Genomic DNA, 55,951 nt, shown 5'->3' with positions numbered 1-55,951 from the left:
GATGGGAGAATATGGAGAAATAACCAGAAAATGCAGTCATTTTCCAGTCTGGACTACCATGGGGAGTATTAAGAGACTTCTGCCAAAATTATTGTATTGCCTATACCCCACCATAACACCTCCAAAGTACAGTGGTGGTACAGGTGCCATCTAATGTCAGGAACAGGAGCAAATACATGCCCACAGGTTCTACCAAAGACTGTGTGTGACCTCAAACATGGTACAACCTTATCTTACCCCCAGCTCCCACATCTTAAAAGAGAGATTAAAAAGATCTCTCTCATGGTTTTGAAAATTAATCCATTACAATTCCCATAGGGCTTGTGGATGACTGATCACACATTTTGGAAAACCTCCAGGGATTAAACTGATGACCTGTGGAGCAGACTGCAATTTTTCCAGCTGAATTCAGGAATAGTTTCTATTACTAGAATCTTTAATAGGTTCTGTCCAAGATTGGAAGCACCAAGATGTTTCCTATCACCATCGGAGTAGGAGCTGCCTCGGGGCAGGTTTCCTTATCTCCTGTTAATGGCCCACCAATGTCTGCCACGTGGCTCAGAGATACTCTCCAGAGCTATTTCTGTTTAACAGGGGATCAAAAACCCACCCATGGCTCAGAGATAACACTCAGAGATACTCCCCAGGAGCCAGTTCTGTTTAACAGGGGATTTGTGACTCAGAATAACATCGGCCCATGGTGAGATGCCCCGCCCAGGGGGAGGAGCCAGGCATTCCCACCTGGATAAATCCAGGGATTTCTAGACAGAGAGGCAGCCTTCCCACAGGTTTCTGAGAGGACACAGCAACCACATCTGCCATCTCAAGAGGACTGCAGCCACTCCAATTTGGACTGTATGCTGGCCAGAGGGGTGTCAGGTTGTATTCGGACTTTGTCAGTGGTCTTCCTTTTGTATCATTGCATGGATTTTTGTCTTTTTATCCCTTCTCCCAGTAAATTGTATTTCTGACTTGGAGTCTCTCTCTGGTTTTGCTTTCAAACCAGAACAATTTATAATCCATGGACAAACTCCATATATCAGTGCAAGCTGCAGTTCCTGTGCTCTGTTCTGGCTAGTAACTGCAGAGAAACATAAATAAGGCAAGGATAGAAAAACTGATAGTGATTGTGCACTGCTTGATTTTTTTTTTTTTTTTTTTAATTATTTGTTATGGGATGATGACAATCTACCTGTGGAATGAATTCTGTCTTCTGCTGTCTTTACCATCTCCCAAGTAGTGTGACCTTCCAGTTACCACTGATACTGGCTTCTTCAAAGTGTTCTTTTTATGTGTAGAAATACTTGTTCCACTCTATCTGAAAAATCTCAATTCTCCAAAGAATCACTGTTGTCAGCCCTTGTCAATCTGACTCAGTCCATTCAAACCTGACATGATCTGTCTGGATTTACAAGGAACTGCTTGCAAAGAAGTTATTTACTCTTGCTTCCCTCCACTGTTGAGGGAAATGGGGTTCTCATTCATAATTATTGATCTTTGAACTGCAGCTTTTCACAGCTCCCTGGACTCAGAAGATAAGCCAAATTCTTTTTCCTGCCCCGAAAGAACTCAAGTTTTGCAACTCAGTGAGATCCTAACTAAGACAAGCATCAACAACACAAATCTGTAAAGCATTACAAACCTCCAGGCAAACAGCATGTGTGACTTACAGGTGTGACACCTGGGAATTGCCTTGTTTTAGCCCAAGACTGTCCATGAACAACTCCCTGGAGTTCTCCAGCAGGGATCCAGAGGAGGTACCAGCACAGAAGCTCACTCAGCCAGCTCAGTGTGTTTGTTGGACTGTGCTCACTTTCCAGGATTGTCCCTCTAACACAGCAAGCCCAACAGGAATCCCAGCTCCAGAAAACCAAGGTGGAAAAGCAACTTTCCCCTCCCAACTTCTGTATAGTGCATAATTTGGCATTAGACAGCTCTTGCTTTGCTTAGGAAAGGTAATTGTAGGGATGAAGGGAGACAGAACAGAATCAAAAGATAGTGAAACTATAACTCTAAATTTATTATTTAGGCAAACCCACACTTGAAAATGGAATGCAACTTTTACTTGAATATTATCTCTTGTCTATTTCTAGTTAGAGAGGTTATAGCAGCCATCAAACTCCCTGACTGAAAGGGTCCAAGGACAAACCACTCTCAACTACAATGTATTATATAGACTATGCAAATGACTCTGGATACTATGAAGCTGCTGTATCTGACAAATCATGTATTTTTTCCAAAATCAAATGCCAGATCACATATGCAGACTTCTTAAAAGCAAACATTATTTATTATATTAGGAGTTTTATATTTGTAGTCAGACCTTTACCACGGTCCTTTGATTTAACTTTTCAAGTTAAGTAGAGTGAAGGTTCAAAAATGGAGCTCTTATACCCCAGAAATTTACTAGTCTTAAAATGCCAGCAGGATACATCAGCTGTGCCAGAGAGATTTACATATTTTGAGGAAACTGTTGAGTTGAAAAATTCGTGCACAGGTAGCCTTTACTTACTTTACTTAATCCCATGTAGAGAATACCCATGTAAATGAAGATTTTACAGTTACCTCCCTTAAAAATTTGATGGGTCAAGTTGATAACTTCAACTTGATTTGATAACTATCAACTTCATTTGATAACTTCAAATATGGAACATATTTGAAGGAACATAGAACAAAAACTAAATGTTGAAAACTCTTCAGGATAATCTGGTGCTCTAGGTACCAGCTGTCCTATTTTGATGAGGCATGGATAAAGCATCTCAAGACTCATCCAAGTGTCCAGAGTTAGATTTCTCAGCACACTGAAGTTTTTTTTTTACCTGCACATTTTACCATGGCCCTTTTGCTGCCAAGGAGTAACTATGCTTTTGATATAATCTAAAACACATGCTAGAAGGGTAGGAGGACAAATACTGTTTTACAGCAGTTGTGGTTTGTATCACACTCATCTAAAGGAAAACACATCTTAAAATTTGCTCTTCCTTTTTTGTACAAATGAAACCCACTGAAATACATGGAAATGCTCTGCTTTACACAAACAGCATGTTAATGAACTTTTTATTTTACTGCAGTTCACTGAAATGGCCTGCCAAGGGTCCTAGCAAGGTATTTTCTCTGAGAATTTATTGCATACAGGGAAATCTGACACACTGCAGCCAAGGCACATCTCTGGAATCTCAGATGTAAGAGAAGGGGAGCTGAATGCAGCTGACTGGTGTCTGCAGGATTATTCATCTGCACACAGGAGCTCAGGATGAACTTGGTCTTTGCTGGCTCCAGGTAGACTTGCTGACATTACCAGCTAGAGAGAAAAATCTTAAAAATTGTAGGATTTCATTACCTTGTCCCCCTAGGACTCATTTACTCTCTCTTGAGAAAGCCTCTTTCTTCAGACAACATATTTAAATGATGCCATGGACTGGAAGTGCTGTAGAACTCCATTTGTGATTTCAGAGTTCACAAGCAGTCATTTGAATATTCTAGAGCTGAGCAAATGGTAAGTGCAGGTTCTGGGCTTTCCATTGCAAGCAGCTCATAGAACTCTTCTATTTGAATTACAGAGCATCATTCTTCAAAGATGCTTTCTCTATTTACAGCTAAGCACTTGGAGTACAATCTCCAGCAGCACTTGTATCTGCTTTTTAAACACAAATACCAGTGACTGATTTTCTTTCTTTTTTTTCTTTTTTTTCATCTAAGTGAAGTTTCAGAAAGAAATTATTTGGGCATGATAAATGCTTGATGAACTCATCAGCGTTAACAGTTCTTTAAAAGCTATTACTTTTACAGAAAGAAACAATCTAATTTCTTTTCCCTTGGAGATGCACTGACGGCAGTACAGCTCTGTCACATGAAAGAATGAGCTTCCCAATTCCACCTCAGAAATAGCTTTCATGTTAATATGTACTATTTGGGTAATTTTACTAACAAGAAAAATCATAAAAAGTGGAACAATGCAAACCTAATTAACACAAATGCCTACTAAATGAAAAGCAAACCTCATTAAAAACCAATAGCAATTTGGTTTCGGCGAGAAAATATTCTTAGTTGCCTTGTGTTAGGGAAATTGTTGGCAACATGTCACATACTGATGCAGATGAGCTACTCATTGTCACCAAATTTTTAAGTACAAACAGGCTTTTGTGCCTGAGAAATGAGGTGACCATCAGAATCCGCTGTGTATTCTCATGAGTGTCACCAAAGGACCAGATTTCATTTGTCCACCTGGAAGCTCAGAAAAACAACCTGGAAACTGGTCCTGGGGACCCAACTTCGAATGATTAGTTAACCAGTAGAAGAGAAAACACAATTCAGAATTAATATTTTAAAATTAAGTATTTTACTAATAACTTCCTCTTCTTTCCATTGTAATAACCCATAACAAAATGCACTAATATAATGTTTATGTGGAAACTGGCTAAACAATTGCTGGAATGCTTTGATCTTAAGACTTCCACATGTTTGTTTGAAAGATTTATACACATAAACTTTTCCTGCCAAATACAGTCTCGTCCTCCGCAGTCTTCTTGAGTGAAAATCAGAAAGGAGAAACTGGTTGGTTACTATGAAGTTTCCTGTCATCAGACAGGATTTCCTTCAGAAGAAGTAATAGCCATTATTAACAAAGAATTGAAAGGTACCCCCCCAGAGTCTTAACTGTAGTGAGCTTGTTCTCACAATATAATATATGGCATACATTACATTTTCAATCTTTTTAATTGGCTTCTGTTCCATCCAAACAACAGGAGTGTGATAGGGAAGGTTTTAAAGTAAATTCCAACAATTTATTCTCTATGTGTCCAAGAGCTAATTCTCAAAACCAGAGTTCTTCAGCTTAGATTTATAGTACAGTGGTAAATCTAAGAATAAAATAAAAGCACACTCTCCCATTTTAGAGTCATTTGTCAAACAAAATGTGCTGATAGAGGACCTGCAAAAGGAATTGTCAAAACGCCCTGGCCTTCATCCATGTGCTCTGAATATCTCAAATTTCCAGACCTACAAATTGTTTTTAAAAAAGAGAAGAAAAAAGAAAATAAGAGAAAACAAAACCAGTACTTTTCTACCATGCAAAATTGTATCCTTAATTAGGTTCTAATTTGAAGAACAGAACTCACTTTTCTACTTAATAGAGTAAGGGATGGATGCATTAAAAAACCCCCAAAAACCCCATGAAGAATTAACAATATAATATAAGCTTTGGCCTGACCCAATTTTGCCAGCCTTGTCATAGCTGAACTGGAAAGTCCTCTTAGAAGCTCAGCTTGAGCAGAATTTAGGTTGATTTCACATGTGTTTTACTTGAGGAGGCTGCATATTCCTACTCTCCACAAAGTTGAAAATCCACTGCAATGACTTCCAGAGCAGTCATCAAGCTTGGAAGATTTCTCTGTAAGTGAAATTCAGACTTACATTAAAAAAAATTTCTGTGATAGTAGGACATTTAAAGTCCTAGTCATTTCTTGATGAGAGGCAATAGGTACTCAGAAATTTCAAAAACAGGCTTGTAATTTACCTTCTCAAGTGAAGGGTAAATTGCCCTGATTTCTTGGCTCCCATCTCCTGTCTGCTTTTTGGTTTGGATTTTTTTCTGAGTAAAGGACATAGAGACAAAACTGAGTCTAGTGTGAATTTTATTTCAGGCAAGGTTAATAAGGGAACAGGCAATGTTTCCTTGACTAAAAGATGTCACAGGCAAGAGCAGACAAACTTTAAGACATGCATGTCCCTCAGCAGGTGTGTTTGGAATATGTTTGAGAGAAGAGATAATAAGAAAGTGAAAAACATGTGAACAAAAATGAAAGGAAGAGAGGAGCAAGGCAAACATATTGTAGTCCTTCCAGGTGTAAAAAAAATCTATTAGTAGCTGATTTGCCCTGTTACTCATTAAGCTTGGTTCATTCAGGAGAATGGAAGAGAACTGAAAGAACAGAGAACTGAAGCTTGACATTCCAGCTGGTGAAGAGTGTTTTCCACATCAGAAATAAATCTGTGGGCTCTAGTGGAAGAGAGAAAAGGGACACAACAGAGAAGTCAGCTCTTTGCTGGAGCTGATTTCTGCAGCTGACAGGACCAACCCAGTTCTTGCCCTTTCCCAGAAAAAGAAACTCGTGTGTAATTTATGCCATATGCCCTACTTCTGACATTTCCCATCCTCTCTGAGGAAAAAAGTGTCAACAAATTTCCTCTGCCATTTAGCAGAGCTCTTCATCACGGGCTTGTCTTCCATATCACCCAGGAATTCTATCATCATCACTATTGTTTGCAGAATTCCCATATCTTTTATCTTCATCTAACGACACAATGCTCTCTCAATTTGCCTATGAATCAGATACTAAAATTTGCCTTTTAGCCTTTGGAAAAAATGGCTCACCTGTGAAGCTCTTTGAAGCCTCAGCATACAAAACTCCTGATTGTCACCCTGATGTTCTGTGCCCTTCATACAGAAGTGGGCCTTTCATCTATCAGCATCGTTTTCCACTTGCTTTTTAACATGTCCAAAACTCTGCAGCTGGACTAATGACAAATCAAACCAATGGAATAATCACAGGAGCATCTCACATCTGCCTTCTGCCTCTTTATATCACCTTCTTAGCTCCTCGGGCAGCATAAATCAGGCAGCAGTTGGCCACTATCATCTATGACTGGGCTCACTGTCTTGATTTGAAAAGATAGGTGTCTGCTAAGGAAGGCAGAAGCCTTCCTTGAAATGGAAAATGTAAACCCCCTCCCTCTGAATTTTTATAATTTTTGAAATTAAGACACTCTCAGGCAAAGAGATGAGGATAAGAACAACAGCTCACTAAGCGAGTCAGAACAGGACCTGACACCCTGTGGGTCAGGGTGGTGGCAGCAGTCCCATTAAATGGTGGCTGCAGTGCTGCTGCAGTGCCAGCTGTGCTTCTGCTGGAGCAGGGATCCTGGACAAGGTGGAGTTTTCTTCTGAAGGTCCAGTGGTGGTGTAGATGGGACTGGTCTTCCTCTGGGAATCCAGTGTAGAAAAAAGCTGCACCACTGGAAATCCAGTGGGGTGAACACTACTTCTGGTGTTCCAAATCTCAGATCCTATCCAGGTAGGAATGCTTGGCTCCTCCCCCTGGGCAGAGCATCTCCCAGTGGGATGATGGAATTTTCTCAGCCATGCAGGGACACTCAGTGGCCCATGAACAGAAGAGATCTCCTGAAGGGAGGATTGTTTGTGGATGAGATAAAGCAAACTGCCCTATTAACAGAACATAACTGCCCCACCTCTAAGAGATGGAAAATACAATACCCCCAAATCATATCTTACAACACAAGACACTCACTTATTTCAAATAACAGTGTAAAGAATTATTCTAATATGGTGTAAAGAATTATTCTGTGCAAATATGTAGTAAAATCAAGTTATCTTTTTTTTTTCTCTTTAGTTTCCAGATAAAGAATAGCAGGTATAGTGCAATAAACTAATGTGATGGGATTCATGAATAACAACACTATCTCATATAGGGCATGAATACCTTTTTATGCATTTTTTTCCCCTATGAATTCAGTACAAATATATCAAATAGGACAGCCTCAAATTTCATTTAGGTTTTGCTAGAGTAATCTTAAGGAACAGAGTTTTAGAGCAGAGTATAGGCACTGCTGCTCCATAAACAGAACAGAAGAATTCTCTTCATCTTTGAATTCTCTGGGTTTTATTTCAGGAAATCTCTCTCAAAAAAAAAAAAAATAGGCTATTTAGTGCTTATTCGCAGTCAAGTATGCACAGGTCTTACTTAAACTCCTGTGCACCTCACTAGAAGTCACACAATGTATTTAAGCCTTCATCCATGGGGGTCTAAGAATCACCAAGCCTTAAAACTTCAGTTAATAATCTTTTATACAGATAGAAATCAGAGCTCGGACTTCACTCACAGCTTAAGAAGAATCAAATGATTATTTAAATGACTGATTCCAGAACTTTTCCAGAAATAGTCATAATCCAGTGAATGTCAAAATTGTAGGGTTTTAATTGTGTGTATCTGTTCTCATGACAGATGATTACACACGTGTAATCATTGTATCACTTCTCTAGCTTCTAAATATTTAGACGAGATTTCCCCAAGTATTTGATATCTGTTATTTAATAATAAATTAAAAAACAACAGACAACAAAATGAATATTTGCTGTTTCAAAGCTGAGACTAAAATAAAATCCTTCTTGCCACAGGGAACTATGACACTTGAAACATCAAGGGACCTTACAGAATGGAAGGATCCCAGGGTTTCTGTTTGGCCTTCTCCATGCTTTAGCAGTAACTACTTGCATTCAAAGGTAGAGGGTAGTTTGGGAAAGGAATGGTGGATACATGGAAAGCTAGCAAAGCTGAAAGAACTCTTATGCAGAAAAATGTGAAGGAAAAAAAATCAGCCTTAACTTTCATGCTACTGTGTGAATATGTATGTGTGTATATATATACACACATATATGTTTTCAGTGTGTAATTCTAAAAGAACTGGGGGAGAGGAAGCACATGGAATGCATTTAACCCTAAATGTTTTCTTACATAAAGCAACAAGATGTCAATGGTTTATTTACTGAAGTTTCTTTCACTGGCATTCCTAATGTTTGTTTTTAAAATTTTAAAATTATATGCTTTGTTTCTATTCATTATTTAGCCTGACCTTCCTAAAATGACCAAGCTGATATTGTGATTAATGAGCCAATTATTTTCATCTGAGACATAGAACAAAACAAATAGCCTATTCCCCTCCAATTTACTTTTTTAATAAATTGTGCCCCCACCTCCTTTTTTTAACCACTGAAGGTTTATGATATATTTCCTATGCAACTCATTCCCTACAGGGCAGGCTAGAAATGTAGGGGTTTAATTACCACTGCTATTAAAGCAAGATGCAAATACAATTTTACTGATCTGAAGTGAGAAATGCTCAGAAGGGAGGCTGACAGCAGTGCAAAAAGGAAGAAAAGATGCACTTGAAAACAGTCATCCTCCCTAAAAGACTAAATGAAAGTACCAGCTTTATTCCCTTGTCTTCCTGAGGCATGTTTCATCCTTTATTCAAAAAAATGTCCCTGAAGTAAATAAGAAAAGTACAGTTGCAAAAAAAGAATATGAAAATCCTTTTTTATAAATAAATTCTAAACCATGTGAGTGGACTGTACACTTGTAAAAGGAAGGAAATAAAAGAAAGAAGAAAAAAAAAAAAAAACAAAACAAAACAAAAAACCAACAACCCTGTGAGAAATGACTTTTGCATCCAAGGTTAAACAAATAAATACACTGGAAAGGCATCAAGGGAAATTCATTCTATTATACTCAAGAGAGAATTTAATAGCAATAACGAAAACTGTTCAAGGGCTGTGACTTCTAAACAACAGGTCCTGAGAATCTCCTTGAACAGCTGCAGTACACCAGTTCCGAGTCCAGCTGTGGAGCTTTGGGCACTTTGGTGTCTCCCAGTGCCTGCTGCAAGAGAACCTCAGTGCTGATGGCTCCAGGCAGCCCTGAGCCCACCTGTGATAAAGCACAATTTGACATGCAGAGGAAACACTTTGCTTTCCTTGAGCGTTTCTCTTTCTTCACGCTAGGAGTTTCATTTTCTCTTTGACAGCTTATGAAAGACAGGAGAGAGAGGCCCTTTCAAGGAAGTGGAGATAACAGTAACAGTTTGCAACTCCCAGTGCAAAAAAAAAAAGGACTTATTTTACTCTATGTACTGCTCTGAGTACCAGACCCTCAGCAAAACACCCTCAAATAATGATGATTATAACTCTGTCCTGCAGCCTTTCATTTGAGGATATACTTCTGTGGTCCTGTGATGCCTTCCACTGGAAGATTTCCCTTTCCTCTATATGACCTAATAACCAATAGACTTGACAAGGATCAGCTCACAAATACCCAAAAAAACACAACTCCAAAAAAACAACCTACTCAAAAAAAAAAAAGAAAAAAAGAAAAAAAGGGAGGATTATGAAAATACCTTGCCCAAGGTGACTCATAAGTTTGTCAGAGACAATAACAGTCAGACTCAGCCTGAGCTTGGGTCAGACACAAAAGTTCCTTTCCTGAGAAGCCAGTACTGCTCTTTGTACCATGTCACAGAGGGGAGACCAACACACTGAGCAATCCCAGCTCCCTCAACACAGTGGATGCAAACCACACAGGGCACAAATTTTAGAGTTCAGATATTCAAAGGGGTCATTTTTCCCATCTATTTCAGAATGCAACAAATATTTTTTTTCCCTGTTCAGTGCTGCAGATTGCTTGGACAGCAAATTAAAACATCCAAAACCTTTCTGTGGGTCCCAAATTAATTCCATACCTGTCTAAGTGGGGATACAGATGCTTAGCCCAGCAGTCAATCTCTTCCTGGCCTGAATAATCATTGATTTTAGAAAGTACTCAGAGTTTTAGGAGTTTTGGTTGATAACTGCATTTGGATTTTGCATCAGCCTACAAAGGATGAAGAATGCAAGCTGCTGAAACATGTTTTAGAAAACCTGTATCTTACAGGAATATTTTTGCTACTGACACATACAATTCATTTTTATGATGGATTGCCAATCTAATTCATTCCCTGAATTTCTATGAATATTTTAAAATACAGAACTTAGGTTTGATGTGTCCTCTTTTATTCTTAGCACTTTATGAGAGTCCACTATCCTCAGACCCCGATCTCATACCAGTGGCTACTAATCCCTAAACAAAGCTTCAAAATGGTATTTAAGGAATTCTTGATTAATAGTCTTCCTTGTCAATTAATAATCAAGATCTCTATATGCTACAGGCCAGCCTATCTTATTAATGTTTACATTTGTCAGTGGATAAACAGTCATACTTCCTCCTAAAAGGTTAAGAAGCAGAAATATTTTATCCTGAAAACAATAAAGATTATAGAAAGCACACATAGATAAAAGCAGTACCACAGCACTCAAGAATCTTCAGTGCTGAATGCAGAAGAAAACTTGCTACAGAATATTAAAATATAAAGGAAAATCCTCATCATTGAAGCAGATTTTTTCTTTTTTTATCTTCAACTGAAAGCAATTAATCTGTTCTTTCTGATGAGCTGCAAAATCCTATAGCTGAAATCAGTCGTGCACAGTATTAAGGAAATGAGAAAAGAATAGTTTGAACTTTGGAATTCCATACAGAAATTAGAAGAAAAGTCATCTGAATGGAAAGTTACTTTTCAGGATGATTCTGTGCCCTAAATTAATGCTGATTTTTGAAGAATTCTGGAAAAACCTGTGCCATTTCAGCAGGCACTAATTGATATTTACAGAGTGCCTCTGAGTGGGGTTACCACCATTTCAAACAGCTCCAAAAGTCAGACAGATTAAGTACAAATTGAGGAAACCTTCTCTTCAGGACTTTTTTCTTGATGTAAATGAAGTTAAGGCTCTGAAATTGCTTCATTTTAAGAACTACAAAAATAAGAAAAATACTAGTAGCTGTCTACACCACCACCAATACTGAAAGCTATCCTGGATTTGAGAAAAACTCAAGGCACTCAGCACCAGGCTGTCACAGACCACCTTTTAAAGGTTCATTAATTCTCAAACTTCCCATAAACTAAAGCATTTATGACCTATCCCAAACATGGAAATCAAAGTGACCAAATTTTCAAAAGAAAATCTGAAGTAATTCGCAATTACTGAAAATTTTAACCACAGTTTTAAATTAATAAATGACCCCTTTAGGGCACTCAATTACAGTTTGCTAAAATGCTAGTAGAAAGAGCCCTTTTCTTCATCCTCTCTCTCACCTCCTGAACTCCTTGAAATGAACTAGATGAACAAGTATTATTTTAAATCTCTTATTTTCTCTGTTCAGTACTTCACATTTTAGCACTCTTCCAGTACTTAAAAAGAGCAAACATTTTGTTCTCAGGCACAAAATCTCTAATAACACTTGTGTTTTATTTGGAAGAACAAAAGACAAGTCAACAGTACCAAGAAAACAAAAACAGTCCAAACAAAAGCCCCAACAAAAGCCAGAAACAACCCAAATAAACCCCCCACCAGTTCTGAATTTCCATGCTCAATGACAAATGGAAAACATATGAACACAATCTGGTGGCAAGGATAGAATTTTAATACAGGATATGGCTTGAGAAAGAAGTAAGACAAAAGTGTTTGCTGATTGATTCTGAGTTGCATAGAAGGAAAAGAAAAATATTAGTAGCTGCCCAATAGGCTTAAGAGTTTGACATAACATCACTGCTCTTGTATTCACAAGAACAAAAAATATATAATAATTGCTGGGGCACATAATTTTCTTCAATATCTGCTTTTCTGTATTAGAAAGGAGAAAACACTCAGAACTCGAATGTATGGCAGAGGGTTGATAGGCAGAGACAAATGACAGCTCATGTATCTTTCAAAATTAAGTCCCAAAATAGAGAACTTAATTCTGCTGCCAGATAGTATAGAGTATTTAATTTGTTGTAGAACAGGGCCCTTGCCATGCCAGCTTATTATCTGAGATGTGCCAGTCATGGTAGCCCAATCTTCCCAGGGGCTTGAGCTACAAGGTCAGATCTTCAAAACCTCTTACATTCCTTATTTATGAACTGATACACTTTGATCAGCCAAGCCAGTTATGCTTTTCTCCTCTCTGTTTTCATCTTTCACCAAACTCTTGATACAATTTTGTTTCAGACAGGTTTATAGAGCGATGTAATATTTGGGGCAATTCACTAAAGATTATTTTCTATGTTAATTTCAGAAACAGATAAAAATCAAGTATACCCCATTATTGAATTTTCCTGACAGTCCCTCTCTTCTTGAAGAAAGGCACGACCACACTCTATAAAGATTAAACTAAATAACACATCCCCACATCCACTGGGAGAAAATATTCCTCATCTTTCAATTGACTAAGAGTATGTAGGAAATTGCATAAGCAAATTCAATGCACTGTAAGAAGATAAATTTAGCTGCATATTCAGGTACATTTCTTGAGAAGAGTAGTAAAAGGCTTCTGTAAGCAGCTGGCAGATTTTCTATTTAATTTAGTGTGTCACAGGTGATGGGGTTAACTAACAGCATGACTGAGGCTGTAATCAGGTGGCAATCAATACTGCAATCAAAACCAGAATATATAGAACATAGAAAGTGTATGAAGGGTATAAGTGCAGTCATTGAAAAACACTCTGCATCACACAAGGAGGAAACAGGGTGCTCTGTAAGGCTTCTGGGATTTTTAAATTATTTTATAATACTGCATGTTCCTTAGGGAAAATGAAAAACAGTGGAGTTAAGTATATTTCAGAGGCAAAGGGCTGAGAAGAATTTTCCTAAAACCTTCCCCACTTAGAGGCAGCAACTGTGGATACCCTTGTCTCAGAGACCAAAAATGGACAGAGTTTTTGTGGTTGCCCATTTCTGAATAACAGCAGCACAAGAAGTCCAGTTTTAACAAGAAACTGCTCAGTTATTCTACTCATATTCAGAGGTAAGGAAGAAAAGACACATGAACTATGGTTGCTTCTGTCTGTTGCTGCTGAGCTCTGTACAGCTCCTAGTGCCTGACAGAAATTATTAACAGAACAGCCTTTCAATTTTGAAAATAAATACTGTGGATCTCAGCTATGAATTTTAAGCTTCCAGCATCGTCAGTGTTTTTAAGAGGGAGAAGGACAGAAGGTGGAAGAAAATAAGTTTCAGTTTTGTCTCCTGAAATGGGAAGACCATTTCTTTCCCAGCTATATGTGTGAGGGTATAACTAGGTTAGAGATATTTTGTGCTCTTTAACTCAGCACTGCTTCTGGGAAAACTGGCACTGCCCCAAGAAAAATCAAGGTAAGTCAATTTCCACTTCTTACATACTGAACAACCTTCTTATTGTCCTCATTTCCCTTTTAAGTGTCATAACATTAAACCACAAAAATCCACAACTCCATAAGAAAACTGTATTTAAACTACTACAGCCACTGGTTTGACTACCAGAGTAAATATTAATACAAGATTGACAAGGCATGACCCTCTTCATTACTTAAGATGGCAGTCTTATTGTAGTGTCAGAATTTAAAATGTGTTTTCATGGATGAACTCCAGCTGGAAACCAAGCCCCACATAGCTGCTCACTGCCTCCACCACACTGGGATAGGAGAGAGAATCAAAAGTGAGTAAACTCATGGGTTGAAGTAAAGATGGTTTAATAAGCAAAGAAAAAGCAGCACACTTGAGCAAAGCAAAACACGGAATTCATTCCTGGCTTCCCATGAGCGGCCATCTCCAGGAAAGCAGGGCTCCATCACGTAACAGTGGCTTGGTAAATCCAACACCAGCACTCTGAATGTGCCCTGCCCACCTTCCTCCTTATTTCCCCAGCTCTGTACACTGAGCATGACCCACCTGGTGTGGGAAATGCCTTGGGCCAGCAGGCTCAGCTGTTCCTGCCCTGCCTCCTCCCCACCTCCTGTGTGCCCCGCTCCCCTCACTGGTGGGGTGAGAGGCTCAAAAACCTTGGTACTGCTCAGCAGCAACCAAAATACCCCTGTGCTACCAGCTCTGTTTTCACTGAAAATCTAAATCACAGCCCAGTGCCTGCTAGCTCCTGTGAAGAGAAGTAATTCTATCCCAGCCAAAACCAACAAGTGTCCATTTTCCTCCTACAGATGGCCTGTCAAAATCTTCAATCAACACTCAGTTGTTACAGCCCTATAAGCCTTTGTTGCTAGAGTTGTTCCAGCTCTAAAAATTGAAATTCATTGTTGATGTGCTACAGCAGAGCGAGTTGATGCACCACTTGAGCATTCATTTCCTCATTAGAGATGCTCCACAGAAAGTGAGCTTCCCTTCTGTCACACCCAAAGAAACACACACTGCATTGGGCTGGAAGGACACACATTGCACAGGAATGTGGCCCTTAGGCTGAACAGATGTACTGATGGATGTGGGAATCCAGAGCTTCCCTCTGGCTGCCCTGGCAGGGGGTCAGGAACCCCCCTGGACAGAGCCCCCAGAGACACTGGCTGTGATCTCTGTCCATGGAAAAGAGTTTTCAATCTTACAGCATGAATTACAAGCTCTGAGTGTTTGATATCAGTAATAATTAAGTGTGGCACGGGTGCAAAAGTAAAATTTTAGGATTCTAGATTAGGGGTCCAAAGGGAACAAGATGGAGGAAATTGGGTGTGTCTTGTCCCTTTTCTCCTTCTTCATGCCCTCCATGTTTCACTGTGGTGTTGGCATTTTTCTGTTGGTTCAGGCTGGGGACACACTGTCCAACGTAGGTGACAGATATTGGCACATTATTGTAAATCCAGCCCAGGGAGTTTCTGGTATTTAATGTTTGTAACATCCCACTGAGGGCAGAGCCCCACACGCTGCCCTGCAGGACAGAGCTGGGCAGGGCAGCAGAACATGTGAGAGATAAACAGAATAAACAACCTGGAAACCAGCACAGACCAATTGTGGCTTCTGCTTTGGCAGCGGGGCTGAGAGACAGAGACTTTCTACAATCTCAGAATCATCAGTACCTCAGACTCCAACAAATGGAGACCCAGTAGATAGATTAAGACAGGAATTTTGGCTTATAGAGTGTGGTATTACAAGAAAAATTAAGAACATCAGCAATGCTAAAGTTTCTATACTATTTGAAGTCAGACTGAAGAATCCACAGACCAATCTGAATAAACCTGTGCCAAGTTTGCACCCAGCTCAAGTTTTCTGTTGATTAACTCAATTTTTAATCTTGCTGGATATGAAATCCGTTACTCCATTAAATGAATACCAAACTGTTCACTTGATTACAAATCTCAGTACTCAAACTTTAAGGTTTCTTAGAAAAATCAATGCTTGAAATCCAACCTTTTCCAAGATGCTTAAGTAGTCACCATCAGCATGGATATGTAGAGGAATGCCTGGTTCAAAACAACCCAACATATATGGTTCATGTCTTATAGAACCAATTTCTCACATTCTATTAAATTATGAAGAAAAATTATGAAGAAAATCACTTTTGCCATGTCAAGGTGTAAACCCTGTTTTAGTGTTTTTGTTGAAATTGGTCCTGTGTCTTAGGAAAAACCAGCCCTTTGCCATGTATTTCTCCCATAATAGTTTCCACCATAGCTTTCACTGTCTTCATTTCTGACGTTTCTAGACAATGCCACAGTTCTGTGATATTATCACAGGATATTTAAACTGCTCTGTTGTATTAAAACTAGAGGTTACATTAATAGAAGGAATAAAAAGCATATCCAGAATACTTTCTTATGTCACACCATAACTTTTGTTGCTATTACTTTTTAATAAAATTACAAACCAAAACAAAAAACTGCCACACAAACCAAGAGAGAGTTTCAAAGCTGTAAAAATAGAACAGGAACCAAGCTGTTTTTTTTTTCCCCCAGGCTGGAATTGAAAGCCAGCTCAGCTGGAGCTGTGTTCTACTGGAACATGACAACTCACACTACTTGTTTAATCTTTGCCATCACCTGTACAACTCTGCATCACACAGCTGGGGACTCGAGGAGGGACCTCAAGTGCTGCTCCTGCCACTGAATGTCTCCTACACCATCAACATCCCAGAAGGAAACCTGCCATTTCTTTCTGAAGTAGCTTGGAATACTGGCATTTCCAAATAAACTTGTGTTGTTTTGGCTGGGGAGGGGGTGGATTGGGGGATTTTTAATGTTTCAGGAATTGTTACTCACAGCTTACTGCAACAGTCAAATAAAACCCGGATGCCAACTAACAAATTAGGTTAATAAATCAAACTGCTGCAATACTGTATAACAGCATAAACATGACAAGATCAAACACTATCACTGGACAAACAAGAATATGAGTATAAAATTAAGGCAGTAAGTCTTGTCTGTATAAGGCTTTGTGTAGTATCTGCACACTAACTTAAACATTTCAAGCTACATTCTGAACAGTTGCCTTTGCAAATATTCTTTCAGAAATCATCTGAGATGCTGCTCTGCAGGATGAAGAGTCTGGCTCACTGAATTGAGAGATACCATTGAGTCATGGTAGCAGAGTAAGAGATACCATTGAGTTATGGTAGTTATGTTTATATCTAAAATAATTTTTTAATCACTTGAAGATACACAAAATAGTAAGGATTTCAAAGGAAAAGGGAAAACATTAATTCAGAAATGCAGGTCTTCCTTTTACACAGGTCCCCTTGCAATAAAAAGCTCAAGGACATACATAAGGGAAAAAAAAGTTACATAGATGTCAAATTTTGTGAGTAGGAAATGTATAGAAATAGAGTGCTTCCTAGATATTTCTACTAGACAACTGAAGTTTTGAGCATAGATCAACCACTGTTTTGCTACTTTTCACTAAATTTCATTTATTTGGCAGCCTGTATAGAGCTATGATTCTTTTCATTACTACTGTAACAGTGTCATTGCTGATACTCAACTGAATTTTTAAGGGACATGTATGCCACTTTGTGGATATAATTGATTGAGTCAATACTATTTCAAAATACGGGAAAAGGTGAAGAGAGCAACCAGCCTGTTCTTCCTGACTCCAGCTTTGTAAGCCTTGCATCAGCCTTCATTGCCCATTAACAGCCACTCTTATTCTTAGACATTTTACACACTTTTAATAGAGAATTACTTTAATAACCTGCTACAGCTCTGAACAGAATGAGAGAAAAGCAAATGGTCATCCATTGATTTTAGCACTGAAAATATTCCACCTAAGCTTATAAAAACCTCTTCAAACACTAAACCAAATCAATGCTAGACAGAGATGAACAACAAAATGCATAGAAATCTGATTCATTTCTTTCATCATCCCTTTTTATAAAGAGGCCCATTCCTCTGATAAACTGAAGTAGAAATGTTATAATTTTTAACAGTTTCTAGAGCATTTATATTCCATATGGTAATCCAGCAAAATTCTTTTTTCTTATACTTCTACTCCTCACTTTTTTTTCCATTCCCCAAAGGATCAAAGCTTGTCCTTTACCCCAGCAACAACAACAAACCCCAAACAAACACAGAAATCCACAATCAGACAAAGTAAAAAGGCTGGGCTTATTCCGAATCACTGCTAAATGGATTAGACCAGAGTATTTTTCCACCATCTTTTTTACCTTCACTTTTCCCCCCAACTATATAAAAATAAAACACATAAAACAAACAAACAAACAAAACTAAAACAAATAAACCCCAATGCAACAAACACATACACCCCTCCATCAATCACTTCTGTGCTCAAATCTCAACTGAAGATATTTATCCATGAGTTGTGCCAGTTTAATTTGAATTGTCAACTTTTAGAGACAAGGATAATATCTTATGTAGATCTTGTAAGCTCCATATTCTTATAATATTCATTCTTCTTACATTATTACTCATAAAAAAATTACAACTGTATGACTAAAGGGAGAGAAATACCTAATTTTTTCTGAAGTTCAAGACAATTTGACACTGGATGGCCATTTCTCCATTGAAACAAGTAAGCCATTCTCCAAATTTAGAGCCAGAACTTAATTCAACTAAGAGGTACGCTTTCTTCTTGGGTTATTCTTTCATTGCCACTTACTGATACTAAACAGGTACATTTTATCCAGCTATTTCACTACCTCAGACTTGCATATACAGTGAGATTTGCAGAGCTGTACAAGCATATGGGGGGGGGCTTAAATAAGTGACTCAGAGGGCTCACAGTTTGTGTTGGACTTACACTTCTTTTGAGAAGATTTTCCCCCAGGAGTCCCACACCAGGTGAAACACAGTACTTTTCCCATAGTCTCTCCATAGCTTTGAAGGGATCTATCTGTTTCTCCCTATTTCTCTAGGAGGACTAATCTTATTTCTTCACCCACATTAATTCCTATTACTTCCCCATTACTGTACTACTGCAAAAATATTTCCATCTGCAGTTACATACCATTGCTAATGACATTCTTTATGCTCTGCTATATAGAACTTCTGAAGAAATATCTGGAAGTTATTTTAAGTTGATATATCAATATTTCTTCTTTAGAGATTTTGTTTTCCCCTTTGAAAGATTTAAACCTCTTCACAGCAACACAAATTCAGACTTTGATGCCAAAAAGGTTTAAGTAGCTGTTCCACTAAGCAGGATGTAGAGTTTCTTCAAATGATTCTCGTATCCAATCCATAACTTTTAGGCAAACAAAAGCTTGTCTTCCAGAAAACTGCATTTTTGTAATCTTAAGAAAAAAACCACAATGCCAGTTTGCAGTGACTTACTGACTTGCATAAGCCATTTTCTGCCTTCCTAATTCACTTGAAAACCCAGCAAAAAGCCCCACATCTCTCAAGGGAAGCAGAGTTTACATCCGAATTATTTTCCCAGGCACTTAAAGAGATAAATCAAGAACTTAGAAGAAACTGAGTCAGTGAGCATTTCCCAGCAGCCTGCTTGAACTCTGCTCTGCAGGCTCATGCAGCTTCTTGCTTTCAGACACAAGATGATGAGGTATCCCCCAAAGGAAGTCCCTCATGAACCCAGAGAAAAATAGCATTATCCAGGGAAAGAGAACTGAAGTCACATGAGATATAATTATTGAAGTTTTTTCACAATTACATATATAACTGTAACTTATATTTAGTAAAGTGAGTTTTGCAAACTCTTCTAAGTAGCACATAAACAATAATATTTCCAACAGTGAGAGTCATCCCAAAAATAAAATGAATTCTTGGGTTTAGAAAATACACTCCAGGTTTAGTAGAAATGGTTTCAGTTCACAAGTAAAATTATTACATTTTCAGCCCAAAAATTAATCTAATTCTTTTAAACTTGAAGTGACATTCTGTATGGTGTCTGTCTCAGGCAGCTTTTGAAGGACTTCACTGAGATAACCATGAATTTTAAAAAGGCTATGAGTACCAACCTACACTGGAAAACAGGTTTTTTTTTAAAATTTAAACTAAAGGATTTGTGAATCTGTAAAAGTGCTCATGGGTTTTATGTTGATTTGTTTATTTGCTCAGAGTTTGTTTAAAGTTTTACCATTTAATTTCAATTAATATTTATATTTTTAAAAACCCAAACATATTCACTGTTAGAACAGAACACAATCTCTGATTAGGAAAAAAGGAAAAAACACATTAAGTGACTGAGTAGCTATCCAAACTGGAGAACATGAACCTTTTCTTGCTGCCCAGCTTTTAGAACGACATCAACTAGATTTAAATAATCTGAAACAAGATGCAATAGAAAAATTCTATCCACTTATTAATAATTTTGCCCTTGAAGTTTTACAAAATGTAAAAAGACAGTGTAAGTCTGCTGAGTTTGGAATTTTACATCTGTGTTTTGTATTCTATACCCTCATTTGGCAGAGGTTCTAGGCCATATCCTGCATTACTTGGTCAGGCCACACAGCTCCCCAGAGCAGATAAAGAACTGTGTCACAGCTGTTCAGCATTATAAGAAATGACCAAAAAATGGATTTATGCCTTAAATAACACAAGGACATCTCTTTATGTTCTAATCAGTGTGGAATACTGCTCTTGTCTCATGAGGAAGCTTAGATGTGTAGAGAAATGTTTTTACATTCTTTAACTCTGATACACAAAAAATTAAAGAGGCCCTGACTCAGCATTCACAGTGTTTTACTGTAACTTCATCTTCTAATAATTACAGCAAGTGACTTTTTAGGGTCATGTGGAAAAAGTACTCAAGAATGAAATTAAAATACTCATACACTTTAATATTATTCATTTCATTACAGACCTGCATCATTTGTATTGCCCAGAAAATACAGAAAAGCATAGATGGTCCATCACAGAAAAGACAAGGGGAAGCTTTTGAAAGGAAAGGAGAAGGAAGAGAAACCACCAACAGTGATTCACAGACCTCATAAAACCCCAACAGAGAGAGGCTGCTGAGTTCACAGCCTCTGTCTCCAGAAAGCAATGACTGCCTGATTAGATAAAAATTATATCTGAAAGCTGCACCTTCATCTGTGAGCAATGAAAAGCCAAGGAACAGCCCCACAAGCTGCGACAGCAGGAGACCAAAGCAAAAGGTGCTTGTCCAGATCACACCTGTTTTCACTGGTACCTCTGCATCAGACCCTTTTGACCACACTAGAACAACAAAGTCTCTATTATAGCAGGCTAATGGCAACTTCAGCTCCTCTCCTCTGCATTAAGGCATTATTCTACTAATTAAGGCATGTACATGTCCATTAAAAACCCCACAGGTTGAGACAGTCTCCACATCTTTTGGCACTGGAAAACCTGAAGCAGATACCCAGATAATAAATGGTTAATTTTACACACAGCAGCAGAAGTAAGTCACTATCTCCAAAAACATTTCCTATCTTATTTATATCACTAGAATAGTGGCTCTGATTTCACAATTTATTATATCATAAAAGCAGCAATACAGAAGCAGCAGTAGAGAATTCTGACATAGTTTTATACATGTATTAAAAGTTTACACAGCTTAGAACTCTATGTTGTACTGCAGCAGTATTTCATTACTTCCCAATTAATTGTCCAAGCAGGAGGTCATAGATCCTAAACTGAGCTTTCATGAGTAGCACAAAATAACAGTCTCAACCACTAAAAGCACACTAATGGCAAGCAGCTATGTATCTGCAAAGATTAAAAAATCTCAATCCTCCTTGAGCCTTTTTCCCTGGAAGCAGCCTTAATCACAAACTTTGAAGACAAATACAGTGACCCCAGAGAGCTAAAAGAGAAAAAAAAGCCTTTGTTGGGGGGAAGGAGGGGGGACACACACACGAAAAGATAAGGTTCTCTCTCTCACATTAGGATAGCAAATTGGATATACATATTTATCTTTAAGTACTTAAAGACTTAAATTCATCTTGTGCATCTATACTCATCAGAAACTTAGAAAAAATTCTAAGGTCTGTGGGCTAACATTTCCTATTTCTCTTTCTTAGGATGGGATAATTAGAAACACAAATAAGGGGGGCATCACCCTATTAAGATTAGCAGTACAGTCCTGTACAGCTGGAAGGAAGTAATTGAGTAAATTAGAGTTTCAGAAGTTTACCTGATGCAAAAAAAAAAAAAAAAATTAGAAATTTAAAAAAAAAAAAAGTGGAGACCTGTAGGCTGTTGTTTTGGGTTTGTTTCTTGTTTTTTTTTTTTTTTTTTTTTTTTGGTTGGTTGACTGGTTTTGGGGGTTTTTTTTGTTTGTTTGTTTGGTTGGTTTTTTGTGTGTGTGTGGGTTTCTTTTTTTGGTGCACATAATAGACAAGCTTTATAAAGATTTATATAGTACCTACTTTATCCAGTAGTTTTCAAAGGTTTCCAAGTTTCTAACTTTTTCTAAGTTATCACATTTTTAGATTATATCTGTTGTGACATTACTCAAGAAACAAACTCCAGTCATTGTGCACTCTGAAACTCCCAGGATTATAAAAGTAATACCTGAAGAACACAGTTAAACATGGACAGAAAAACAGATATTAGTTAAAGTCATTCATTTGATTATCTCTCTCCAGTTCCCTCACACTGCAAGACCTTCTCAGGCACACTGCAGCATCTCCTGGGAGGGCCAGCGGGAGGTGGGGTGGGTTGGTGGTGAGACAGAGGGAAGATTTAACAGGGTAGAAATCCATTTGGATTTAGGTGAAATGTGCTGCTCTGAGCTTGCTAAATATGCTGTTTATTCTGGTAACTGCAGCCCTAGCAAAACTACCCCAGCTAAGGAGAAAGAATGCAAATTTCCACACTAAAAGATAAGAAAGACTCCTCGGACCTTGAAACAGCACAGAGTGACCCAGGAGTTCTTTCTGTACTTTCTGACAAAAACTAAGTACAAGTGTAACCAGCTGTAAGTGCAATGTGAAATCAGCAGAATGAATATGCATTAATCTATTGTGAAATTCTATGTATATGGAAATTAGTAAGGGTAATAAAAAAGGATCGGGAATTCTCAGAGGTGCCCATGTCCATTGAAGGGCAATGAGTCCTCACATGTGAATAAACACAGCCATTCCCTACAAATCTTTATTGGAGTGGTGGGGTTTGATGGCAGAAATCGGTTTCAATGAACAGGCTGCAGGTGTGTGCCAGCTCATCTTCTGCCTTGCACCTGGGTGCTCCCAACCATCCAACCCCCTGCCCCATAATTTCCCTCTGGAGGTCTCAGCAGGTTGCAGTTTGTTTTGTTCATGTGAATTCTTTCACTACAACGGGAGTGGTGCACAGGGCAGTGTTCTGGGTTCCAGACACAGAAGTGTGAAGTATTCACAAAGCTTTGGAGAGACTAAGGACTGATTTTTTTTTTTTTTTTTTTTTTTTTTTTTTTTTTTATGTTTGCTCTAACAAAGAGCTGACTGTTTTTAAGAATCTCACAACTTCTGAATTTAAGTGGGTAGGTCAGTAGAAGAAATCCACTGGTGATTTATGTTCAGTTTTCCTAGACTCTACAGAGAAGAAAAACCGTAAGTATGAAGAACAGACTCATTAGAGTCTAAAGCTACAGGGAGATATAAAACAAGATGTAAAGACAGAGCTGTTTGGACTCTTAAAGTAAATAACTTGCTTTTCCTGAAATCTTTTAAAAAAACATGTGACACTGAAAAATCCAGGGATTTTTGAAAATAATTTAATTTAGATCTGCAGTCCAAAGTTAATGGCAAAATTGTCTATAAAACACAAATAAATAGAGCCTCTTTGATGATTTTCATGAAAAAAAAATTTCAAGGTTATTTAGTATTTTCTGATAGCTGCAGTTAAAAAAAGAACTGTGATGAACCAACTACAACACACATTCCCTATTCTTTGCCCTGTCGGGGGAGGGAGGGAGAGAAATAGGGGGGAACTGTGAATCCAGAAAAAGGAGGGTTGGAGGGAATGTTGAGTCCAGCTGAAGAGGGGAGTGAAGAGTGGCTGAGTTCTTCAAGCACCTGCACTGGTGACCCGTGTTCGTCACCTCAGGGCTGCCACGGGAATAAATTGATTGCAGTGTGGTTAAATGTGTGAAGTTTTTGGTTTTGTTTGTTTTTTTTTTTTTTTTAATGGAAACTGCTGCTCCGCTTTTGCCTCTGAATTGTTGCAAGATTCAGACCCAAAAAATGCAGCGGCACAGTACAGTTGTGTGGTTAACCCTAAGGCTGGCAAGGGAGGAAGAGACAAAGCCCTGCTCAGCTGACAAAATGACCGAGTGAAGATCTTTTGGTGTGAATGGTGTGTGCAGGTCCACAAAAATCAGTGAGATGTAAGATTATGGCAAGGTTAATGTGTAACAGTACTTAGACAGACATTTGCCCTCATCTGTTTTTTATCAGGAATTCATAGGGTGAATATTTTAATCGTAGTGGAAGAGAAACTTGAAAAGTAAATAAAAACAAGGGAATACAAAGATTAGCTCTTAAGTCTATTCATACAATAATTATGAGTAGGTACATTCAGCACTCATGACATACTTCCTGAGTGAATATATATTTTCTCATTGTTCATTTTGTTGACAGGACAATAAATTAATTTGAGGGGGCCAAAGCGCTCAGTTGTGTTGGGCCTAACTTTATGTGCATATACTTCTGAGCTCAAAGGGTACATGAAAAATAAGTCAAGGAGGAAATGTGTATTCTAGGGTGCATAAATAATCACCTGGAAAACCAATGTTAATAGAATACAAATGCCCACTGAGAGGGTAGAGAGTGGGTCAAACATCAGTATTAAACTGTAAGGTTCCCTGAGAAAGAGTGATGGATAGTGCTGAAGAGCAAAAAATAAAATCCAATTTATTGGGTTTTTTTACTGTTCCATCTTTGTGATCTTCCAGTCTGGTGGGAAAATGTTTCTGTTGTTTGTATAAACAGAAGTGCTCATTTCATGTGTGTGAAATACATTTTGCAGGAAGAATCCAGTATCAGTCCCCCTGCTAGATTGCTTCTAATTGACCTAACTTTTGTTTGTAAATGCAGGGGAAAAAATAAATCTAAACCAGCACATTCAGTACTTCTTTGTGACTAACCTTTTCAGAAAAAATTAAGAGCATGCTGAACATGTTGATATAGCAAAATTTATTCATTATAGAGGCTGAAAAGATTCACCATTCACTGTAAATTCTTTTGCTGAATATAAACTCCTGAATTAGTTTTTATGTGTGCAATGCAGCAGTAAGTTCTCCATTTGCAGTTAATCCGTGTATGTTACATACCAGGGGACCAAAATAAACCCAGTTATAAGCAAACAAAATTCTAGTGATGCTAGGGAAATATCCCAATTCTAGGCTTGTTACCTAATATTCTTTACCACACTGGTTAGCAGAAAAGGGTACTTGCTTTCTAAGAATGTTGACTGCATGTGATTTTTGTTTCTTTTTGCTTTGTCATGCTTTTAACATGTCTCAGAATGATCATGTGAGATGACTGACAACACAGACTCGTTAGACACTGCTGCTGGCTTACGGGAAGTTGTTTGATATTACATTTAGATCATTATATTCTCCCATTTATCTGGTAGTCAGATGTTTACAATAAACCATTTACCCCCTCAGGGCCACAGCCCTCTGAACACAAATAGCGACCCTTTTCCCTGGGAAACAAAATCTGCCAGCCCAGGTTCCTGGTGTCAATTTGCAAGGTGCACTTGGGACTGTCAGGGCAGCACAAGTTTGATATTTGGGCAATTTGGGTTTGGGACACATCTTTCGATGTTTGGATTTTTTGTAGGCGGCCGCCCCCTCATGGCCACAGGCCTTTGAACACAAACAATGCCGCTTTTCCCTGGGAAAGAAAATTCACCGGCCCAGGTTCCTGATGTCAGTTTGTAGGGCTCCCTTGGGTCTGTCAGGGCAGCACGAGCGGGAGGTGAGGGCGGCTCGGGTGTGGGACACATCCTTGGAGATGAGGGTCGTGGGAAGGGTGTAGGGGTGGGGAACGGGAGGAAGGGAGGGTAGATAGGAGAGGTATAAAGAAAAAGAAACACAGAAGAGAAGAAACGCAGAGAAAAAGAGATATAGAGCCCGACCGGCCGCAACCTCCCGCTCCGAGCGCCCAGCACCAAATGGCTCCGGCACGCTCGCCCCGCGGTTTAAATAGCCGCGGCCCCGCCCCGCGCAGGCGCGCTGGGGCCCCGCGCACCTGTGCGCGCACCTGTGCTGGCCCCGCCCCCGGGCCCGCCCCCCGCCCGTAAATGGCGGCGGCTCCGCGCCCGCCCCGTGTTCTGTGTGGATGCTCGGGCGGACTGCGGCGGGACCGGCGCTCGGAGCTCCGTGCGGGGATCGGATCGGGGCAGCTCCCGGCCTGCGCGGCGTCCGAGGCGCTCAGCTGAGATCGGGATCGGGATTTGGGTCCTGGGCCCGCCGGTGTCTGCTGGGGGAGCCGGGCAGAGCCGCTCCTTCCTCGGCGGGCAGGGAAGGGGTGCCGGGGCCGGCGGATCGAGGCGGGATCGGGGCTGGGATCCGGACCGGCAGCGCCGCGGCCGGGAGGAGCCGCTCCGGGACGGGCGCCGCCGCTCCAGCTGCGGCCGGCCCGGGGCTCGGGTCCCGCCGGGGCTCGGGTCCCGTTCTCGCTGTGGCCGCGGGGAGCCGGGGCTGCGTCGGGGCCGGGACCCCATCGGCACCGCCGCTCCCGCAGCGCCGCCTCCGGCCCCGCGGGCGGACACGGAGCCGCCCCGCAGCCCCCGCGGGATGCCGAGCCCCCCCGCCCCGGTAGCCCCGTGGCCACCGCGCTCCCCTGCGAGCAGCAGCGCCCGCCTCCCCCGACCCGTGTCCGCATCCCCGGGGGAGCCCCGCCGGACGAGCGGGGCTGCGGCGCCGCGGCCGGGAGCAGCCGCTCCTCTGCCCTCGTCCCACACAGCACAGGGGCACAAAAGGGGAAAGGCTCCAGAAAACACTTCTGCAATTCCTCAGCAATTTTTTAAATTCCCCAGGGAGAAGAACATGAACTCACAGCCATCGAGGCCTGACGGGTTCCTGCAGCGAGAGCTCGGCACGTGTCCGCAGAGGTGAGTGCGGCATCTGAAAGGAAAAAGCACAGGGGAAAAATGTGATTTATTTTGCTTCAAATTTATTTTAAGTTCTTAAAGCCCAACCAACTTTTGCTCTTGATTTTGGTCGGGTGAAACACGAGCATTGGGGCAGAGGCTTTGCCATTGATGCCTTCTGGGGCAGAAAAAGTAGATTAAGCTCCCCTTAAGTCAAGCAGTTATTAAAAAAGGTTTATAGCTCTTTAAACATAGCACCCTTTAATTACCATAGTGTTTCTTCCATGATTTTAACTAATTCTCAGTGTATTTTATAAAACTCAAAATAACCTCTTCTATCACCACCTCTATTTTATAAAGCTTAAAATAGCAGACTCATAAACCATTAGACAAAAAGTCCTAATGCCAGTCTCACGCTTCCACATCTAACAGGAGACCCTCCCCACAACCAAACAAAAAAATCAAAATTACATGCCGAAAGTAGTCCTTACTAACGTTGAAAATACAACTCAGCCGTATCCAAAAAACCCCCAACTTTATTTCCTCCAAACACCAACTAATCTTCAAATTCTAAATCAAAAACTCCTAAAGAAATAAGAAAAACGATCAAAACATACTTGAAATATAGGAAAGCCTAGACATATAAATAAATATTTGTCAAAGCCCACAAAAGATATAAAAAAATCTAATCAATATCCTACATTTAAAAAACACGCTATACAAATTAGTACCATTTGAAATGTAACATAAATAAAAATATTTGACTAAGAAACATATCTCCCAATAAATAAAAGATATAAGTAATAATCATAACTCAACAGTCTAACATTTCTGCAAAACCAAAATACTGTAAAAAGGCAGTATTTTTAAATAATAACCTGCAACAAGTATTAATAAAATCAAACAAATTTAAATTTCACTACATTTAAGTCTAAATATTCTTAAATTTCATTTTATCACTTTAATATCCTATTAAAATTTTAAAAAATCATTTTTCCTTGCTACCCTCGGGGGGGGGGGATCCCGTTCTTTCCTGCCCCTGCCCTGCCCGCGGCTGCGGCGGTGCTGCCGCCTCGTGGGCAGCGAGCGGCACTGCAGCCGCGGCTGTCGCGGACTCGCCCGAGCGGCAAAAAAGACGCGAAAATCTCGGCTAAAGTCATGGGGATTTAGGGTTAAAAGGAAAATTAAGCTTAGTAGGCCCTGAAAAGAAAAATAAATACCCTAGGTACATGAAGGCCCCGTACCTTGCTAGAACTGCGCCTGTGTAGCTAGTACATGATAAATGATATAATTGTTAGATGTGATGATTGTTTAGTAATTAAATATAATTAATATTTAATCGTAAGAATAATCATGAGAAACTGTGGTCAGGGGCCTAAGAAACATCACGAGAAACTCATGTCAATGTATACAACAGATGATTAATGTGTAAGTTATATAACGATAGAATATAAAATACGTTCAGCTCGAAAGCCACGTCGGAGTCAGATTTGGGTCTGGACCCCTGATTCCCAGAGCTCTTAATAAAAGTACCTGCATATAATCACATCCTGTGATTATGTGGGCTCCTGAATGCTAACAAAAGGACAAGTTGCATTTTCTGTTTCAGAGCCATGTTCTGGAGATATTACAAAGTGCTGCCCGTGCCACCAGAACTGCCTATGAGCTGAGAGAGGATCACAGCCTCTTCTTGTGGGTCCCGCCCAGCTTGGAGAAAAGGTAACCAGAGAAGTACAGGAGAAATGGGAACAATTTTCCTGTCCACAGCAGAAGAATTCTGTGGCTGTGGATGAAAGCAAGGGTGACAGACATGGAGACAGGGGCACCAAGGGCTGCCCTGGCAGAACTGGCTCAACTCTGAGGTGTCCCTTTTTGAAAACAGAATCAAGATGCTTTCAGGCTGTGGTAGGAGGGGTGATGGTGGAGGTGCTTTGTGATTTGGAAATCACTCCTTGAAAAAGTAAAATGACACCTTGTGCTGGTGTCTTTATTTTTTAAATGTCAATCCCCCTCAGTTCCCATCCTGTTGCAGGACCTCCTGCACAGGAGGTGGCACAGTGATGGATTTGAGCTGTCTAGAACATTATTTCTCCTCCCCTTGCCTCTCCCTCACAAAAAATCTCTTCTGCTAACATCAAGTGCCCTGACAAGTTCAGGCAAGGGCACCAAAAGTGCTCTAGAATATGGTCCCCTGTAGGAGATGGACCAGCTGCTGATGAGGCTCTGCCTTTCAAATGTGGTTTTCTTTTTCTCTTTTTTTTTTCCTCTTTTTTTAGGTTTGGTTTTTTTTTTTTTTTTTTTTTGGTCTGTGTTTGTTTGATTGGTTTGTTTTGTTTTGTTTTTCAGGTTTCTGGAGAACCAGGTGATAAAATTATTTCCTTACTTGATGCTCTATGGTTAATAAATTTAGGAGATGTGAAAAATGCCAATCATTTGGTTTTTAAAATTTGAAAAGTTTGATAACAATAAAATAGTTATAAAAATAGTAATACAATTAGAGTAATATAATTTAGAGTTAGGACAATTACAAGACAATAAAAAGCAAAGAATTACGGATGTCCGGATGCTCTTGGACACTAGGTCATGAAAAGCATCCCTTGTGAACAAAGAATAACCTTAAAAGCAACAGCCTGTTGCATATTCATATATCTCATATATGATGCATAAATTCCTTGCAAATTAAGAACTTTTCTGGGTTTTGTCAACTTCTTCTCCTTAATCTTGGTGGTTCCAAAAAGACAGAGAGAAGGTGGAAGAATGTTTGTCTTTCCTGATAAGGAGGCTGTAACTTTTTATGGGCCCCCTTTGCTGACATCTCTGTGTGAAGAGTTTCTTGATTATCTCATCTTCCTGCTTGAGCTTGTAACAAATCCTGTATCACAGAGTTTCTATTTTAATGTTATCTTGTAACCTAAAACTGTATTTAACACACTACTTAAAGAGAATTAATACAGCATAACTTTCTAACATTACACATATAATATTCATTGTAACATTTGGGAAAAGCCAATCATAAAATATGCACTTTTCATAGGAGACGAGAGAGAAAACAAGAATCAATCCCAGGAGAATAGGAAACTTCTTCCTATTGAAGTTCTGTTTTGGTCACGTTAATCAAACATATTCGGTAAGTCCTTTGTTTTGTTTTTTGTTTTAGTTGGTTTGCATTTCATGCTCTATCCAGTTTGCACTTTATTAAGGCCAGGAGGCTTTCTTTATCTCTGGTAGATGGATGGCTTTTTTCACCTTCAGTTTGTGTGTTGAGTAGTGAATTTGGATGGGATTTCTTTGATGGGAGGATTTAGGTGTTTGAATACATGGGCAATCAAGTAAAATGTGATGCCCAGTTGCTGTCAAGTCCTTGGTCCCTAATTCCTGGCCATTCTGACAGTAGGGATTAAGAGCTGTAGTGGTGGATTTGTACTCATAGCACTCATGTTTTCCTTTGCCAGGACTAATGTAGATCTGGCCAAGCTGAGTGAGTTGTTCAGCACCCTCAGCTCTGTGCTGCAATACCATGCTGTTGTTGTGGAGGCTTTTGGGGAGATGAGGCATTTCACAGTCGATGACAGCGTCCTCTCCAGCAGGGAGCTGCTGCTGCTGCAGAAGTGGAGCCTTGTCAGCAAAGAGCTGCAGCTGCAGGAGGACCTGCAGGCCCTGGCTCAGAAGGGCCAAAACAAAGAATTGCTCAGTAAGTGCTGAAATACTTCAAGCAAAGCGTATTTTGTTGTAGCTGTTGCAGGCCAGCAGTTCAAATGAGGCAAACTTCTCTGGAAGTAGTACTAACACCTTCTGCCTGACTGATGTACCTTGGGGGAGGAGGAAAGGAAATGGAAAGGCATTTTTCAGATCTTCCTTGTGGTGATTTTGAACCTTACCACACTATGTATTTGTATTTTGGGTATTCAATACTTGTATGGATAAAAAGACTCTGTAATCACCTGGAAGCTGCAGTGTGTATTTGGGAGTGATCCCGCACACAATAAACACACACTTTCTAACTTTAAACTCTTAGAGAGTTTTTGTCCATCACAGTTGGATATAGGTACTAGATCAATCTCCATATTTTTTTAATAAATCAGAAGCTACTGTGCTTCAGGAAAGTTACGGCCTTTTGCATTTCTGGAATTTGGTGGGATGAATCCCATGACTGGAGTGTCACTACTGAGAGCTACAGCCTGGTCAGAAGATACAGGGGAGGAAGGAGAGATGGAGGGATTGCCCTCTACATCAAGAAGTGGATTCCACGTGAGGAGCTGTGTTTGCAGAACAGCCACGAGCAAGTCAAAAGCCTGTAGGTAAGAATCGGTGACCAAGGCAGCCAAGGAGCCCTGTGGATAGTATCTACTACAGGCTGCCTGAAAAAGGGGATCCTGCTGACAAAGGCTTCTTTCTAAAGCTACAGGAAGCATTGTGCTCCTAGGCTTTTGTCCTGCTGGAGAGCTTCAACCACTGTGCAGTGCAGATCCTTTCTTGACAGGTGACCGAAACAGTTCCAGTGACCTTCTCAGTTAAGGTCTGTCACATGCAAAGAAATGTTGCTTCTGGCATCACAAGAAATTAATGCCAGCTGTAGATATGACAAGATCACAAGTCTCTTGCCCACTGAAAATTTTGAAAGAAAGCTGTCTTCAGCAACATTTAGGATCAAATGCAAAGAGCCGCATCTCTTACCTGATTAATTTTGTAGCCACTATTTCATGTCTTTTGACTCTTAACATGGATAGTCAAGCCGTACTTTGTCATCATTTGGCCAGCTCATGTTTTTTTTTTTCTTTTTAAAATTGTATTTTCTCAAGGCAGAGAAACTGCAACTATCTATCTTTGAGTAGAGGAGCACATACAAAATGTCAGGGTGAAAGATTACTCATATCAGCAAGGACAAGGCAGGTATTGAAGGAGACTGTTGAAGGAGAGGTAAAATCTTAAATGCTAAAACTGAAGACAGAGCATCACTAAGTCAAATAAAAGATTTGTCTATTTGCTTTTAAACTGATACAAAGCAAGATGAAGTACATTATTAAAACTACTTCAAATCTAGTAAAAAATCTGCTGAGGTGTGCATTAAGACAAAGGTGGAAGTTTACAAGTTACAAATGCTTAAGACACTTCTTGCTAGGGATAGATAGCATTGCATCAGGCAGTTTGCTATTCCAACCATTCTTGAAAGATTTGCATCTCAAAAAGATATGGCATATGAATTCTTAAATTAGACCAATAATGACACACACCCAAAAAAGAAAAACATTCTCTCTTCTCCCTTTCTTTTCTGCTTTCTTGTCATAGAGTGTGACTAAGGAGAAACTGAAAGAATCCACGAGTGACAGAGCTGATTCCAATCAATCCTCCCTGATGGAGTGATCAAAGGCCAACTGTAGTGGACAAAATAGGGCTTTACCCTCTGAAGTATATTTCATCCTGTTGAGATCAGCACAAACACAAGGGATGAAACTGATGTCCCACGGCTGCCATCCAAGCTATGAAACTGTAACTCAGTACCACCTGCAAATTTTTTTTCTTGAATCCTTAAAGTAATGATTCTCTCCATCTGCATCCCTTAAAATCCAATTCTGTCAGCTTTTCAGTGTTCAAAAATGAACTAGTTAAGATAGCACTGAGGAAAAAAAGAACAAAATAAACATATTTTATTGTGTAAGTAGATTTGAGATGGAATTACTTAAAGGTAAGTACACATGGACCCCCCCGACAGAGTTCTCTTTTTTCAGTTGCACTTAAGGATTGTACTTCAAATATGGTTACACAGATATCTTCCCCCCCTCCATGTTGACTGCCTCTTAATATTAGAACCTAATCTGCCACAAAATTACATGAAATAAAACAGTGAGAAATATACTTGAGAATGACTGTTGTTTACAAAAAAGGTAATTTATAGTATACAATTACTGATAAGGTAGAACAAGAGTTCAAAACCTGGACTGCATTACAAAGCACTTCTTCAAACATCAATTTTTTATTATTGCTGTAAGGTACTAAATGGTCTGTTCGAGACTAATTTACAGACATTCAGAAAATAGTGAAAAATGCATGCTTTAGAAACCTGGGACATTTCATGCCTTTGTGCTAGCAGAACATGAAAATGGAAGTGATTGGCATTTTTCAATGTAGATTAGTGGCATTTAGAGTTTTTATTCTGCTGTACTAACTGATTCTTGATATTTTTTCTCATTTTTTTCAGGTGATTTTTCATCTTCAGGTTTCGTCCATGGAGGGCTTTGAAACTTCTGCAAAGGTCAAAACATGGTGTATAGAATACATATAAGCAGAAATAAAAATTGTGTTAGAATTCCATGGCAATGGAATTGCCCCTAGAAAAGGGTCCTGATCTCTATTAAAGAAAGCATAATTAACAACCTTCACAGTGCAAAACCATACAAGTATGATGCTACATACAGCTTCATATCACTGCATATTATATGTATATAAACAACCATATATGTATTTAATATTTAATTATTTTGGAAATTATTCCTTACTCGTGCTTCCAGGGTTATACACATCGCACTGTCAAATTAAGTAATTTGACTACTAATTCATTTGACTACCAGCTTTCCGAATATTTATAAGTTTGCAAATTGTTACCAGCCAGAAAACATTTTGAACAGATCAATTGCAATCAGACACAGTCAAAGTCTGAATTAAGTAGTCTTCTCTTTTGAGACAGAACTTGGTGAAGAATGCGTAAGTATACTTTAAGTAACTGAATTTCATGAGACCTTTTAGTAAAGCCCCAAAAATTACTCTGGAAAAAAATACCTGAAAGCTTGTCTCTGTTTCTGCTGCTTTCAAAGGAGATGTTGAATCATTATGATTTCCCAAACATGTCTTGGCAACTGTCAATAGAAATGTCAGAGATAACTACTTCATATTTTTTCCAAAAATATTCAGTTTTCAAAAAAAACCCCAAAAAACCAAAATACGCAAAAAAAAACCCCAAAAAACCCCAATTTGGGTCTTCTTTTAAGCCTACTTGATGAAATGGAACAAAGTTTTCATAGCTAAGCTTATCCCAGACTCCCATCATCCCTGTAACAGTCTTCAACAATACAGTCTTGTGACAGCAAGTTTAACAACTTCATATTTATCCAGCTTTTTTCTTCATGTTTAAATCTCATCGCCAATAGTGAAGTTTACTCCTACAAGTGGTCCTAGGGAACAGAAAATGAATTACAAGTGTCTTTTATGGGTGAGGAAATAGTAACAAACAGTAGAAAATCAGCATTACAGTTAGAACTTCTGTATTACTGTTCTCTTGGCTATACTCTAGATCTCTTAGGTATAATAATCCCTGAATAGGAATATAAAGTCACTGAATGGGGAAGTCAGATGACTCTCAAGGCAGAAAATCTTATTGCATTAATTGCTGACATTTTATTCAAAATTAATGTTGTATTCTTTGCCAATATGGTTTTCAATATCTGGGAAAACAGAGTTGCACAGCATAAATAAAATTAATTACAAAGTGGATTTTTGAACTGAGGAGATCTTCAGGTATGAAACCAGAGATTTACTCAACACTGAAAATTCTACTGTACTTAAATCCAAGTCCCTTCAGGAGTAGGAGTAAGGATGCCATAAGAAAAGGAGTTCAAAGATGAAATACAGTCAAATATTCATAATACTTGGTCATTGCTCTAAAATGAGTTCACACTGGAATTTCTCTACTTGTTTTGCTATTAAAAGTGACACATTTAAATGGAGTGAAAATGACAAGGTTTTTTTAAAGTTTTAAGTCATCAAGACTCTTTCCAGTGTAACAGTGGGAGGGGTTTAGTCATGTTTAAGCTACTGAAGGTAGCCTCTGAGATGATGCAGATGGATTTGATGTGGGGAACTCTTTTTCATATTTTCCCACTCTAGACAGTAGAAATAAAAATTGGATTCATGTGGGGAATAATCAATGCAGTATTGATAAAACAAAGTCTACTGATAAGGCACCTACTCCTTTTATGACAGAAAATCGAACAAAACATCAAATGTGGCTTATGTCTTAGATAAGACTAAAAAGTCAGATGACAGTAGCAATTTTTAGTAGTCTTGTAATACTTCAAAACCTTATAAGTGTGGTCCTGTCAAAACTTCCATTTAAATTATTCTCTCCTAATCTAGATTTTAAAAAAAAATATTTCAAGCTGAATTATCTTCAGAAAAAATGAAGATTTAGGTGATTTCCAGGTGTGTGGCTTGAGGACAAAAGATACTCTAGGTCCAACAATCAACAGTATTGCAAAATGTGTAATGAAGATGATAGAAATAATGCTAATTAAATATGATAATTTACATATCCAGAATTTTTGCTGACTGTACCTACTAGAACATGAAATCAGGTGACCTATTTCACCAACATAGTTTATAGGAGATAGGAAGCAAAAACTATTAATTGCATTAATAAAGCTAAAGGTCAACTTCTTAAGACATATGCAAAGGAAAAAAAAAACAGGTCTGCTTTAGAGAAAATAAAAGTGAACAATAAAACAATGCTGTATGAGTGAGTAGTCTTGCATACTCTTTTCATAGGTCAGATAACAAGACTATCTTGATAAGAAAAGAGCAATAAAGACTTATGTCTGTATTATTTCACATTTGTTCACTCAGATCTTTTCCTTTTAGTAGCACACCATATGGATCACTGTTGGAGAAAAATAGGGATTTTTTCTTAAGGATTTCTTTATCATGTTAAAGCATAACATATTCATTATTGACTCCTTGTCACTGTGAAACATTATATATCATTACCAAATAAATTACAGCTTGAACAACAACAGTTCAATAGCCAGGACTGTAAAAAGTTCCTATGGATGAGGTGTAAACACACACAGGGGACTGGGTTTAACAGAACACAAACTGAATCCCACACACATATGACCTCAGTCATATATATATATATATATATATATATGTATATACATACATATACATACACCCCCACATGTGTATTTGTGTTTTTATATGTCTATATCTATATGCATATATAAACACATAAATATGCAAACACACATAACACATATATCTTTGTGTCCCTCAGCTAAAGATCAGTGGCAGAATACAAACTCAATGAACTAGAATACCTTTCACAACCTTAGGTGACAGACAAAGAAAGCAAAATATTAAACTTCTGTTATTGTTGTTAGTTCCCTCTATGCTAAACAGTGGATTGTTTTGTATGTTTGTCTGTGTGACTCTCTTTCTGTCCGTCAGATTCCCTCCCATGAGAGGTACACTCATTACAAAAGGACAGAATGAGAGCTTAACGTGGCAGAAACTATCAAAAAGAAAAGCCAATTTGCTGTGTTGCTTTCCTCAGCTTAGCATGCAGCCCAATTAACAAATTATCTGTGTGTGAAATTATGGCTATAAAATCTGCATATTGATTGGTAATGTATACAAAATTTGGGAAGTTATGGTATTCAACTGTCCTAGTAAATAACACTGCAAAGCTGGAGAGCTTCACAGCTGGATGTATAAATGACAAAGGTGGATAAACGAAGGGTGCATCTTTATTAAAAAAACTTTAACAAGCCAGTCAGAGCTCAGCATGTCCATTGGCTATTAAATCATGCAACTTTATCTGCAAACAGCTGAACAATGTAAATATAAGTATTTTCTACTGCATCAACTCAGCAAATCAGAACTGGCTTTATGGTCAAAAATATCATAACAATTTAAGGTCAAATAATCAATTCACAAGCGAACAGGAAATCAAGTTTAAATAAGTGGTATTATAACAGGTTTTGCAGTTAGAAAATAATTCTGCTGCTCCTAAAGAGCATCATCCAGATTTAGTTGACCAGACATTGGAGTTTCAGTGTTCCTGTGCATCACTGCTCCTCTTGGCTTCATAGGGCACAAAAAGCAGATAGGGAGGTTGTTTGTAAAGCACGATGGAGGAGAAAGTACTGAGTTAATTCTGAAGAAAATAAACCAGATACAGGAGAAACGAATGGTGTGGTTAGGTCAACTGACAAACTAGTTATCTTGGTTGTCAGGTTAGGTTCATTGTTTACTCAAAGACACGTTTTATCAGATTTGCTCATGAATTTGTTACAGATCTGTACTGGGAGCTGCTTTAATCACTGTTTAGAAGAAAGATACAGAACAAGAAGTATGTGAAATGTGCATATACCTTCTCAGAAGACACCTCTGCAGTTTTTCATATGCTTTTCCTGTTTTAAGGGGATGGTTAAACTCAGATGATGTAACTTCTTATGACCTTCCTCTTCCTAGTCCTCATTTACAGAATCAAATTTACTTTAGGGATTTTATTAGTTTGAAATTTCATTATAAAAATGGTTATTTTTTTCTCTTATTACGCCCTTTGGAAAACAATTGGAGAGTGCAATTTGATCAAAGCTCTGAAACTGATTTAAGAAAATAAAGCAAAATGCTGTCATTGCTTAGAAATGTATACAATTTTGGCTCCAATACTGAATATCCTTTGTCGTTGAATGATTAATGAACATAAAGTGGTTTTTTTACTGCAGGAAATTAAGGCACTTAAATAAATTAATAAAATTTATTAATTAATACAAGCAATTAAATAAAAGCACTACCACTTCTATCTACTAGAGAAGATTCTATAAGGACAAAGCAAAAAATCTAATATGACAACAGAGAACAAAGAATAATTTTATAAATTCTTTGATGTTTTAGCAATCCCAAGTAGGTGGTTTAAAATGATATGTTATATGCATAAGAATTATCTGCCATGAAAAGGGAATTAAGTAAATTATGGTGTAAAAGCCAAAATCCCAAAAGCTTCTGGGAAGACAGAAAAAGGAAGGGATACAGGGGAAAAAGCTCTGCAGAACTCTGGTTCTGCACAGAGACTTTCAGGAGTCAGACATAGGGAAGCATCTCTGGATAAGGCTAAGAAAAAGTAGTATTGACAAGATGCCTCTAACAAAGTACAAATAATCAAAAGAATGGAAACTTTTATAACAATACTGAGGGTAATTTTTTTGGGGGGGGCCGGGGGTTGATGAGTTTCAGATCCTGTATCACAGGATATTCTACCTACTTCTGGCTATTGCTGGTCCTATGCCAAATTTCATTACAGATAAACATCAGCAGTGTCTAATTTCAAAATTTGCTACTCTGTATCACATTTGTCAATACATTTTCATTTTTTGCATTTCAGTATTTGTTCTAATGTAAACAACACTAATTACTCTGAACAGGCATAAACCCCATAAATACAAAATTGCAGAAAGATCACAACTTTAAGATAGACATGCTTAGCCATACAGACTTAACAATACCAGTTGGAACCAGCAACTAACCATTTTGCTTTATTTTTTCCCTCAGTATCTATAAGATTGCATGTCTTCTCTAGTTAGTCTTCACTACCATAATTCTTTCTAAATAGAAATCACATTTTATTTATCAGAGACACAATAAAAGGATCTTTGTAAAGTTCTGCGAAAGGATTACTGAAATATTAGGTTTCTAAGCAACACAGTTTTTAGTACATCTTCGCTAATTTTTCTTTAAAATGCTGCATTACAACCTTAACCATCCAACCTTAATCTTCCTTCATTTGAATGTAAGAAGCTGTAAAAGCTTCAGAAAAAATTACACACAGTCAAGCAATGAAAAAAACAATTAAAAATCTTCCTAAGTGTTGCATTTGCTCTAAGTAACAGTGTTCACAGGTACAAATTGCAGCTTTGAATTACTTAAGTAATATGATCCTTTGGGTATAAATTCCTTCCAGTTCTTTCAGAACTTAAAGTGGTATTTCTAATGCCAATATATGAAGGCTAATTGTGGCAAGAAGATTTTTATTTCAGTTCTCAAAGCTAATAATTTGAATTCTTCCTTGTGTCTTTCTTTCTCTCTATGTTAATGTGAGATGATGATGAAGAAAAGGTTGCTAGACCAATGTCATCACCTGCACTATTTTTATGGCCATTTTAGCCTATGTTAAGATGGACAGTGTGTCTGTCTGCTGACGGACTGAACAGATGCTGACTGACTAAACAGTTAAAAATACGAGCTGTTAGAAGGACAAAAAACAACCACCTAAATAACTAAACCACCATCTCAATAACTACAACCTTGATTTTATGGAAGGGTGAATCTTTTAGGTGTCTTTCCTTGCAGTACTTGATACAGAAATTAAATACATGTTTGATCTTTGAAATATATTACCAGTTTGTCCTGGTTTGTAAGATAAGCTTGTATTTTATTTGCCATCTGTTGGAGGTTGGGCAGGTTTATTATCTCTTCCAAGAACGATGGTTTGCTCCGAAGAGGTAATGGTTTGTTAATGGGCCATTGACTGACTCACTGCAGGCCTGGTAACGTTACACTATCCCATTGTGAGATGCTCCACCCAGAGGGGGAAGCCAAGCACTCTTTTATTGGATAAAGGGGTACCTTTTGGGGGACAGAGCAGCTCTCTCTTTGCGGGATTCCCAGAGGAGCAGCTCCTTTGGCGGGACTCCTCAGAGAAGCGGCTCCTTCGTTGGTATTCCCAGAGAAATGGCCCCTTCGCTGGATTCCCAGAGAGACAGGTTTTTTTTTTCCTCTGCTGGATTCCCAGAGGAAGACCGGCCCAACTGCCACCAGATCTTCAGAGGAAAACTATACCCTTCTAAAGATCACCACTTCAGCTGCAATTCATCAGCCACTGCAAGAGGAGCAGCTGTCATTTCAACCGGACTGCTACCAACACCCCGACTCCTCAGGGTGTCAGGTTGTGGACTTTATCACTAGTTTTGTTTGTACCAATTGCATTTGCCTTTTTAAATTGTTATTTAGTTTCTCCTAGTAAAGAATTGTTACTCCCATTCCCATATCTTTGCCTGAGAGCCTTTTAATTTAAAAATCCTGGTAATTCGGAGGGAGGGGGTTTACCTTCTCCATTGCACAGGAGGCTTTTGCCCTCCTTCACAGATTCCTGTCTTGTCAAACCAAGACAGTTATTTTCCTTTTCTTTCTCTTTTAATGTATCCACTTCTGTATAAAAGAGCTGTTTAAAATTTCTGACAGAAGTATTTACCCTAAATTGTTTCAGTCTCTACTGAAAGTATTCTATTATTTCATCAAGCCTTACACAACATTTCCAAGCAATAACTAACCTCTAATAATAATCTAAATGGAGTGCACTCCACAGTTGTACATGTTTTTCTTCCCCTTCTACAAATTTTATTAACAAGTGAAGTTTCCTTTACCTTTAGGTATTAAAAAATGTGCAACAGCAAAGTTGCCCCTGAGGGAGCTGCCTGCAAAAAATACGAATGGTGAAGGATGTGTCCCAGCCCCAAGCTGCCCCCACCTCAAACTTGTGGCTGCCCCTACCTCAAACTTGTGCTGCCCTGACAGTCCCAAGGGAGCCCTACAAACCGACATCAGGAACCTGGGCTGCTGAATTTGCTTTCACAAGGTAATATCCCTCATTCATGGCCAGGGCCCTGCAATCCCCCTGGGGTGGCAGGCTCCGAGTGGCCTTTTGCCTCCTCAATGTCCAAATGGCACAGGATTTCTCCCAAAACTCTGCCACCCCCAAGTACTCTGAGTTTTTTTTTGTGCCAAATGCCTCTTGCAAACTGACAGTACAAAGCTTGGGGCTTGATTTTTTCTGTTATATATCTCCTCCAGAAAGCTGTCTGTATGTGGCCCTAACCACAACCACTTTGCTTGGCTCAGAAATCACAAGCTTCAGACCAGCAGCATGGGACCTTACCCACTGGCCCTCCACTGTCACCTTCCAAAAATATTCCACTGCATTCCAGTAATACTCTGCATTTTCAGTGGGCATCCTGTGTGACCCGCATCCTGACCCTAAAAATGCACCAAGGAATTATAAAATAGCCTTTAGGAAGTTGTAACAATACTCTAAAAGACACTAGAAAAGTCCTAAAAAGCCTTCAAAAATCCTTTAAATATTCCTAATAGTCCAAAAAAAAAAAAAAAAACAAAAAAAAAAAAAAAAAAAAAAACACTCAAGGAAGCCTGGTCAGCCTCCAAACCCCTTCCTTTTGCTCTCTGGTCCACAGATGCCATCCCTATCTTTTTGCAGCGGGTCCTGTTGCCTTCTGAGGATTCTGGCATTGTCCTGGTGCGAGGGTCATTGCCCTGCCCCAGCGGGAGGCTTCCGGAGTGGTCTCGCTGTCAGGCTTGCTGTGCGGTGCTGCTGTTGTCGGGGGTGAAAAGGGAAAAGGCTGCTTAGGGTGAGGTTAGCAGTGGGGTGAGGGGTGCTGCACCTGTACCCTAACTTGCCTCCGAAGCTGTACCCTGTAGCCCTGATCCCCGCTGGACTGTCCAGCCCTCAGACCCTCTCCCTTCACCCCTGACCCCTCCCTCTGCCCCCCAGCCCTCAGGCTCTGGCTGTCACCCTCGAGCCCCCCTTTGCCCCTCAAGCCCCCTCTCAGCTGCCCCTCAGCTCCTGTGTGCCACCCTTAATCCCTCTCCTCTGCCCCTCAGCCCCCAGCTTCTCTGTGTCACCCTCCAGCTGCCCCTGCCCCCCTCAGCATCTCTCTGTGCCACCCACTGTCCCCTCCCCTGTTCCTCCCTCAGCTCCCAGCTTCTGTCACCCTCAAGCCCCCACAGTGCCCCTGAAGCTGCCCCTCAGCCTCTCTGCCATGAAAAGACCCTAAAAACCCATACAAATTCCCAAAAAAAAACCCCTCATTTTACAAATGTCCTAAAAACCCCACAAAAACATAAAAATAGCCCCAAAATACCCTTAAAATAAAATAAAAATACCCTACTTTAAAAAACCCCTAAAACACCCCTAAAAATCCCCATAGAACTTTGAAAAATCTCTAAATATCCCTAAAAGAGCTCTAAAAATAGCCCCAAAATCCTTAAAAGACACTGATAAGACCCTAAAAAAACCATAAAATTACCCTGAAAAATTCTAAAAATACCCTAGTCCTAAGAGTCTTCCACATACCCCAAATAGGCTGAAAAAGCCCTAAAAAATTTTAAATAGTCCTAAAAAGCCCCAAGAACAACCCCAAAAAAACCCCAGAAATTATAATTAGTACTAAGAAAGCCCTAAAAATACCTTAAAAAAATCTTCTAAAAGCCCTAGAAAAGCCATAAAAGTACCCTAAACATTCCCAGAAAGTTCCTAAAAAACTCCTGTCAGGAAACCCCTCAAATATAATTTAAAAACACTAAAAAAAAACCCTAAAAAAGTGCTGAATCCCCAGCCTCTACCAGTCCTTCTCTAGTCAAGAAACATCAACCCTACCTTTTATTTAGGGTCACTGCCTGCAGCTACTGGGAGGGTTCTGGGGCTGTCCCAGCATTAGGGTCTCTGCCTGCAGCTGCTGTTGGGGAAAACTGGTGTTCTAGGGGTGCTGTTTGGGGTGAGCTTAGGGCTGGGGTGAGGGCTGCTGCTGTACCCTAAGCCTTCCTGGTACCCTGTGTCCTGTCCTTTGTACCCCTAACCCTCAGTGTCAACTCTCCACCTGTCAAGTCCCCCCTCCTTGCCCCTCAGCCCACAATGTCTGTGTGTCACCCCAAGCCCCTGACATGTCCCTTGGCCCCCTCCCTAACCTACACCGTACACTCCCCACAAGGGGAAGGGTGGTATTTATGTGAGGCTTCTCTCCCCAGAGCTCCAGCACCTGATCCGATGGTGTTTGGCCAAGCACCCTGCGGACAGGCCGGAGCTGGACGAGATCTCGTGCCACCCTTGGGTGCGGGGCCGGCGTTCTTGATGCCTTGCCGGAGCCTCTGCAGCACCCACTTACCGAGTCCCACGCAGGACTGAGGACCCGGAAAATAAAACAAGAAACCCATTGCAGTGTGTCAAGGATGGTCCATGTCAGCAACTTCAGCTAAAGAGGGAATAGGTGGGGAAAAGGGAGACAAAGGAGCCCTTGGAGGGCTGAAAACGCTAACGGTGGTGGGGGAGAGCCCAAGACACTCCTTCTCCGTATCCCTATCCCTTCCACTGGGGAAGCCCTGGCTAAAATCCAGGAAAATCAGTGCTGTGGATCCGAGGATCAGAACCAGGATCTGTGTGGAGAGCGGAGCTCACGGGAGGCACATGAATGGAACCGAGTGAGGCTGGGGCAGGAGGGTCAGGCCGAGCAGAGAAGGGGGACCCTCCCTCTGTCCATGCCAAGGCCCAGGGCAGCCCTGTCCTGGGAAGTGCGCAGGGAGTGGATCCTTGAGCTGCTGCACCTTCACACTGCCCTCGCTCAGCCCGGAACCCCCCTCATTGCCCGGGGCAGCTGGTGGCACTGGGGAGTGGGAGAGGGGAAGAAGCAGAACACAAGGATCTGTCCTACACCCCCACATGGACTGTGATGCCAGCTTCATGGGCTGCACCAAATGGCTGCCCTGTTGGGACCACCAGCAGAAACCTCCAGCGACATCCTAATTTACTGCTCCGGAAAAATGAAAATCCCAAAGATTAACTCCAAGGCGGATCTTTGAATACCTCCTTGGCATCTAGAGATCTACTATCTGAATCCAATCATGAATGTCCTTCAGGTCTCCTTCCCCAGGAGCAGTTAAACATGAGATGGGGTTAAGGCCTTCTTTCCTTCATAGATCTAAATCTCCCATGCCAGCAGATGCTCTTTTGGTTAACAAAAACATAATTTGTTGCGAACCTTCAAGACATGAGAGTCTCTTGCAGTCTTCAGTTACGATTAAAGCCGTGGCTTTATTTTTTTCTAATCGTATTACAAGTCAAGCTGTGGCTGCACAATTTTGCAAACACTGGGGCCACCCCTCGCCGAGGGGTTTAACATTTTATAAAGATGGGCCATCGGTCTTCAAGTACAGCCCTGCGGTGTTCTTGCACTAGAACTCCTTTGGCGTGCTCCTGTTCAACATCCACATAAAATTCAACTTTTTTTTCCCTGTCTGGAAGGACTAGGGATCGGTTCATCTGCTTTTTAACACTTTAGAATTCTTCAGAATTCTTTAAAATTCTGCCTTACCTGGCATGGATAGCAGTGTTCCAGGGAGACATCCGTGGCTCCAAAAGACCTGCCTTGAACAGGAGCTCAGTACACAGGCTGGAACCCCTTTCCTTCTCTCCCTTGAAACAGGGCATTGCTTTTTAGACACCACTTGTCCTGGTGGCTCCAAAGTGATTTGGGGAGGTTCCAGATCTAATTTTCCACATTTCTGTGGGTCTGCCCACACCTCTGGGTTTACCTCTCAGTAAGTAGGCCTTCTCAGACATTTGACACTAAGTTGCAATGGTGGTAGCTTCTTTATCAGCTTTCACAGTGATGACTGACATTCCCATTTTAGCCATCAAATGCCTGCCCAGTAAATTGCAATCACAAGTAGGCAGAAACAGAAATTCATGCATGTTAGACCTATCTCCATATTTACCAATAGTAGTAGGGTGTTGCAGCATTTCTGAGAGAGAGAGGGCATGATTTATGTTTGGAATAAGATTGAGCCACTCCAGTCTAGGCCTCAGATTTGGGCCTTGTGAGGCCCTCTAAGCCTGAGACGAAGTTAGAAATTTAGAGTTTGTGGTGCAGTTAGAAATTATATTAAGGCGTGATGGGAAGCACTGGGCTGCCTGGGTGTGAAGCAGTATAGCTTTACAGTGTGAGGTTTAGGCGAACTTAAGACAAAGACAAACAATGTTCACTTGCCAATGAGAGTGCCTTTGTAAACTGTAAACTCTATAGCAGTGTATATAAACTGCCATCTTCTCGCTAATAAAGGCGGAACGTTGGATTAACCATATTGGTTCGACGTGCGTTCTGTCCTGTCCAGCTTTCCTGTCTTATGAGGACCCTGGTTTCAGCAGAATCCTGTGGGAATTCAGCTCTCTGAGCATCCTCTCTGCTTTTAGCTGTTCCCAGTGTCCTTGTCCCACAGAGCCTGGCTCTGCCAAGTGCCACTGGCTTCTCTGGGTGCCGAAGGCTGTCCAACAGGAGAAGGACAGTGGTGTTACAGTGATCTTTCATGTGGAATTGCCTGGGACAACTTGGACCAGAACAATATCTATGATGCTGTAGCGTTGGATGGGATTCATCCCAATATGTCCCAACAGGAAGCCCCTAAATCCTCTGCCCAAGATCCTGAATGACAAGGAGGTCCATGCTGGCTCTGTGTTCTCCGGCTGTATCTGACCTGACAGGAAGGGCTTGGACTCTCCAGGAAACTCCAGCCCTGATAATCTGATCTTGATAGCAGGAAAGGCCATCATTGGCACTACTGGGAAGTGATGGAAGGACAGGGCCAGCATCTGGACAGGGCAGCGTGAGATAACGGAGGGAAATGTAGGAGAACAGATTATGGGAGGCAGGGAATGGGACTGCGGCCCAGCCTCATCCCTAATGGGGTGCAGCTGTATAAGACAGGTGAACAGCACTGAAGGAACAGAAGCACGGAATGCTGATGTTTATTGGCCAACCACAAAAGAGTAAAAGGCCACTCAGTTATTATGCATGTGAGGGAAAAGGGTATAGAAGTTTGTACTGGGGAATAATAAAATGCTGGCGCTTGAAACCTCCCATGGTGTCAGTCACGAGTCTGCAGTCAGGGACATTCCTGTCTGATTGACTGTGCCACTACCAGCAGGTCACCCGTCTCCTGGATGATGGGAAGGCAATGCAGGTTCTATTTGAGGATTTGGAGTTTTGATTCCGTCCCTCGCAGAAAACATCTGGAGCAGGTGTCCAGGTGTGAGACAAACAGAGACAGGGTGTGCTGGGTGAAGAATGGGCTGAGGTACTGGTTTTCAATGGGATAGGATCCATTTTCTTCCCAGCGAGCGGCAAAGAGCTGGGTTTGGATTCAGGACAGGAATGTGGTAGATAGCACAGTGATGGCTTGGATGTTGCTGAGCGGGGCTTGCCCTCCTCAAGGACTTTGCAGTGTCCCATTGGATGACCCATGTCCCATGCTCTGCCAGCAAGGAGGTGAGACCATCAACATTCCCCACTTCATCCCTGTGTGCCACTTAAAGAAGAATCTTCCACCCACTGTGCTCCAGAGAGCTGGCAAGTGCCCATAGGGAGCCCCCTGATCCCTGCTGGGGCCTTGCGGAGGGCGGGGCCGAGGCAGGGCTGTGAGGGCACAAAGGGGCAGAGCGCTGGCGTGAGGCAGGGCTGTGATGTCCCAGGGCTTTGCTGGCCGCAGCATTGTGACATCGCTGCGACATCACCGCGCTGTCGCTGGATAAAAGGGGCCAGCGCCTGCAGCTGCCAGTGCAGTCGCGACGGGACGTGCTGGAGCCATGGGTGCCGGTGACGTGCTGATGACTGCGCTTGTCCTGCTGCTGGCCGCCGTGGCTGTCTGGTGGGCCTTTGGCCACCGGCAGCCACGGAGCCGGCGGACACGGACAGCCAAGAGGAGCAAGCGCCGCGGGGCCAGGCCCAGAGGCTCACGGAGGAAGCGAGGAGCCCCTGCGGCTCCCAGGCTCCCCAGGCCTCGGGCCGCTCCTGGCAAGCGGCCGCATGCTCCCGCCAGCCCCCTGGGCAGCCCCTGTGGCTGCGGCCCCTGCCTGGCAGAGGCCCGGGAGCTGCGGGAACTGATGCTGCAGCTCTGGGATGGCAGCGGGACACGTGCGCCCTTCTACTCGGGGATGTGGCAGGTCTTGTGGGCAGAACTGCAGGAGCTGCTGAAGCGAGGCCACCTGCCCTGCTGTGCCTCGGACAGCTCCTCCAGAGGCCTCCATCCCTTCCAGAGGCTGCTCCCAGAAACATTCTCCATCCCTGGGAGAGCCTCGAGGCCTGCAAGGATGGCACAGCAGGGGGGAGACACCACCATCCTTGCAGGAGCCTCTGGCTGTCAGAGACCCTGCACCCTGCCAGGAGCCTCTGCTCTCTCTGACAGCCTCCATCCCTCGCAGAGGCTCAGTGAGACCCATCAGCCTGCACAAGGTGCAGAGCCCGTGGACAGGTCTCCCAGCTCCCTTGGACTTGTGGACATCAGCAACACGGGCTCAATCCTGACCATTGACGTGGCAGGGGAGAGCCCACAAGTCCAAATGGGAGCCCAGCCCGATGCAGGGGAGCCTTCTCAGGAGCAGCTGGCAGGGCAGCAAACATCCTGGAGCCACCAGTGGTCATCCCACAGCGGCCAGGACGACCAGGACGCTGTGCTGATTGTGCCAGCCAGCAACAGCCCGAGCCTGGTGGTGGAGAGGAGCCTCCAGACACCAAGGAGGTTCCTCCACCTGCAGGGAGCTGCCCCAAGACAGCCCTCGAGTGCCGAAAAGGGCTTCCTAGCAGCAGGTGAGATCTCCCGCGGGGCTCTGGAGGGGCGCGGCCCGGCCAGGCCAGGGCCCCCGAGAGCAGCCTAGTCGCTGGCTCTTTGCAGCGCCTGCGATGGCAAGGCGTGAAAAAGCCCCGTCTGCCTTGCAGCCGCTCCTGGGACTCCCCTGGGCCAAGGCTCGGGCTGCAGCCCCGGCCGTCGGCAGGAGCGGAGCCCAGCCCACGCCGCCGGGGACAGCGACGGTGCCGCCCTGCCCCGCTGCCCCGGGGCTGCCGCAGCCGCCTGTGCGCGCTGCCCCGGCCCGGCTCCGCCGCTCGCCAGCCCGGCGGCTGCAGGGCCGTGGCCGCTGCCCGGCGCGCAGCAGGAAGCAGGTGAGAGCGCGGCGGCCGCGGGGGCCCGGCCCGCTTCACTCGCGGGCACTTGCGGGGCGTTCTGGGCGCCAGGCTGACGGCTTCTCTCGGCCGCAGGGCAGAGGAGGCAGCGGCAGGAGCGGTACCTGCTGGGCCCGCAGCTGGGCAGCGGCGGCTTCGGCACCGTCTACTCGGGCATCCGCCTCTCGGACGGGAGCCCGGTGAGTGGCCGCCGCGGCCGGGCGGGGCAGGAGGGGCAGCGGCGGGGAGCGGCAGGGCTGGAGCTCAGCCCTCCTCTCTCCGTGGCTCGCAGGTGGCCATCAAACGCGTGGACCGGGAGAGCGTCCTGCAGTGGGACGAGCTGGTGAGCGAGCGGGGCCAGCGGGACAGAGCGGGGCGTGGCGGGCAGGGAGAATCCCGGGGCGGGCTCGGCGTGCGGAGCCGCAGCCCCGCGGGCCCGGGCACGGCCAACAGCGGTGCCGGGGCCGGGCAGGGGCCCCCGAGCATCCCCCGGGCGGGAGGCAGCGCAGGCGGCAGGGAGGCTGCGCCAGGGGCACTGGGGCATCCCGGGCAGGGCGCAGCGCAGCCCCAGGGCTGCAGCAGCAGCAGCAGCAGCAGCAGCAGCTGCAGGCCTGCCCGAGGCACCGATTGTCTCCCGCTGACAGCCCGACGGCACCCGCGTGCCCTTGGAGGTGGTGCTGATGGAGAAGGTGGGCTCTGGCTGCCACAACATCATCCAGCTCCTGGACTGGTTTGAGCTGCCCGACAGCTTCGTGCTGGTGCTGGAGCGCCCGGAGGCATCGCAGGATCTCCTGGAGTTCCTGCAGGAGCAGGGCTGCCTCTGCGAGGTGCAGGCGCGCTGGCTTTTCTGCCAGGTGCTGGAGGCCGTGCGGCACTGCACCGCCTGCGGCGTCCTGCACCGGGACATCAAGCCGGAGAACCTGCTGGTGGACCCGGAGAGCGGCGACCTGAAGCTGATCGACTTCGGCTGCGGCGCCTTCCTCCAGGAGCGGGCCTTCACGGGCTTTGCCGGTGAGCCATGGCCTGGGCCCTGCTCCCGGTGCCTTCTTGGCCTCGCGGAATGGTTTCGTGCCTTTGGCCAGCTGGCCGGGGGATGCGGGGTGGCCTCGGGGGGAAGCTGTGGCCGTGGGTGTGGGCCCTGCCTCGGCCAGGAGGCTGGCACCAGGCTCTGGAAGGCAGCAGCCTGCGCCCGGCCAGCGCCGCCCGTCTCCCCTAGGAACCCACGCGTACAGCCCGCCCGAGTGGATCTGGCTCGGCTGCTACCACGGCCACGCGGCCACCGTCTGGTCCCTGGGCGTGCTGCTGTACGTCATGGTCTGCGGGAGCCTCCCCTTCCAGGACGACCATGCCATCGTGCTGGGCAAGCTCTCCTTCGGGCAGCAGCTCTCTCCAGGTGGGTGTCTGGCCTCAAGACGCCGGGCTTTGGCAGCTGGCGGCGCTCAGCCCAGCGCGGCCCTCACCAGCTCGGCGGGACGTGGCTCTGCCCTCCAGGGCCGGCCGCAGGAGGGGCCCGTGCCGACGGGGGCAGCTGGCCAGGAGACTCTGCCGCTGACCGGCGCTTTCTGGCTTCTCTCCCCAGAGCTCCAGCACCTGATCCGATGGTGTTTGGCCAAGCACCCTGCGGACAGGCCGGAGCTGGACGAGATCTCGTGCCACCCTTGGGTGCGGGGCCGGCGTTCTTGATGCCTTGCCGGAGCCTCTGCAGCACCCACTTACCGAGTCCCACGCAGGACTGAGGACCCGGAAAATAAAACAAGAAACCCATTGCAGTGTGTCAAGGATGGTCCATGTCAGCAACTTCAGCTAAAGAGGGATATTGGTGGGGAAAAGGGAGACAAAGGAGCCCTTGGAGGGCTGAAAACACTAACGGTGGTGGGGGAGAGCCCAAGACACTCCTTCTCCGTATCCCTATCCCTTCCACTGGGGAAGCCCTGGCTAAAATCCAGGAAAATCAGTGCTGTGGATCCGAGGATCAGAACCAGGATCTGTGTGGAGAGCGGAGCTCACGGGAGACACATGAATGGAACCGAGTGAGGCTGGGGCAGGAGGGTCAGGCCGAGCAGAGAAGGGGGACCCTCCCTCTGTCCATGCCAAGGCCCAGGGCAGCCCTGTCCCGGGAAGTGCGCAGGGAGTGGATCCTTGAGCTGCTGCACCTTCACACTGCCCTCGCTCAGCCCAGAACCCCCTCATTGCCCGGGGCAGCTGGTGGCACTGGGGAGTGGAGAGGGAAAGAAGCAGAACACAAGGATCTGTCCTACACCCCCACATGGACTGTGATGCCAGCTTCATGGGCTGCAGCAAATGGCTGCCCTGTTGGGACCACCAGCAGAAACCTCCAGCAACATCCTAATTTACTGCTCCGGAAAAATGAAAATCCCAAAGATTAACTCCAAGGCGGATCTTTGAATATCTCCTTGGCATCTAGAGATCTACTATCTGAATCCAATCATGAATGTCCTTCAGGTCTCCTTCCCCAGGAGCAGTTAAACATGAGATGGGGTTAAGGCCTTCTTTCCTTCATAGATCTAAATCTCCCATGCCAGCAGATGCTCTTTTGGTTAACAAAAACATAATTTGTTGCGAACCTTCAAGACATGAGAGTCTCTTGCAGTCTTCAGTTACGATTAAAGCCGTGGCTTTATTTTTTTCTAATCGTATTACAAGTCAAGCTGTGGCTGCACAATTTTGCAAACACTGGGGCCACCCCTCGCCGAGGGGTTTAACATTTTATAAAGATGGGCCATCGGTCTTCAAGTACAGCCCTGCGGTGTTCTTGCACTAGAACTCCTTTGGCGTGCTCCTGTTCAACATCCACATAAAATTCAACTTCTTTTTCCCTGTCTGGAAGGACTAGGGATCGGTTCATCTGCTTTTTAACACTTTAGAATTCTTCAGAATTCTTTAAAATTCTGCCTTACCTGGCATGGATAGCAGTGTTCCAGGGAGACATCCGTGGCTCCAAAAGACCTGCCTTGAACAGGAGCTCAGTACACAGGCTGGAACCCCTTTCCTTCTCTCCCTTGAAACAGGGCATTGCTTTTTAGACACCACTTGTCCTGGTGGCTCCAAAGTGATTTGGGGAGGTTCCAGATCTAATTTTCCACATTTCTGTGGGTCTGCCCACACCTCTGGGTTTACCTCTCAGTAAGTAGGCCTTCTCAGACATTTGACACTAAGTTGCAATGGTGGTAGCTTCTTTATCAGCTTTCACAGTAATGACTGACATTCCCATTTTAGCCATCAAATCCCTGCCCAGTAAATTGCAATCACAAGTAGGCAGAAACAGAAATTCATGCATGTTAGACCTATCTCCACATTTACCAATAGTAGTAGGGTGTTGCAGCATTTCTGAGAGAGAGAGGGCATGATTTATGTTTGGAATAAGATTGAGCCACTCCAGTCTAGGCCTCAGATTTGGGCCTTGTGAGGCCCTCTAAGCCTGAGACGAAGTTAGAAATTTAGAGTTTGTGGTGCAGTTAGAGATTATATTAAGGTGTGATGGGAAGCACTGGGCTGCCTGGGTGTGAAGCAGTATAGCTTTATAGTGTGAGGTTTAGGCGAACTTAAGACAAAGACAAACAATGTTCACTTGCCAATGAGAGTGCCTTTGTAAACTCTAAACTCTATAGAAGTGTATATAAACTGCCATCTTCTCTCTAATAAAGGCGGAACGTTGGATTAACCATATTGGTTCGACGTGCGTTCTGTCCTGTCCAGCTTTCCTGTCTTATGAGGACCCTGGTTTCAGCAGAATCCTGTGGGAATTCTGCTCTCTGAGCATCCTCTCTGCTTTTAGCTGTTCCCAGTGTCCTTGTCCCACAGAGCCTGGCTCTGCCAAGTGCCACTGGCTTCTCTGGGTGCCGAAGGCTGTCCAACAGGAGAAGGACAGCGGTGTTACAGTGATTTTTCATGTGGAATTGCCTGGGACAACTTGGACCAGAACAATATCTATGATGCTGTAGCGTTGGATGGGATTCATCCCAATATGTCCCAACAGGAAGCCCCTAAATCCTCTGCCCAAGATCCTGAATGACAAGGAGGTCCATGCTGGCTCTGTGTTCTCCGGCTGTATCTGACCTGACAGGAAGGGCTTGGACTCTCCAGGAAACTCCAGCCCTGATAATTTGATCTTGATAGCAGGAAAGTCCATCATTGGCACTACTGGGAAGTGATGGAAGGACAGGGCCAGCATCTGGACAGGGCAGCGTGAGATAACGGAGGGAAATGTAGGAGAACAGATTATGGGAGGCAGGGAATGGGACTGCGGCCCAGCCTCATCCCTAATGGGGTGCAGCTGTATAAGACAGGTGAACAGCACTGAAGGAACAGAAGCACGGAATGCTGATGTTTATTGGCCAACCACAAAAGAGTAAAAGGCCACTCAGTTATTATGCATGTGAGGGAAAAGGGTATAGAAGTTTGTACTGGGGAATAATAAAATGCTGGCGCTTGAAACCTCCCATGGTGTCAGTCACGAGTCTGCAGTCAGGGACATTCCTGTCTGATTGACTGTGCCACTACCAGCAGGTCACCCGTCTCCTGGATGATGGGAAGGCAATGCAGGTTCTATTTGAGGATTTGGAGTTTTGATTCCGTCCCTTGCAGAAAACATCTGGAGCAGGTGTCCAGGTGTGAGACAAACAGAGACAGGGTGTGCTGGGTGAAGAATGGGCTGAGGTACTGGTTTTCAATGGGATAGGATCCATTTTCTTCCCAGCGAGCGGCAAAGAGCTGGGTTTGGATTCAGGACGGGAATGTGGTAGATAGCACAGTGATGGCTTGGATGTTGCTGAGCGGGGCCTGCCCTCCTCAAGGACTTTGCAGTGTCCCATTGGACGACCCATGTCCCATGCTCTGCCAGCAAGGAGGTGAGACCATCAACATTCCCCTCCTCATCCCTGTGTGCCACTTAAAGAAGAATCTTCCACCCACTGTGCTCCAGAGAGCTGGCAAGTGCCCATAGGGAGCCCCCTCATCCCTGCTGGGGCCTTGCGGAGGGCGGGGCCGAGGCAGGGCTGTGAGGGCACAAAGGGGCAGAGCGCTGGCGTGAGGCAGGGCTGTGATGTCCCAGGGCTGTGCTGGCCGCAGCACCGTGACATCGCTGCGACATCACCGCGCTGTCGCTGGATAAAAGGGGCCAGCGCCCGCAGCTGCCAGTGCAGTCGCGACGGGACGTGCTGGAGCCATGGGTGCCGGTGACGTCCTGATGGCTGCGCTTGTCCTGCTGCTGGCCGCCGTGGCTGTCTGGTGGGCCTTTGGCCACCGGCAGCCACGGAGCCGGCGGACACGGACAGCCAAGAGGAGCAAGCGCCGCGGGGCCAGGCCCAGAGGCTCACGGAGGAAGCGAGGAGCCCCTGCGGCTCCCAGGCTCCCCAGGCCTCGGGCCGCTCCTGGCAAGCGGCCGCGTGCTCCCGCCAGCCCCCTGGGCAGCCCCTGCAGCTGCGGCCCCTGCCTGGCAGAGGCCCGGGAGCTGCGGGAACTGATGCTGCAGCTCTGGGATGGCAGCGGGACACGTGCGCCGCTCTACTCGGGGATGTGGCAGGTCTTGTGGGCAGAACTGCAGGAGCTGCTGAAGCGAGGCCACCTGGCCTGCTGTGGCTCGGCCAGTTCATCCAGAAGCCTCCATCCCTTCCAGAGGCTGCTCCCAGAAACATTCTCCATCCCTGGGAGAGCCTCGAGGCCTGCAAGGATGGCACAGCAGGGGGGAGACACCACCATCCTTGCAGGAACCTCAGGCTGTCAGAGACCCTGCACCCTGCCAGGAGCCTCTGCTCTCTCTGACAGCCTCCATCCCTCGCAGAGGCTCAGTGAGACCCATCAGCCTGCACAAGGTGCAGAGCCCGTGGACTGGTCTCCCAGTTCCCTTGGACTTGTGGACATCAGCAACACGGGCTCAATCCTGGCCATTGACGTGGCAGGGGAGAGCCCACAAGTCCAAATGGGAGCCCAGCCCGATGCAGGGGAGCCTTCTCAGGAGCAGCTGGCGGGGCAGCAAACATCCTGGAGCCACCAGTGGTCATCCCACAGCGGCCAGGACGACCAGGACGCTGTGCTGGTTGTGCCAGCCAGCAACAGCCCGAGCCTGGTGGTGGAGAGGAGCCTCCAGACACCAAGGAGGTTCCTCCACCTGCAGGGAGCTGCCCCAAGACAGCCCTCGAGTGCCGAAAAGGGCTTCCTAGTACCAGGTGAGATCTCCCGCGGGGCTCTGGAGGGGCGCGGCCCGGCCAGGCCAGGGCCCCCGAGAGCAGCCTAGTCGCTGGCTCTTTGCAGCGCCTGCGATGCACGGCGTGAACAAGCCCTGTCTGCCTTGCAGCCGCTCCCGGGACTCCCCTGGGCCAAGGCTCGGGCTGCAGCCCCGGCCGTCGGCAGGAGCGGAGCCCAGCCCACGCCGCCGGGGACAGCGACGGTGCCGCCCCGGCCCGCTGCCCCGGGGCTGCCGCAGCCGCCTGTGCGCGCTGCCCCGGCCCGGCTCCGCCGCTCGCCAGCCCGGCGGCTGCAGGGCCGTGGCCGCTGCCCGGCGCGCAGCAGGAAGCAGGTGAGAGCGCGGCGGCCGCGGGGGCCCGGCCCGCTTCACTCGCGGGCACTTGCGGGGCGTTCTGGGCGCCAGGCTGACGGCTTCTCTCGGCCGCAGGGCAGAGGAGGCAGCGGCAGGAGCGGTACCTGCTGGGCCCGCAGCTGGGCAGCGGCGGCTTCGGCACCGTCTTCTCGGGCATCCGCCTCTCGGACGGGAGCCCGGTGAGTGGCCGCCGCGGCCGGGCGGGGCAGGAGGGGCAGCGGCGGGGAGCGGCAGGGCTGGAGCTCAGCCCTCCTCTCTCCGTGGCTCGCAGGTGGCCATCAAACGCGTGGACCGGGAGAGCGTCCTGCAGTGGGACGAGCTGGTGAGCGAGCGGGGCCAGCGGGACAGAGCGGGGCGCGGCGGGCAGGGAGAATCCCGGGGCGGGCTCGGCGTGCGGAGCCGCAGCCCCGCGGGCCCGGGCACGGCCAACAGCGGTGCTGGGGCCGGGCAGGGGCCCCCGAGCATCCCCCGGGCGGGAGGCAGCGCAGGCGGCAGGGAGGCTGCGCCAGGGGCACTGGGGCATCCCGGGCAGGGCGCAGCGCAGCCCCAGGGCTGCAGCAGCAGCAGCAGCAGCAGCAGCAGCTGCAGGCCTGCCCGAGGCACCGATTGTCTCCCGCTGACAGCCCGACGGCACCCGCGTGCCCTTGGAGGTGGTGCTGATGGAGAAGGTGGGCTCTGGCTGCCACAACATCATCCAGCTCCTGGACTGGTTTGAGCTGCCCGACAGCTTCGTGCTGGTGCTGGAGCGCCCGGAGGCATCGCAGGATCTCCTGGAGTTCCTGCAGGAGCAGGGCTGCCTCTGCGAGGTGCAGGCGCGCTGGCTTTTCTGCCAGGTGCTGGAGGCCGTGCGGCACTGCACCGCCTGCGGCGTCCTGCACCGGGACATCAAGCCGGAGAACCTGCTGGTGGACCCGGAGAGCGGCGACCTGAAGCTGATCGACTTCGGCTGCGGCGCCTTCCTCCAGGAGCGGGCCTTCACGGGCTTTGCCGGTGAGCCATGGCCTGGGCCCTGCTCCCGGTGCCTTCTTGGCCTCGCGGAATGGTTTCGTGCCTTTGGCCAGCTGGCCGGGGGATGCAGGGTGGCCTCGGGGGGAAGCTGTGGCCGTGGGTGCGGGCCCTGCCTCGGCCAGGAGGCTGGCACCGGGCTCTGGAAGGCAGCAGCCTGCGCCCGGCCAGCGCCGCCCGTCTCCCCTAGGAACCCACGCGTACAGCCCGCCCGAGTGGATCTGGCTCGGCTGCTACCACGGCCACGCGGCCACCGTCTGGTCCCTGGGCGTGCTGCTGTACGTCATGGTGTGCGGGAGCCTCCCCTTCCAGGACGACCATGCCATCGTGCTGGGCAAGCTCTCCTTCGGGCAGCAGCTCTCTCCAGGTTGGTGTCTGGCCTCAAGACGCCGGGCTTTGGCAGCTGGCGGCGCTCAGCCCGGCGCGGCCCTCACCAGCTCCGCGGGACGTGGCTCTGCCCTCCAGGGCCGGCCGCAGGAGGGGCCCGTGCCGACGGGGGCAGCTGGCCAGGAGACTCTGCCGCTGACCGGCGCTTTCTGGCTTCTCTCCCCAGAGCTCCAGCACCTGATCCGATGGTGTTTGGCCAAGCACCCTGCGGACAGGCCGGAGCTGGACGAGATCTCGTGCCACCCTTGGGTGCGGGGCCGGCGTTCTTGATGCCTTGCCGGAGCCTCTGCAGCACCCACTTACCGAGTCCCACGCAGGACTGAGGACCCGGAAAATAAAACAAGAAACCCATTGCAGTGTGTCAAGGATGGTCCATGTCAGCAACTTCAGCTAAAGTGGGATATTGGTGGGGAAAAGGGAGACAAAGGAGCCCTTGGAGGGCTGAAAACGCTAACGGTGGTGGGGGAGAGCCCAAGACACTCCTTCTCCGTATCCCTATCCCTTCCACTGGGGAAGCCCTGGCTAAAATCCAGGAAAATCAGTGCTGTGGATCCGAGGATCAGAACCAGGATCTGTGTGGAGAGCGGAGCTCACGGGAGGC

At 44.3% G+C, this 55,951-nt stretch overlaps 2 protein-coding genes and 1 long non-coding RNA gene across 4 annotated transcripts; all 3 read left to right on the top strand.

Moving 5' to 3' along the window:
- The first annotated feature begins 26,585 nt into the window (after positions 1-26,585).
- LOC110478302 (uncharacterized) lies at positions 26,586-35,454 on the top strand. Of its 2 annotated transcripts, none has more exons than XR_013340207.1 (5): positions 26,586-26,877; positions 28,466-28,575; positions 29,203-29,218; positions 29,891-29,983; positions 30,939-35,454. It is a non-coding gene; the product is annotated as an uncharacterized LOC110478302 (long non-coding RNA). The 2 variants fall into 2 exon arrangements; XR_013340208.1 differs by lacking the exon at positions 30,939-35,454 and adding an exon at positions 30,309-30,409.
- Positions 35,455-46,051: 10,597 nt separating this feature from the next.
- On the top strand, positions 46,052-49,085 carry LOC144246535 (serine/threonine-protein kinase pim-1-like). The gene is made up of 6 exons (XM_077784448.1): positions 46,052-46,113; positions 46,750-47,051; positions 47,499-47,602; positions 47,695-47,745; positions 48,047-48,465; positions 48,554-49,085. The coding sequence occupies exons 1-6, from the start codon at positions 46,052-46,054 to the stop codon at positions 49,083-49,085; spliced, it is 1,470 nt and encodes a 489-aa protein (XP_077640574.1).
- A 3,502-nt stretch (positions 49,086-52,587) lies between these two features.
- Positions 52,588-55,636, top strand: LOC144246534 (serine/threonine-protein kinase pim-1-like). The gene is made up of 7 exons (XM_077784447.1): positions 52,588-52,719; positions 53,203-53,587; positions 54,034-54,137; positions 54,230-54,280; positions 54,582-54,948; positions 55,154-55,330; positions 55,517-55,636. The coding sequence occupies exons 1-7, from the start codon at positions 52,588-52,590 to the stop codon at positions 55,618-55,620; spliced, it is 1,320 nt and encodes a 439-aa protein (XP_077640573.1). The 3' UTR covers positions 55,621-55,636.
- Positions 55,637-55,951: the final 315 nt, after the last annotated feature.

The sequence above is a fragment of the Lonchura striata genome, chromosome 6, assembly GCF_046129695.1.
Source record: "Lonchura striata isolate bLonStr1 chromosome 6, bLonStr1.mat, whole genome shotgun sequence".
Lineage (NCBI taxonomy): Eukaryota > Metazoa > Chordata > Aves > Passeriformes > Estrildidae > Lonchura > Lonchura striata.
This window is presented reverse-complemented; position numbering and strand designations above follow the sequence as displayed.

Excerpts from the sequence above, each read along its gene's own strand:
- LOC144246534 (XM_077784447.1), top strand. The coding sequence starts at position 52,588 with ATGGGTGCCGGTGACGTCCTGATGGCTGCGCTTGTCCTGCTGCTGGCC. Across the intron at positions 52,720-53,202 it reads AGAGGAGCAAGCGCCGCGGG|AGGCTCAGTGAGACCCATCA; the intron begins GCCAGGCCCAGA and ends CATCCCTCGCAG. Across the intron at positions 54,138-54,229 it reads GCCTCTCGGACGGGAGCCCG|GTGGCCATCAAACGCGTGGA; the intron begins GTGAGTGGCCGC and ends CGTGGCTCGCAG.
- LOC144246535 (XM_077784448.1), top strand. The coding sequence starts at position 46,052 with ATGGGTGCCGGTGACGTGCTGATGACTGCGCTTGTCCTGCTGCTGGCC. Across the intron at positions 46,114-46,749 it reads CTGGCCGCCGTGGCTGTCTG|CAACACGGGCTCAATCCTGA; the intron begins GTGGGCCTTTGG and ends TGTGGACATCAG. Across the intron at positions 47,603-47,694 it reads GCCTCTCGGACGGGAGCCCG|GTGGCCATCAAACGCGTGGA; the intron begins GTGAGTGGCCGC and ends CGTGGCTCGCAG.